The sequence below is a fragment of the Giraffa tippelskirchi genome, chromosome 2, assembly GCF_054371585.1.
Source record: "Giraffa tippelskirchi isolate mGirTip1 chromosome 2, T2T-mGirTip1v1.2.pri, whole genome shotgun sequence".
In the NCBI taxonomy this organism is placed as follows: Eukaryota; Metazoa; Chordata; class Mammalia; order Artiodactyla; family Giraffidae; genus Giraffa; species Giraffa tippelskirchi.
Genome location: NC_137276.1, coordinates 165054556 through 165107808, shown reverse-complemented (window position 1 = coordinate 165107808; position 53253 = coordinate 165054556). Strand labels below are relative to the sequence as shown.

Here is a 53253-nt window from a genome sequence, read left to right as displayed (position 1 = left end):
GTCCACTACCATCCCAAATGTTACCTGTCCCGGAGGCAGTAGCCCTGCGCCCTTGAAACTGGAAAACCCCTCTAGTGTCTGCAAACATATGCAAGATGTGAGCATAGGAAAGGATCAAGAGACCTGGCCCTGAACTCTATTGTGCAAGATCTTACATGGTGTTTCCCCTTCACTTCACTTAGGGCCCAAAACTTCTCTGTATGGCAAAAACTTGGTAATGGTCTATGTAGAGCTAGAATTGCACAGTTAATGTCTCAATACTTGGAGGACCTTTAAGTGACCTTAGCCAAACTGTGACCTCCTTAATGGTGCCTTTATTCAACTGATATTTATTGGGCGCCCTGAGGTGCTCGTGCATACTGCAATGGTTTACAAGTACTCATCTTTGTGTCCACACCCTAGCACAAGGTCAGCCATGTGAAAGAGATGTTCAGTGAATGTTGATTGTGAGATCAGAAAGGTAGCATGGGATGAAACACCTTCATTAAGATTTCTTCATAATAGTCTGAAGATTTATTTAGCGTCTCTCTGCAATGCTTAAACATAACCCCTGAGAGGAGAGGGAAAGGGAAATCATTAAAATATCTATATAACCATTTCTGGAGTTCTTCTTCCCTTGTCCACACCCACCTTCTCACCCCTTGCCAAATGAATCTTCATTTGAATAGTGCTTTTTGGCAAAACTCCAAACTCCTGCATTATGCACTTGTGATGGCACTGAATTAGATTAGTGTCTGCAAGGTTATAATGTTCCCCCAGGCATTAACCTTAGTAAATCGTGATGCCTTAGAAATAGCAGAAGCCCAGAGGTTCAGCTTAATTTAGACACAGGTAACTAAGAAAAAGCAAGGGTAAACCACAGCTCCACAATCAACTCTTCCTGTGCTTTCTTCATTAAAAAATATAAATTTTAATAAGATGACAGTGCATATTCTGAACGCTAATTGCAACAAAACATTAATACAAGCTATAGTAAGGGACAGTTGTCTGGAGGAGAGCCTTCTGGCAACTTCTAGGATCTGCAATGGCATCAAATTCAGATGTTAAAAAAAACACCTCTGGCAGCAAAGAGGCAGACTCTGAATATTAGGTAATAGGAAAACTAATAACTAAAAAGAATTGAAGGCCTGGAGATTACACCCAGTAGGCTAAGACTGATTGGCCTATCATCAGGAATATACCTAGTTCTCTTCTCAGGACCATAACTAAGAAATAATAGAGGAATAACTGTCTAACATGGGCAGAATAAAGAGCATAAAGAGGTAGTGACAGCAGAAGTGATGACAGGAAGCAAGTTTAAGCCTTTGGTGGGTTAAACTTCCGGTAATATTTCTCAGAGCCCGAGTTTGCCTTCATGCTGCTCTTGCTCACTTCCCCAGTACCAATCCTAGGCATTCAACTTACTTTCCTTTAAAAAAATATTTTTTTTAATAACTAAAGACTCACAAGAAATTGAAAAATAGTACAAGGAGTCCCATTTACCCTTCACTCATCTTCCCCCAATGGCAACAGAGTTTTAAAAATATATCAAAACCAGGAAATTGACAACGGTACATTATTTTTCAGTAGACTATAGAACTTACTTTTTACCATTTTTAAAAAACATTTGTGCGTGTGTATTGCACAATTTTGGGCTTCCCAGGTGGCACTCAGTTCACTTCAGTCACTCAGTCGTGTCTGACTCTTTGCGACCCCATGAATCCCAGCACACCAGGCCTCCCTGTCCATCACCAACTCCCGGAATCTACCCAAACTCATGTCCATCGAGTCAGTGATGCCCTCCAATCATCTCATCCTCTGTCGTCCCCTTCTCCTGCCCTCAATCTTTCCCAGCATCAGGGTCTTTTCCAATGAGTCAGCTCTTTGCATCAGGTGGCCAAAGTATTGGAATTTCAGCCTCGACAACAGTCCTTCCCATGAACACCCAGGATTGATCTCTTTTAGAATGGACTGGTTGGATCTCCTTGCAGTCCAAGGGACTCTCAAGAGTCTTCTCCAACACCACAGTTCAAAAGCATCAATTCTTCGGCACTCAGCTTTCTTCACAGTCCAACTCTCACATCCATACATGACTACTAGAAAAACCATAGCCTTGACTAGATGGACCTTTGTTGGCAAAGTAATGTCTCTGCTTTTTAATATGCTGCCTTGGTTGGTCATAACTTTCCTTCCAAGGAGTAAGCGTCTTTTAATTTCATGGCTGCAATCACCATCTGCAGTGATTTTGGAGCCCAAAAAAATAAAGTCAGCCACTGTTTCCACTGTTTCCCCATCTATTTGCCATGAAGTGATGGGACCGGATGCCATGATCTTAGTTTTCTGAATGTTGAGCTTTAAGCCAATTTTTCACTCTGCTCTTTCACTTTCATCAAGAGGCTCTTTAGTTCTTCTTCACTTGCTGCCATAAGGGTGGTGTTGTCTGCATAGCTGAGGTTATTGATATTTCTCCTGGCAATCTTGATTCCAGCTTGTGCTTCCTCCAGCCCAGCATTTCTCATGATGTACTCTGCATATAAGTTAAATATTCAGGGTGACAATATACAGCCTTGACATACTCATTTTCCTATTTGGAACCAGTCTGTTGTTCCATGTCCAGTTCTAACTGTTGCTTCCTGACCCACATACAGGTGTCTCAAGAGGCAAGTCAGGTGGTCTGGTATTCCCATCTCTTTCAGAATTTTCCACAGTTTATTGTGATCCACACAGTCAAAGGCTTTGGCATAGTCAATAAAGCAGAAATAGATGTCTTTCTGGAACTCTCTTGCTGTTTCGATGATCCAGTGAATGTTGGCAATTTGATCTCTGGTTCCCCTGCCTTTTCTAAAATCAGCTTGAACATCTGGAAGTTCACGGTTCAAGTATTGCTGAAGCCTGGCTTGGAGAATTGGTGGCACTAGTGGTAAAGAATCTGCCTGCCAATGCAGGAGACATAAGAGATGCAGGTTCAATCTCTGGGTCAGGAACATTCCCTGGAGTAGGAAATGGCAACCCATTCCAGTATTCTTGCCTGGAAAAAATTCCATGGGCAGAGGAGCCTAGCAGGCTACAGTCCGTGGGGTTGCAGAGAGTCAGACACAACTGAGCACTTGTCAGCAGCAACAGCATTAGTCCATGTGTCATTTGTGTACCCACTACAACCAGGATATGAAACCATTATCACAAAAAAACCCTCTCATGCTACATTTTTGTATTCACAAATTTACCTCCCCTTCTAACCCCCCTACACTATCCCTGTTTCCTAGTAACCACCAATCTGTTTTTTATCTCTGTAGTTTTGTCATTTCAATAATGTTATATAAACAGAATCATATAGCATGTAACCTTTTGATGTTTTTACCTAACATAATGCCCTTTTCCAGTAGTCATGTATGGATGTGAGAGTTGGACCATAAAGAAAGCTGAGCCCTGAAGAATTGAAGCTTTGAACTGTGGTGTTGGAGAAGAGTCGAGAGTCCCCTGGACTGCAAGGAGATCAAACCAGTCAATCCTGAGGAAAATCAATCCTGAATATTCCTTGGAAGGACTGATGCTGAAGCTGAAGCTCCAATACTTTGCTCACCTGATGCAAAGAGCCGACTCATAAGAACAGACCCGGATGCTGGGAAAGATTGAAGGAAGGAGAAGGGGATGACAGAGGATGAGATGGTTGGATGGCATCACTGACTCAATGGACATGAGTTTGAGTGAGCTCTGGGAGATGGTGAAGGAAAGGGAAGCTTGATGTGCTGCAGTCCATGGGGTTGCAAGGAGTCAAACACTGCTGAACAACTAAACAACAACAGTGCCCTTTCCATCCACGTTGTGACAAGTTTCAAACATTCATTTCTTGTGATTGTTAAGTGATATTCCATTGTATGGCTGTACCAAAATCTGTTCACCCATCCCCAGGTGAGGTACATTTGGGTTGTTTCCAACCTTTTTGCTATTATAAGTAAAACTGCTTTGAAAACCTGTGTACAAGTTTTTGTGTGAACTTAAATTTTCATTTCTCTAGGATAAATACCTAAGATTATGATTGATGGGTCATATGTTAAGTGCATACTTAATTCTTTTAAGAAAATGCCAAACTAGTTCCTAGAGTGGCTATTAACCTTTTACATTCCCACCAACAGTGTATGAGAGATCTAGTTTGTCCCCATCCTCATCAGTACTTGATATTATCACTCTTTTTCATTTTAACTGTTTTAATACATATGTAGTGTTATCTCACTGTAGTTCTTTCCCTTTTAAAAAGGGGCACTGTCTCCACAAAACTGGTTCCTGAATAGGATGTATGCTATCTCTCTCTTACTTTCTGTGGTGTATTTTTAAACAAGCTCACCAGCCCGTTTGTTGAAGGATACTCAAGTGTCCACCAACAGATGAACAGATAAAAGAATATGTGGTGTATACATACAGTAGAATCTTATACATCACTGCAGAGAAACACAACTCTAGTGGATAAGTTATAAAATTTCTTGAAATATTAAATACATATAGCTTATATCTTTTTTTCACACCCTTTTTGAAATGGCTCCAGGAAACATCTGTAAGCAGATGTAGAAATTTCTCTGGGGAAGTGATACATATAAGCTGCTCAGGATGCAGTTCACAGGTAGAAAACTTTAATGCCCAACAAGCTAAGCAGATAACATGAATAAGTGAGGCAGGCCAGATATAAAGATAACTTGACAGTAAAAGGGACAGTAAAGGGCCAGACAGATCAAGCCAGTCTAAAGGGCATAACCACTACTCATTTCCAGCTGATTATTTCCAAGTAGGAATGTAAAGATCAAGAAATCAAGAAAAATCAGGAATCTGAATTTTGGAATCCCTATTATTTTTCTGAATCTCTATTATTAATGTTGGCAAATAACATTTAAAATTCTTTAAAATAGGAAAGCATATGTGGGTCAGATTCAGCCTACAACCTTGTGGCTCTCTGGCTTCTTTAGAAGAGGAATGTACTTCCATCTCTTGCCCCCAAAGCCTTCGCCAGGTCTTCAGAACCTCCTGTATTGACCATCTTCCAAGCTTCCTGCACTTCTCAGGCTCAGGAGGATGTGGAAGTACTTCCTTCTCTACTCATGTGTTGTCTGCAGCATGAGCCATTTATAAAGGCTGCTCCTACCTTAAGCAGAAATTTAGCCTTTTTTTTTTTTATGCAAAATTCTAAATTCATAACCCTGTCAGAGATTGGTTTACAGGAGCCTGCTCCACTATATCTTGTCATGCCCACTCAATCCAGAAAAACATGGCTTTTCCTGTTTTCAAGGGCCATCTTTTCATGGGTCATGTCTCCCTCAGTTCCTGCTTCAGATTGGAAGGACACTTACTGATCATTGATATATTCTAAAACTAATGACCAAAATATGGAAACGACTCCAGTGTCCATCAACAGATGTACAGATAAAAGAATATGTGGTGCATACATACAATGGAATCTTATTCAGCTTTTAAAAGGAAGGAAATCCTGCCATTTGTAACAGCATGGATGAACCTGGAGAAAAGTGTGCCAAGTGAAATAAGCCCAACAGAGAAAGACAAACACTGCATGATTCCACTCGTATGAAGCACCCAAAATAGTCAAACTCACAGAAGCAGAGAATACAATAGTGGTTACTAAAGGCTGGGGACAAGCGGTGCAGGGGAAATGGAATATTATTATTCAATGGGTATAAAGTTTCAGTTATGCAAGATAAATAAGTTCTAGATATCTGCTATACAACATAGTGCCTATAGTTAACAATACAGTATTGTACACTTAAAAGTTGTTTTCCTTGGACTTCTCTGGTGGCCCAATGGTTAAGACTTCACCTTTCAATGCAGAGGGTATCTGTTCGATCTCTGGGCAGGGAGCTAACATCCCACATGTCTCCTGACCAAAAAGCCAAAATATGAAACAGAAGCAATATTGTAAAAAATTCTATACAGACTTTTTAAAAAATTGTCCCCATTAAAAATGACCTTTAAAAAAATTGCTTTCCTGACAAATCTCATGTGAAGTGTTCTCACCACCAAAGAGAGAGAGAGAGGGGCGGAGACAGAGAAACAGACACAGAAGGAAACTCTGGGAGGTTTTGGATATCTATGACCTTGACAGCAGTGATAGTATCACCAGGGTTTGCAGATGTCCAAATCATCAAATTGTACACATAAATATGTGTTGTTCTTGGTGAAAAGTGAAAGTGTTAGTCCCTCAGTCATGTCTGATTCTTTTTGACTCCATGGACTTATATAGCCCACGAGGCTCCTCTGTCCATGGAATTCTCCAGGAAAGAATACTGGAGGGGTAGCCATCCCCTTCTACAGAGGATCTTCCCAACCCAGGGATAAAACCCAGGTCTCCTACATTACAGGCGGATTCTTTACCGTCTGAGCCACCAGGGAAATAAAGCTATTTAATAAATAAAGCTAAAACTAATGAATGGCCTAGTCCTTCCTACTTATATTGAGTTTAGACAACACATTTTTCAGTTTAGGGAGGCAAGTAGCCCTCCACCTCTCGGTAGCCTCTGAGAGAGGTACTGGGTTGCACTAAAGTTCATTAGCTGTAAGATAACTATAGTTTGGAGAGATCCAGGGAAGACCTGCATGAACATCAAGAACACAGCAATGAATGAAAATAATGCCTTGGGCCAGGATGATATCCGTGGGAAAGAAAAAATTAAATAAAGCAAAATTATAAGGATAAAATATTATCAGGACCTAGAGATTAGCCTTGTGGTTAAACTAAATTCTTCTGGGTTTAAATCCTATCACTACCACTTGCTAGGTTTTCGACCTTAGCTACTTCTCTGTGTTGTCAACTACCCCATCTAGAAAATGAGACTAACAATAGTAACTTCCTCTTACAGTTGTTAAGAACATGAAATGTTAATACATGTAAAGTATTTAAAACAGTTTCTGGCACATAGTTAAATGTTCTATGTGTTGTAGATATTGTTGTTGTTATTATTACTATTAAAAAGGATTTAAAGATGGTGCTGAACCAAATTGCCTAAAAATAAAATTTGATAAGGGCAAAAAGTCAGTTCCTGGAAGTGGACTGAGGCAAGGGAAAAGATAAGAACTATTCAAGTACAAAAAAAGTGATTCAAATGGGAAAATATCTTAGAAAATGTTTAGCTTAGGGAATAAAGAGGGTATATGATAGATGGAGCCAGGAAAAATAAGCAATTAAGTTGCAGAAAAAAAAATACATAACATTATTCAAGGGCTTCTCTAATGGCTTAGACAGTGGTGGCTCAGTGATAAAGAATCCGCCTGCAATATGGGAGACCTAGGTTCGATCCCTGGATTGGGAAAATCCCCTGGAGGAGGGCATGGCAACCCACCCCAGTATTCTTGCCTGGAGAATCCCCATGGACAGAGGAGCCTGGTGGGCAACAGTCCATGGGGTCACAGAGTCAGACATGACTGAGCGACTAAGCACAACATTATTCAAAGAATTTATTTCTGAGCATAATCTTTGCCTGAATAAGTTTATTTATAAGGCTGATGAAATCGTAAAGATGCTTGCTGTTTTCTATTCGGCAAGTACAAGTGAATCAAGCTCCTACCTCTCCTTTCCCAAAGTTTAAGCAGAATGAAGACAAGTTAACTACTGTTATATGTACTAAAGCTGTGGGTTTCCATAAAATAGAAAGAATGGCAATTTGAATTTTTTATCATTCTAGAGCTTTCGAAGATTTCATATTTTAGCTTAGATAGTGTGATATAACCTGGAGATGATTTTTCTTATTTTTACTATCTTTTATAATTTAAATTTGAAAAGCACGTCAGAATTCCAGCCTTACCAGAGAATCTTAAACACACCCTGTTGCTAAACAATTGTTTTTTGGGGCTCCAAAATCACTGCAGATGGTGACTGCAGCCATGAAATTAAAAGATACTTGCTCCTTGGAAGGAAAGTTATGACCAACCTAGACAGCATATTAGAAAGCAGAGACATTACTTTACCAACAAAGGTCTGTCTAGTCAAAGCCATGGTTTTTCCAGTAGTCATGTATGGATGTGAGGAGAGTTCAACTATAAAGAAAGCTGAGCGCCAAAGAATTGATGCTTTTGAACTGTGGGTTGGAGAAGACTCTTGAGAGTCCCTTGGACAGCAAGGAGATCCAACCAGTCCATGCTAAGGGAGATCAGTCCTGAATATTCATTGGAAGGACTGATGCTGAAGCTGAAATTCTAATACTTCAGCCACCTGATGCGAAGAACTGACTAATTTAGAAAAGACCCTGATGCTGGAGAAGATTGAGGGCAGGAGGAGAAGGGGACGACAGAGGATGAGATGGTTGGATGGCATCACCGACTCAATGGACATGGGTTTGAGTAATCTCCAGGAGATGGTGACTGACAGGGAGGCCTGGCATGCTACAGTCCATGGGGTCGCAAAGAGTCAGACACGACTGAGCGACTGAACTGAACTGAAACAATTGTGAGGGCTTCCCTGATGACTCAGTGAGTAAAGAATCTGCCCGCAATGCAGGAGACACAGGTTCAGTCCCTGGGTCAGGAAGATTCCCTGAAGGTGGAAATAGCAACCCGCTCCAGTATTCTTGCCTGGAGAATCCTATGGACAGAGGAGCCTGGCAGGTTACAGTCTATGGGGTCTCAAAGAGTCAGACACAACTGAGCGACTAAGCTATTCACACAAACAATTGTGAAGATCAACACAATGAAGGATTCCTCCAAAATGACCATCTTCCTACCTGTTAGTATTCAGGATAAACATTTATGAAAAGCTCATATGCAAGATTCAGCAAAAGAGATAGAAGAGGTTCTGAATTGCACTGAAGTTCATCAGCTATAAGATAGCTATGGTTTGGAGGGATTCAAGGGGAGACACAGGTGAAAGGTGAAGATGCACAAGAATGGAGTGCTAGGGTTGAGGCTGTCACCACTAAAGTGATCACCCAGTTAGCCTCAGGCCCCACATCATGTGACTCTCCATGTGTGCTCCACTGAACCCTAACACAGAGAGACACGACATCCAAATAACTGAAATCTGTAGGTGGAGCCTCAAATCAACAAAGAACCATTAATATTGCGAGCATTTTATTTAAAAAGCCAGAGAAGTGTGCAATACTTTGGGAAAGTTCCCATCTTTTTTTTTTTTTTTTTAATGTTTTGGTGTTTACAAGAGTAAATATCAATGTTTGGAAACTCCGCTTATATCAAATATTGCATTCCCCAAGATGCCAGAGAGTAGAGATATTACAAAAGAGAAAAATAAAAGTCCTGGAGTACAATTTAGTTATTGTGAAACCTTTATTATATACTCTTTGGCACACATTGTTGGAAGAAACATTGGTACCATCAGTCTTAAAAAGTGCTGAGAAAGGGACTTTCATGACTTTGTATCCCCTGTGAAAAGGTCATATGGGGAACCCTGCTCAATGTTATGTGGCAGCCTGGAAGGGAGGGGAGTTTGAGGGAGAATGGATACATGTATATATATGGCTGAGTCCCTTTACTCTTCACCTGAAACTACCACAACATTGTTAATCAGCTATACCCCAATACAAAATAAAAAGTATTTTAAAACACTGCATAGGTTGTACTCTGGAATCTCAGAAAAGGAAAATACTGGCATCAAATTTTGGATATATAGTAATGAAAACCTACATGAAGTATGGATTCTAATATTAACTCAAAAGTTTAATATTGGGACTTCCCTGGTGATCCAGTTGCTAAGATTCTGCACTCCCATTGCAGAGAGCCTGGGTTCAATCCCTGGTCAGGAAACTAGATCCCAAACACTGCAACTAAAGATCCTGTGTGCCACAACTAAGACCCAGAGCAGCCAAATAAACAAATAAATAATTTTTTTTTAAAGTTTCCTATTTACTCTCTAGCTACTTTGCACTAAGAGAAAAGCACACTGTCTGTACTGCAGATTTCCTGACAGTCTGCCCTCTGTCACAGCAAGCCTATTTACTGAAGGACCAAAAGTCTCTCAGGCATGGATAGACATTCTGACCTCTTCCTGGGCAGACAGTAGAGAATGTTACATAGTGCCAAGCCATTTGAATCGGAGACCATCTCTCAAATAATTTTTTTTAATGTAATATCACTAGGGTGAGGAGCAACATTTACTTCTTTCAGTCGTTCAGCAATATTTTTTGAATGCCTAGCAGTATCAGGCGATGTGCTGAGTGTTACTGCTATTCATTTCCTTGAGAAATCCATACATTTGTCCTTTTATTCATCAACCAGATCATTCCTGAATATTTGGTACTATAGTAAATACTAGAAATACTATGGTAAGTAAAATATTCTTCCCTCAGCCCTTGAAAAGGAGTTTACAGTCTTCATTCAGCTGAAGTAAAACATATAAGGAAGCTACTTCACTAGAGGATGATACACTCTTGGACGCATAAGCCAGGCTCCTGGGGAGGACATGGCTCAACCCTAGGGCCGGGCAGCTCTCCCTTCCCATATATAAGACCAAAGCTGAGACCTGAAAGGTGGTGGGCTGGGGTTCTGATAGAGTCTTGGACAGAGGAAGGAGATGGCGAGTATAGAGTCCAAAAGCCAGAGAGAGCTCCGTGCACAGACAGAGCTCCGTGTATTCAGGGGAACTGCCAGTCATTCAGAATGAATGAATGCAGAAAGTGGTAAAAAAAAAAAAAAAAACAACTGAGAAACTGCAGCAGAAAGCACCAGCCAACTCCAGAGTGCTTCGTGGGCTAAGTTGTGGCATCTGACCTTTATCCTGAGAGCAGGTTTCCCAAAAGTGTGGCTGAGCGGTGAGCAAGATTTTAGATGGTGCGCAAACCAATGTGTATTTCTTTCTTTCTTGTTTTGGTAGCTAGTGGATCTTATATGCATTAGAAAATAAATGAAGCAAGTATCCAACATATTCTCTTACATTATTGCTCAAGATGAGACTGAGCAACAAAAGTGATTTAATTCACAGAAATTTTAAAACATATTATCACCGGTACATGAACAACCATAAAAGATGGACATTTGGGAAAAACTGCCTGAGACCCAGAGATTGCCTTTGAAAGATTTTATGCAGTAAAGTAACAGGACAAGACTTTTGAAGTCAGAAAGAACACTCTAGTTGTGGACAATGCATTAGGGAAGAGTTCATGAAACTTCTGATTAAATTCCATTAGAGGATTCTGAAATCAAATTTAAAGTTGTAACTGGCAGGGTTTTTTCAGTGAAATGTAATAGGAGAGAATAAATAACATCAGACAGCTTCACACTAACGATACTTTTAACTATATTATGTTCATGTGTGCATGTGTATGACTCTTCACTGGATTATACTGTAAGATGTTTTTCCTCCTGTGAGTCAAGTTCAAAGAAAGTTTAAAAGCCTCTGAAAATAGACCAGTTAAGAGGCTATTACAGTAGTCTGTTCATTCATTTGACTGGTATTTATTGAGCACATCCTATGTGAAAGGTGCTGTTATAGGCACTGAGAATATAGTTGGTGAACAAAACAGAAACTGGCTCTGATCTCACAAGATTTACACATCAGTGAGGAGAGGTGATACAATGACCACATAACCAAATAGATACATAAAACAGTTTGAGAGATGGCATGTTTTTAAAAGCTATAAATCTAAGGGAGAAATGTAAGCTCCACACAGGCTGTTTTTTCACTGCTGTGTCCCAAGCTCAGAGAATAAGGAATAGTCCCTGGAACATAATGCTTATCAAGAAGTATTAGTTGATTGATTGAATAAAGGAAGTTGTTGGTTTGACACAGGTAGCGACAACAGAAATTAAACAGATGGGTTCAACATATATTTAAGAGGTAAAAAGGACTTAGAAAAAATTGGGGGGGGGCACTGAGAGATAAAAAGAAGAGGAATGATTTCCCTACAACCTATTCTAAACATTCTAATCAGAGTGATTGTATGATTTCTCCACTCTAAACCCTCCTATGGTTCCCTATTATACTCAGAGTAAAACTCAAAATCCTTACAATGGCCAGTAAGGCTGCCCGTGATCTGGACTTAGGTACCTCCTTGACCTCATCTCTAATAATCTCCCCATGGTTCTCTCTGTTCAAGCCACACTGACCACATTGCTGTTCCTCAAATCCTCCAGTTAAGTTTCGGGTCAAGGCCTCTGAACCAGCAGCAGTCCCTCTTCCTGAAATGCTCTTCCCCCAAATATTTATTCATTTAGCACAGTTCTTGCTTCCTTCAACAATCTCTTCCTTCATGAGGTCTAATCTGACCATTCCATTTAATACTACAGTATACTCTCCATGATATTCATTTCTCTGCCTCCTCAATTTCTCCCTGATGGCATTTATTGTTTTATATAAATATATAAATGGGCTTCCGCTATGGCCCAGCAGGTAAAGAATCTGCCTGCAATGCAGGAGACTCAGGAGATGCAGGTTCAATCCCTGGGTGGAGAAGATTCCCTGGAGAAGGAAATGGCAACCCACTTCAATATTCTTGGCTGGAAAATCACATGGACAAAGGAGCCTGGCAGACTACAGTCCATGGGGTCACAAAGAGTTGGACCCACTGAGCACACATGTGTGTATAACAATTACACCAAAATGTATTGGCTTAAAATAAAGCACATTTATTATCTTACTCCTCCTGTGGGTCAGGAATCTGTGCACTGCTTAGCTGGGGCCTCTTGTTAGGTTATCTTACCAGGCTGCAGTCAAGTTATTAGCCAAGGCTGTGGTCTCTTTGGTAGGGTTGACTGAGAAGGAATCCTCTTCCAAACTGTTAGAAAACTGGCCAATTGTTGACAGGATTCCATTTCCTAAGATCTGTTAGGATGAGGGCCTTGGAGCCTTCTCATGTGGGTCTCGCCATAGGGCACCTCACAACTTGGGAGTTTGCGTCAACAGAACAAACATGCAAGAAGACTCTGAGGAAAAGTGCAAGCAACTCTCTCATAACTTAATCTCAGAAGTGCCATGGCATCGCATCTCACATTTGTCTTATTCTGTTCTTTAGAAGAAAGGTACCAACTCAGCCCACACATAAGGGGAGAGGATCATGAACAGGAGTGAATACCAGGAGGTGGAGATCACTGGGATCCATTTTTGAAACTGCCTCCTACAGAAGATGTGTCAGCAGTATTAAATGTTGTAGCATGATCAAGTGTCCAGGAGATTTGGCAATCTCCTGGGAAGCCATTTGTTATTTTAGAGAGAGCTGGCTTAGCAAAGGCCAGACTCTGATGGACTGAAGAGTAAGAATGGAAGTAGTTGAGACATCTATCCCAGACAGTTCTTTAAAGATGCATATGAAAAGATGCTCAACGTTGCTAATTATTAAGAGAAAAACAAATCAAAACTACAATGCCGTATCACCTCACACCGATCAGAATGGCCAACATCAAAAAATCTACAAACAAAAAATGCTGGAGAGGGCATGGAGAAAAGGGGACCCTCTTACACTGTTGGTGAGAATGTATGCTGTGCTGTGCTAAGTCGCTTTAGTCCTGTCCAACTCTTTGCAGTTCCATGGTTCACAGCCCTCCAGACTCCTCTGTCCATGGGATTCTCCAGGCAAGAATAATGGAGTATGTTGCCATGCCCTCCTCCAGGGGATCTTCCTGAACCAGGCATTGAACCCACATCTCCTGAGTCTCCTGCATTGCAGGCTATTTCTTTACCACTGAGACGCTGAGGAAGACCCATGGAGAACAGTATGCTGCTGCTGCTGCTAAGTCACTTCAGTCGTGTCCGACTCTGTGCGACCCCATAGACAGCCGCCCACCAGGCACCCCTGTCCCTGGGATTCTCCAGGCAAGAACACTGGAGTGGGTTGCCATTTCCTTCTCCAGTGCCTGAAAGTGAAAAGTGAAAGTGAAGTCGCTCAGTTGTGTCCGACTCTTAGTGACCCCATGGACCGCAACCTACCAGGCTCCTCCATCCATGGGATTTTCCAGGCAAGAGTACTGGAGTAGGTTGGGAGATAGAGATTGACATATATACACTACTATGTATAAAATAGGTAACTAACGAGAACCTACTGTATAACACAGGGAACTCTACTCAGTGCTCTGTGGTGACCTAAATGTGAAGGAAACCCAAAAAAGGGGGGATATATGTATACATATAGTTGATTCATTTTTCTGTACAGGAGAAGATAACACAACTTTGTAAAGCAACTATACACCAATAAAAATGTTTTTAAAAAAGATGCTTAGATCAGGTGGTAAAGAATCCACCTGCAATGCAGGAAACCCCAGTTCAATTCCTGGGCCAAGAAGATCCTCTGGAGAAGGGATAGGCTACCCACTCCAGTATTCTTGGGCTTCCCTGGTGGCTCAGCTGGTAAAGAATCTGCCTGCAATGCAGGAGACCTGGTTTCCATCCCTGGGTTGGGAAGATCTCTTGGAGAAGGGAACAGCTACCCACTCCAGTATTCGGGCCTGGAGAATTCCAAGGACTCGCAAAGTGTTGGAAACGACTGAGTGACTTTCACACAGATATGAAGGAAAGGATGGAGATAAGATGGCAGGAGGAAAGAATGGAGTCAAAGCCAGATGATAGGTTTTTTAAAAATTGGAAGAAATTTGAAAGTGTTGAAATGTTGTTTGGTAAGCATCAATAGAAAGGAAGAGATTGTGGTCAGAGAGAGAAAAAAATCACTCAGATTGTTTTATGAGGAATGGAGAAGATCAGTAGTGAGTCCAGGAGAAAGATGATGAGGGCCTTGATAACTGCCGTTATTAAGACCTTGTTTGTCCAGGCTTATTGAAAGTGCTTTACTCTATTATCTCATTTAATTCAACTCTCAAATCTAAGACTTTTATCACCATGCATATACCAGGAAACAGGCCTAGAAAAACTAAGTAACTTGCCCAAGGTCACACAGTAAATAAAAGGAGTAAAATTTGAAATCAGCCCATAGATCACTAGGGCTCAAATTGTAGTCCAGCAGCAGCAGCAGCACCAAGGAAGTCATTAGAAATGCAAATTGTCATGTCCCACTCCAGACGAAGTGAATCCGAAATTCTGGGGGCAGGGCCCAGTAATCTGTTTTAACATGCGAGGCCCTCCAAGTTACTGAAGTTAGAGAAGCTCTGCTCCAGACGATGCTGCCCTTCAAGGCCTAAACTGAGGCATGTGTGCCAAAGATGAGTGAAAAGTATAGATTTGAGAATTATTTAGAAAGTTAAGGGAGAGAAACTGGGTGAAGAAACCCAGGATGAGTTTCTAGCTTGAGTGACAGAGAAATCACCCAAAGAAGGAGGAAGTTTAGTAGAGAAAGGTAACAAACTTTGTTGCAGACAAGCCAATTCTGAAGTTCTAGTAGGCAAACAGGTAGACTGTTTAGTAGGCAAATGAATATACACATCAGATGGTAGAAGGGAAGATCGTGACATAAAAGCTGGTCCCTAACATTTGCAGAGCCTGGGGCAAGAGCACACATAACCTGAACCTTAATATTTGAATGTTTGAAAGTTATCAATCAGACTAAGTTATTTTTAAATAAAATACACTGTCTCCTTTTACTATGACACATATATCTTCATAATGACAACATTTTTTAAAATGTGTATAAAGAGATGGTTTTTTATATGCCTGAAAGTTGGCAAAATGGCAGATGCCTTGGGAGTTCTGTTGATGGGTCAGTGATTAGGATAAGTCATAAAGTATATATGTAATTCATAAATTATTATTCATTTCCTTTATGAAATTTATTTTCCATGCCTTCATTTCAGCAGAATTTTCAATGAAGTTGTTATAATGAAGATTTTCACATAATTTGTATGAAACTGACAATAATGATTCAAAGGGTTAAACAATAAATGTAACTATTGAAAGTACACAAAAATTTTTTAGTAAATTTTCACTAAAATGTTAATCAAAGAAATGTAAAAAATTTCAATTACCTTTCATGAATGTTTCTAAAATTTATTTTTCTTCTAAACTATTCAGAACTATTATAATTAAAAAGCAAAATACAAATTACAATGAATGAATATCAACAGTTTAAAGAGAAAGCATTTAAAGTTGAAAGTCTTAATTTTTTGACAATTTAAATCTTATTAAATATTTTTAGAAAGATAAAACTATTAGCAAATCTAGCAATTCATGTTTTCACTTTCTCTTGCCTCGTAACTAATCATCTCAAAACTTAGTACCTTAAAATCATGAGCTCTTATCTCTCACCATTCTGTGGACTGGTTGGCTGGTTCTTCTCCTAGTCTCTCCTGAGCTTTTCATGAATCTGTAGTTGTATGGAAGCTCAGCGGGAAATGGGTTGGGAAAATCCCCTGGAGAAAGGAATGGCTACCCACTCCAGTATTTGTTAGGGTCGCAAAGAATAGGACACAACTGAGCAACTAACACTCTCCTAAAACTAATTCTTCTCCAAACTCCTCTTCCATCCAGCCTGCTACATAACATTGAGCGGAGTTCCCTGAGCTATACAGTAGCTCCTTGTTGGGTATCCGTTTTAACCATAGCAGTACGTACATGTCCATCCCAAACTCCCTATCTATCCCTCCCGTCCCCCGGCCCTGTTCTTCCCCAGACTTCTGTCACTTTCTACTGGTCAAAACAAATCATAAGGTCATTCCAGATGGAAAGAAACAGACTCTGCTTCTTGATGGGAGAAATTTCATGAGTGGACAGGGATGGGAAGCATTATTAGCAGCTATCTATGCAATTTACCACAGTCCATCTGGTTGTCAATGTGAAGAACTGGTTATCTTCACAGCTGCACAGATCTACATATAGACCAACATATATACAAATTTACAATAAAAGGATATAGTACATAACAGGATATATAACTTAAAATAATAATTTTGTTTAATATTGCAAAATGGCCCTCCACCATTCTGTACAACAATAGAAGAATCAGAATTTAGAACATGAAAAGAAGCAAGAAAATGAAGGTTCATCATCCATTTTCTATGACTATTGCAAAACACTTTGTTATGCAAGAATCTGTTCTACTTCATGCAGTCTGAGAGAAAGGATTTGACCAGTTAATTGTCTAAATACTTACCCTGCTCAAATCCTCTTCAAACTCAGAAGCAGCATCCATCTCTATGTCAGCAGCAGGAATTTAGAGGCAGTTGCCTTTTGTTTTAGGGACATAGGGCGAAAGATGTGGAGAAGTGTTTCCTTAGGACCTGAACAGTATTAGTAGAGTGGATGTTTACAGACATGGGTCACACTGTACCTGTGCTGAATACTGATGCTGATACCTGAGTACTTGTGCTGATCCTGGATGACAAAGGTGCTCCAGTAGTCCTCCATTCATTTATACTGTGTATGTTTGCATATGAAGGAATCTCCAAAGTACACAAGTCAGGGAAGGACCTTCTTGTCTAATGGAAGTACTGAGTAAGTACCATTGGATAGGGATAACATGAGAGGAGAGGAGAGAAAATCCAGGGAGAGTGGGAAGACCAGCAAGGATGGGACTCTGGGGAATAAACACATTGTTTATGGTATGTGAAAGTCACTCAGTCGTGTCTGACTCTTTGCGACCCCAGTCCATGAAATTCTCCAGGTCAGAATACCGGAGTGGGTAGCTGTTTCCTTCTCCAAGGGATCTTCCCAACCCAGGGATCAAACCCAGGTCTCCCGCATTGCAGGTGGATTCTTTCTCAGCTGAGTCACAAGGGAAGCCTGTTTATGGTATGGATGGACTGAAATATCCACTGACAGGAGAAATGATTAAATCGATTATAATGCATTCATTCTAGGAAATCCTAAGGAACTCCTTTGTCTCATTCTGTCTTTGTCTCTATCTCTTTCCTACGTATATATGCATGAACTGATCTCTAAAATAAAGCACAGAATAAAACAGCCACCAAAATGTAGGACAATAGGTATAACATGATTTATATTACATTTATATCACACACACACACACATGATGCATAGAAAAAGGACTAGAAGCAAACATACCAAACTGCCTAATGTTTAGAGGTGCAAAGGGGGATTTTCACATTTTATTCAGTCACTTAGAATAACTTGTTGTCTCTGAAACATGAGTTTTCTGTTATGTAAAGTACAGATAATAATAGTAATCACTTCACAGAGTTCTTTTTTAAAAGTTGTGATACAATTCACCACAAGATTCACCCTTTTAAAGTGTACAACTTGGTATTTTTTAGTATATTCACAAAGGTGTATAACCATCACCACTATCTAATCCAGAACCCCAGAAGGAAGCCCCAAACCCCTAAGCAGTCACTCCCCAAGCTCTCTTGCTCCCAGTCTTTGGTGACCACTCATCTACACCCACTCCAGTGTTCTTGCCTGGAGAATCCCAGGGACGGGGGAGCCTGGTGGGCTGCCATCTATGGGGTTGCACAGAATCGGACACGACTGAAGCAACTTAGCAGCAGCAGCAGCAGCATCTACATTCCGCCTCTCTGTATTTGGCTATTCTAGGCATTTCATATAAGTGGAATCATATAGTATTTTCAAGGTTCATCCATGTAATAACATGTAACCTATTTGATTCCTTTTTATGGCTGGATAATATTCCACTGGGTGAGGGTATCACAATTTGTTTAGCTATTCATCAGTTGACAGACATTTGGGGTTTTTTTCCCATTTTTTAGCTATTATGAATACTGTTGCTATAAATATTCCTGTACAAGTTTTTGTTGTGGGCATAGATTTTATTTCTCTTGGGCACATATCTAGGAATGGAATTGCTGAGTCATACGGTAACTCTATGTTTAACTTTTTGAGAACTGCCAAACTCTTTTACAGCAGCTGCACTATTTTACATTCCCATCAACAATGTATGACTGTTCCAATTACTCTACATCCTTGCCAACACTTGGTGTTGTCTGTCTTTTTTCTCACAGTCATCTCATTGGGTGTGAAGTGGTATCTCATTGTGGTTTTGATTTGCATGTCCCTGATGGCTAATGATATTGAGCATCTTTTCACGTGTTTATTGGCCATTTGCATATCCTCTTTGGAGAAATGTGTATTTACTTTGCCCATTTTAGAATTATTTTATGTTTTTTATGAGTTTTTTAAAAAATATTTACTATTTATTTGGCTATGTTGGGTCTTACTTGTGGTACATGTGCTTCTCTCTGCAGTGTGCAGGCTGAGTTTTTTTGTTTCTTATTTTGTTTTTTGTTGGCTGCACTGGGTCTTCACTGCTGCCTGTGGGCTTTCTCTAGTTGCAGCGAGCAGGGGCTACTCTTCATTGCTGTGTGCAGGTTTATCATTGTGGTGGCTTCTCTTGTTGTGGAGCATGGGCTCTAGAGTGAACAGGTTTAGTTGCCCCTCAGCATGTGGGATCTTCCCAGACTAGGGATCGAACCCATGTCCCCTGCATTGGCAGGCAGGTTCTTAACCACTGGACCACCAGGAAAGTCCCAAAAGTTTTCAATTTTGATGAAGTTCAATTTGTTCTTTTTTATTGCACGTGCTTTGGGTGTCATATTTTTTAAAACATTACCTAATCCAAGGTCACAAGGATTTACAACTATGTTTTCTAATAGTTTTAGCTACAAAACTGTAAGTTTTAGCTCTTACATTTAGGTTGTTGATCCATTTTGAGTTCAGTTTTATATTTGGTGATAGATCACAGAGTTCTTACAATGATTCAATGAAATGAATATTGCATACTACAAAGCATGTAATAAGCTCTCCATGACTGGTAGCTAGTATTATTACTGTATTACTTGTTTAGCAAAACCATCAAATGCACAACAATCACCAAAAAAACTTTGCAGAGAAAGATCAACCTTATTACTTTGTTGTCACATCTATTTTTTGAGAAAAAACATAACCACCTAATACGGTTACCCCCTTGCTCATCATTTTTGGTAACTGCTAGTGTTACCAAAAAGATGAAGACTTGCCACGGGTAGAGATTTCAAAGCAGAAGCAGTTTCCAAGGACAGGCCCAGCAACACTCTAGATAATGAGGCACCTCTGGCCCAAGTGTAAAGCTCCCCACAGTGACTATAGGAGGAAAAACATGCATTTTGACAGTTATTTAGCATGAAACTTTATAGCTTCATCCTTGTCTTTCTATGTCCATGTGCATATATATTCTGCACCTGAGCCTTACGTAGAATTAACTTCTGAGGATTCACCCACTACGCAAATGCTCCAAGTAAGTTAGGGCTCCAGCTACCCAAATATGCTAGATATCTTTTCTGGGTCTTTAGTATTCACAATGACCCCATACTGGTCTTTCTTTGAGACAGTCTCCCTGAAATCTCAGTATTTTTAAGGGGAGGGGACTGCCCCCAGGGTACACTTGGCAATGTCTGGAGATATTTTCGGTTGTCACAACTGAGGGATGACTACTGGCCTCCAGCAGGTAGAGGCCAGGGACATCACTAAACATCCTACAATGCACAGGACAACCCCCCAAACAAAAACCTCTGTGTGTGTGCTCAGTCATGTCTGACTCTTTGCAACCCTATGGACTGCAGCCCACCAGGCTCTTCTGTCCACGGTACTCTCCAGACAAGAATACTGGAGTGGGTGGCCATGCCTTCCACCAGGGACTCTTCCTAACCCGGGGACTGAACTCGTGTCTCCTGCATTGGCAGGTGGGTTCTTTACCACTAGTGCCACCTGGGAAGCCCAAACAAAAACTTATGCAGTCTCAGCTGTCAATTATGCAGACTGAGAAACCCTGACTAGATATATGAGTCATGATTGACTACATTTTGAACTAGGGCCACAAGATGTGAAGGCTCTGGAATCAGACACAGCTGGATTCAAATCTCAGCTCTTTCACTTACCCCCCTTTGTGACCTTGAGCAAGTTTCTTAACCTCTCTGAGCCTCAGTTTCCTCAGCTAATAATCACTCTAATATACATATGTGTATATACATATATTAGACTCATCTAATATGTATTGTGTGACCTAGTGACTGGCACATATTAAATGTTCTAATATTAGCTCACACAAACATAGTTGATAATGATATCCTAATAAAAATACTACCTTAGAATTTTTTTAAAGTTTGGTGTATTACAATGATTTACATAGGGTAATATTATCTTTTTTAAGTATACAGTTGAATGGGTTTTGACAAATGAACACAATTGTGTAATCACTACTGCAGTAATGATATTGAACAGGTTCATTACCCCCAAAATTCCCTCATACCCCTTTGTATAAATTCCTCACCCCCCTGATCTACTTTCTGTCCCTATTGTTTTTTGCCTGTTTCAAAGCATCATATAAATTGAATCATAGAGCATGTAGCCTTTGAGTCTGGCTTCTTTTGCTTACATAGTGCTTTTGTGACTCATCTATGCTTTTGCACGCATCAGTAGCCTTGTTCGTTTATATTGCTGAGTAGTATTTCATTGTGTGGATGTGCCACAGTTTTGTTTATCCATTTACCAGCTGATGGACTTTTTTTTGTTTCCAGTTTCTTGGCTATTATGAATGTAGCCACTATAAACATCGGCATACAGGTCTTTCTGTGGATGTGTGTTTTTATTTCTCTTGAAACTAACAAGTTTAATCCCAGGAGTGAGACTTCTTGGTGTCATAGTAAATGTATGTTTAACTTTGTGAGAAACTGCCCAACTGTTTTCCAAAGGGACTGTACTATTTTGCATTGCTGATCTATAGCCTAGCTAGCACGTGATGCTGTTAGTTTTTGTTTTGCAATTCCATTTTAGTTATTCTAGAAAGTAGGTAGAAGTATCTTATTGTGTTAATTTGCATTTTCTCTAATAACTCGCAGTGTTGAGTGTCTTTGTTTTACTTTCATTTCTTAACATACAGACCATTTTGGATGCCTTAAACCTCACAGAAAACTATATTAAGTAGGTAGAAATAAACAACATGTTCATACTGATGAGAATTAAATGCATGCATTCTCTCCACCCCACCATCACCAAAGTGACTGCTTCCCCACTTCCCATAAGAAAAGAGACGTCTGGTTTTGTACATTCTAGCAAACCGGAGCTACAGCCAATCTGCGTCATCCTCACTGTGTAATTAGAGGCTGGAGGTGCCCACGTGTCTCATTTTTAGGATGCTGTGGGCTACATTTGGCCCAGATTAGGTTATACTTTAGGCATTTCACTGCATATCTCTTTTTCCCCCTCAGCGTTCTGTTTCTCAGAAGGCTCTCAAAAGAACAAACAGCTCTGGGTTGGAGTGAAGATTCTCCCTCTCTGAGGACAGTGGGGGTGATAGAGACCTCCCTCAGGCATACTCTCTAAAGCAGGAAAGGAAAGAAAAACAAGTCCCAGCAGCCCTGAGGGTGCAGTGTCTTAGACTCAAACCCAGCAAGAGCATGCTGCCTCATGTACTAAAATCCTCCATCCACAAGTTTATTTCACCAAGTTGACATTGTCCTGCCCTCTCTTCTTCTCACACAGAATCCATCACCCCCAACACTTTTCCTTGCTCTTCTAGTTACAGATGCCAGAAAAAATAGAAGATTCCCAGTTAAACTTGAATTTCATATAGTTCAGTTAAGTTCAGTCACTCAGTTGTGTCCGACTCTTTGTGACCCCATGAACTGCAGCACGCCAGGTCTCCCTGTCCATCACCAACTCCCGGAGTCCACCCAAACCCATGTCCATTGAGTCAGTGATGCCATCCAGCCATCTCAACCTCTGTCATCCCCTTCTCCTCCTGTCCTCAATCTTTCCCAGCATCAGGGTCTTTTCCAATGAGTCAGCTCTTGGCATGAGGTGGCCAAAGTATTGGAGTTTCAGCTTCAACATCAGTCCTTCCAATGAACATCCAGGACTGATCTCTTTTAGGATGGACTGGTTGGATCTCCTTGAGTCCAAGGGACTCTCAAGAGTCTTCTCCAACCCACAGTTCAAAAGCATCAATTCTTTGGTGCTCAGCTTTCTTTATAGTCCAACTCTCACATCCATACATGACCACTGGAAAAACCATAGCTTTGACTAGACGGACCTTTGTTGACAAAGTGATGTCTCTGCTTTTTAATATGCTGTCTGGGTTGATCATAACTTTCCTTCCAAAGAGTAAGTGTCGTTTAATTTCATGGCTGCAATCACCATCAGCAGCGATTTTGGAGCCCAGAAAAATAAAGTCAGCCACAGTTTCCACTGTTTCCCCATCTATTTGCCATGAAGTGATGGGACCGGATGCCATGATCTTAGTTTTCTGAACGTTGAGCTTTAAGCCAACTTTTTCACTCGCCTCTTTCACTTTCATCAAGAGGCTCTTTAGTTCTTCTTCACTTTCTGCCATAAGGGTGGTGTCATCTGCATATCTGAGGTTATTGATATTTCTCCCAGCAATCTTGATTCCAGCTTGTGCTTCTTCCAGCCCAGCGTTTCCCATGATGTACTCTGCATATAAGTTAAATAAGCAGGGTGACAATATACAGCCTTGACGTACTCCTGAATTTCAAACAACACACAAATTTTTAGTGGAAGTATATCCCATATAATATTTGGAGTCTTCTTGTAGTGCCAATGTTGGAGGGTCTAGCTATTTTTATTAAGGGAGTAATATCTTGACTTGGGGAGAGATATTACTTGGGGAGAGAACTAAGAACCTATTTGATTTTGTTTTAGCCCTATGCTTGTTCTTTGTCCACCCCCCCCAGCCCCGCCGCTGCTCCTGTACCTCCAAGAGGCAGGATATATAGACAACTACTTATTTCTCCACCGCAGCATCAGTTACGGGACTTCCGAAGCAAAAGGACCAGAGCTAGATGGCAATGACCATCAGTAGCAATTCCTGTTGTAAAAAAAAGCAAAGCTCCTTCTGGGCTGGCTCTGTGCATAGTCAGATGAAAAACTGACCACTCCGTTTGTTCAACACAGGATGGCTGGGGAAGGAAGTGAGCCAATCCTTATTAAAGGGTCACTTAAACTCATTTCTGGAATCAGCCTGATATAAATGCATTCATGTTAAACTTCTTGAGTCACTGCACTGCCAGCAAATCCACTAAGAGTCAGCCTCTCCTATAGAGAAGGGCACAAGCAATTTCAGACCCTTCAGCCTCTCATATAAGGTTAATGGGAAAATAAACGCAAACTATAAATAAAAGTAAATAGAACAAATGTTATTTTCAAAATAATAGAAAAAATTTATTGACTGCCTCCTTGTCCAAGTTCCCTATGTGCGTTTTGTGAATGGGCCCAATTTTACCTAACCTACTTGTGGGCTATGTGTTATGAATTACTGAATAATTAAATAATTTCCCCAATGCTAGTAGGAGTAGCTTGGATTTTTATTAGAATCAGTCTTATTCTAGAATTAGGTCTCCCTACTAATCCACACAAATCTGACACCATAATTACTCGGGAGAAGGAAAGAGAAACTTTTAGTGAAAATGCTTGGTAGTGTATGGAAATTCTCACAATGAATCGTCCCCACGATTACAAGGCCTATGATTCCAAGAGCCAAGCAGAACGCACGCAGGCAGTTTTGACAGTGATACGAAAGATGGGTTCCAGGTGCCATGGCCGTAGGTTATTTAAGAGGGAGCACTGGGGCTCTAGTGAAGCGGCAGTACTGGAGATTGGTGTTAAAAGTTATTGACACAAAGGCGAATAAAACTGTCTTGTAATTTCCCAGAGACCAGAGCAGACAGGAGATCAGAAATCGAGGCAAGTAGAGAAATCCAATCACATCTCTAGCTACCAAAGCACCATGAAGTGATTATGACTCTGACATAATATCTGGGCCAGCCACAGCTTGGTCAGGGGCTTGGACCTCTTTCCCCAGGTGTGATGCCAACAACAACAAGAGTTAACACTGTCATGGTACTGCCTCGGTGTCAGGCTCTGCTTCAGGTGCTGTACAACTTTCAACCCATTTCATCTTCACAAAAACCCTCTGAGATAACTACTCTTATTATCTCCCTTTCATCCTTGAGGAAACCATGGCAGAGGGAGGCTAAGTAACTCACCCAAGATCCCAAGTGGCAGATCTGGGATTCAAACAGAACAGTCTGGATCCAGAGTCTGTGCTCTTAACCATCATACCATGTGCTATGTGCTAAGCATCTGCACCTGTCAAAGAGGCAGACCTGAGGAAAGGATTGAAACTGATGGCTGGGATCAGCTTTCCAAAGGAGGGCACTGAATGTAGAGAAAAAAATCAGTGGAGAACGCCATGGTGAGAGGAGGGAAAGAGAAGGGAGGACCATGGAGGTAGAGAAACACCAGTCAGAGAGGTATAAAGGGAAGCAGGATTGTACAAAACCAGGGGAGTACAAGGAGAAGGAAGCTTCAGGAAGGAAGGTCGTTCACAGAACCCCAGTGCTGCAGAAAGATCAAGAAGAGTGGGGCCTGAGAAACAGACATTGAATTAGCACTTTGAAGCTTGTGTTCATGAAGACTGGGTTATCCCTGAAGGATACCAATTTGGATGCTGGACTCGGATGGTAAAGAGTCCACCTGTAATGCAGGAGACCCGGGTTCGATCCCTGGGTCTGGAAGATCCCCTGGAGAGGGGCATGGCAACCCACTCTAGTACTCTTGCCTAGAGAATCCCATGGACAGAGGAGCCTGGTAGGCTACAGTCCATGGGGTCGCATGGAGTCTGACATGACTCAGCAGCCTACAAAGGCCTACAACAAAGGCCAAAAATGCCAGTGTGAAGCGTATTTCCCCTCATATGACAGTCCAGCATAAGCAGTTCTGGGCTAATCTCACCTTGGTGCACTGCCATCTTGAGCATGAGGTTTCTATCTTAAAATGACTGTTCCTGTAATCTCTCCACTGTCTAGGCAGCATGAAGGCTAAAAACTTCATGGAAAATGCACCCCTTCCTTTCAAGGGGATGGTCTGGAAGCTATGAACCTGGCAACACCAAGCTGCAAGGGAACCTGGAAAATGCAGTCTTTCGCTGGGCAGTTGTACTCAGATAAAAGTGATGAGTTCTATTTCTAAAGGTAGAAAAAAAGATGACAGAATCAGGACATGACTCTCTATCATAGAGGTCACTGGCCATCTTGGCAGTTAGCTTCATCTAGTGGGCTGTAGGGAGCTCTCAGGGAGAGGGTGGGTCTTTCCTAGAGAGGAAAGACCATGTAAGGTTACTGGTCACTGGAAATAGAGAAAATGATAGAGGCAGAGGAGTAGCAGAATAGAAAGATGGTCTGTGCAAAAGGGAGAGAATCAGGAATGTTTATGGAAAGTAGAAAAAAATCAAGAGGGAAGAGAGAGATCAGATGCTGCGAGGTCTGCCTTGGACACTTCTTTCTTTGAAACAAGAGGATAGGAGAAGACAGTGAGTAAAGATGTACATTTATTTCTTTTTATTTGGCTTCACTGGGACTTAGTTGCAGCACGAGGGATCTTTTTTTTTTGGTTGCAGCATGTGGGATCTAGTTCTCTCACCATGGATCGCACTTGGGCCCCCTGCATTGGGAGTGCAGAGTCTTAGCCACTGGACCACCAGGGAAGTGTACATTTCACTGTGGAGATTAGGGAAGCTGAGCAAGCATGGGTTCATGTGGCTCCAGCCCCAACCACATAGGTGAGATCAGTCACCTCCATAACAGTATGTTTCCAAATATGAAGGCTACCAGGAGCTTACAAAACGTAAGGGTGATGCTCCCTGTGCCTGACTAGTGTCCTGTCACCTGCATCTCAGGAGGACACTTGTGACTATGCACTGTCTCTCTCCTACAGAGTTAGAACCCTACAGAGAGCCGCTTCTCACCCATAGAGCCCCTGTGGACACAGAGATGACCCCCAATAAATATCTGTTAAATCAGTGAATAAATGAATAAGTGAATGAACAAACACAATTCACGACTGAGTAATTGCACATGTTCAGAATATTTAAATTCCTCTTCAAGCAGCATAATTCCTTATGGGCTGACATTCATCTCAACAGATTTCATTTCCAAACCTGCTTCCTTCTTCTCTAAAACATGAGAATGATACATTCCTTGGAATATCTGAGATGTGAATTTTACTATGCAATATCTCTCTAATAGCAGAGAGAAATGTCTCCGTTTATTAGTGGCTCTAATAGTGACTAATATCTCTCTAGGTCTTTTGTTTGCATTGTTAGAGAAGCTTGTGAGGATCCATTCAGGCTAAATGTTGACTTCTTTCAGTTTAAAGAAACAGCACCCAAAATAGGCTGCTTTTGCCCTAAAAGGAAAATATCCTTTCATGGAAGTTTTTGCATGTACTTGTTTCCAACTGCCACAATGTCATATCATTTCAGATGTCAGCCAAGCCATGTCAGAACCCAAAGAGTTCAGATATTTCAGACAAGGAAAATGCCCCTCCCCTCTGTTCCCCACCTTCAGTTCTTACAGTTAATTGTTCATCAGTTCAACTCTGTTATTTCAGGAGGTTACTTACAGGAAGATGGTGAAATTAGCAGGAGAAAATCATATCAAAAGTGGCCTCATCAGCCATTAACTACCCAAAAAATCAGAAAGTCTTTCATTATGTAGTTATTATATGTGATGACACGTTTAGGACTAAACAAAATGACAAAGAGTTAGTGGCGCCTGGGCTGGTGTCAACATAGCTTCAGTTACCTGCTCCTGTAGGATGGTCCCAATCATATGACCACTTGAGACTTTGGCCCTACCCTGGGTTTTTTTCTGAATTAAACGCACTCTGTTGGTGAGTCACAGAACACGTTCTCTGTAAAGGGAGACTCTCCAGGTTCAACTATTACAACTGCAGAAACTATAAGCAAGCATAATGATTACATCACTTCTATTACAGTTCCTCTTTCTGGCTCTGACAGGAGGAAACATTGTGCTTGCTCACCTCCAGACTGCCACTCTCCAAACAGCCTTCACCTTCTGAAGGACAAAGCTGCCTCTGGTCTTCTACCCTTGGAAATCACCCTGAGCTTGTCTCTCTCCAAGACAAGACACTCTTTAAAGCATTCTTTAAAGCCCAGACTCTCTGGCACAAGACAGAAACAGGTGTGCAAGGAACCTGAAATAACTGTCCTCTTCCTTCTCCAAGAAAAGTGACTTTTGGTGAATATATTTGGGGCGCCACCTCTGCCTCCTCCATGCTCTCCTGAAACACTGAGTTTCCACTGTTCTTGGTAGGGGATAGGGCACTAACACCAGTCCCATTCTTTGGTCTCAATCCCTCCCTGCTTCCAGATTGTTCCATTAGCTTTAGGGCACCACCCAGTCTTCTCAATAACTTTTGTTTGACATCACAGCCTCTGACTTCTCAGCCCACATGCCAGAGGTCGACAAGGTCCTTCCCGCCCAGAGCACAGGGAGCACTTTCCTACCTTGCTTTTCCTTCTTTTCCATCTGTGGGTCTCCCTCTTTTCCATATGCAAAGACAATACAAAGAGCAGACCACACATTTTCAAGATGTTTACTAAAGAAAATTAAAGGAGTGATCTAAAATTACAGAGTAGCATTTGTGTGCAATCCTTGGTTACAAATTGGTGCTAAATCCTGTCCATCCTTCTCTGATCACACAGTTAATGGTCACCCAAGATCTGTGCCTCTCCCAGGTCTATCTGGGACTATACCAGAGTCCCCATGCTGACCCAGTCTGGGCCTGGCCTCCTCCTGTAATTACAGAGGCACTAGCTCGTGGTGGTCTTGTGTCTGAATCTTGTCCTAGCACTTGATGCACCTGCTATTTCATACCCTGTGTTTAGTCCTGGTTGTCATCGTTTGAAAAGCATATTGACAAACTTGAGAGAACCACCAAGTAGTGAGGAATTTGGAAGACATCTTATACCCAGGATGGTCAGAGAAACTGAGGGTGTGGGCTAGAGAAGGAGGACTTGGGGAGTGGATACGGCCATCATAGAGACTGTTGAGATACATCTGCTGCTTTCAGGCCAACCCATAGATAATGCCTTTCTTACACTAACCCAGATATATCAAAGTGGTGCAGAGTGTTCTAGAAAATGGTATTTCTGTCTCTAACTTGTTCTAGCAGTGACGTTCCTTCCAGCAGAGATGGTCCAGAGATTTGTGTGCCGGGTAAGGGCTGGCCTTCCAAATCCATAATTGTCTATTTCTATGGAGAACACCAAGGGAGGGTCCAGAGGTTTTTGGTGACTAGGATCCTGTTAAACCTTGTGGCCTGCTTGGCACTAGACATCAGTCAGCTTTCACCTATTATTATTAGCCTTTGAAATTCTGACACGCTCTCCAGGAATTTAAAATATTCCCTTCTGCAGGACGGCACAGCTTGCCAGCTTTAAAATTCAAACTTCAAAGCTGCTTTGGAAATAAAAAATTGCTTTTACAATTTTAAACGTTTCTAGCCACAAGAAAGATGACTTGAACTCTTGGAAATTGGCTTTTGAAATGTACATCTATTGACCAGTTTAGTGGTGAGCTTGGAAGGCCCTCTGCCAGCGGCCTGTTTAACTTACCTTCGCCCTCTAGCAGGTTACCCCGCATCTGGTTCAGAGCAGGCTACAGCAGTGGCTCCCAACTGGGCTGGGATTGGGTCAGGCATCGGTCATTTATTTAATTCTCTGGGCCAATGTGCAGCCAGAGGTGAGAAGCTCTGTTGTTGAAGGTTTGAGAATTGCCATTTTAAACCATGTTCCTCTCAGACATCATTTCAGAACAAGCCAGTTTGCTTACGTTCTATCATATCACAAAACACCATTCTGCAATCAGTGGATGAGTTGTTTTTATCTGTTGTCCTGATTCTCAGAGGACCTTTTGCCTCAGGTCTGCTGACCCAGCTCTGATGGTGGAGTGAGAGTGGGGTGTAGGTTGAGAAGTGTTTTACATCTTTGATGACAAAATTAGGGTGGTTGTCAAGCTACACTCACCCCTAGGTGTTTTGAGGGTTTCTCTTGGGTGCCCCTTGCCAACACACAGCCTCCCCAGGCCTGGACAAAAACCTCTTCCTTTGGAGCTTCCACAGTCTCAGACAAGACTGCGTTCCTTTAAGAAGGCTTTTGACATGCTGATTCACAGCTGTTTGTAGTCAAGAATAGCTGCCCACTGGGGAAATCACATCTGTGCTGACTATTGGAATAAAACTGCCCACAGAAGTTGATGAGCCAGCAGACTCATTCTTCTGGATGGTGCTAGGTCCCTGCCATCCCCACACAAAAGTAAACTCCATGAAGGCACAGATCTCATGGGACTTCCACAGCCTGGTGACCTCAAAGCCTAGAACAACATCCGACAGGAAGGGGGTGCTCAAGAAATGTATTCAACAGATGTATAAATGAATGAATGAATCTAATGCTAATCGGGGCCCAGAGAGAACTCCAGAGACCATCGATACTACTTAAAAATAAATAAGTAAAATATTTATTTACAGATTTTGGTTTTCCCAGAGCTTCAGATACTAGCAGAGGAAAACTTTCTGGACAACAACTTTACATGTTAACCTAGGGCATTGTGCTGTGCTCAGTCACTCAGCTGTGTCTGACTCTTTGCGACCACATGGACTGTAGCCTGCCAGGCTCCTCTGTCCACGGGATTCTCCAGGCAAGAATACTGAAGTGAGTTGTCATGCCCTCCTCCGGGGGATCTGTAGGAACAAAAATGGCTTATCCTACATGAAGTCTTAGATCCACTGCTAACTGACCAGCCCAAATGCTCTCATTGCCAAGAATTCCCTGAGCATCAGGAAGCATCCCTCCACAGAGTTGCCTCCCCCAACTCAGGGGTTCCCCGATACTAACTGTACCAACCCACCCCACCTCCAGGCAGGGCCCCTCACAAATCCATTCTCATGTCTCAGGTCTCCAGCCTGACACCTGACACCCTTGCATAATTTCAGTTTTACCAACCTGGGTGATGCATTACCAAGCCCTTTTCCTCCTTCTCAGAAGCAGCTTAGAAAATCTTCTTTAATTTGTGTGTGTGTGTGTGTGTGTGTGCCTTAAGAAATTAGAACTAGGCTTGTCCAGCCCTGCCAGTGTTAGCAATCATCTGCTGGAGAAGCATACAAATTTGAGTAAAAAAAGCCATGCAGCTGTGTTCTCCCAATCCCTAGGGCCCTAGAACACACCCCATAGAGAGTAGAAATCCTTTCTTGGAATATGGAATATGGAATGTGGGGTTGAATGAAAAGATTCTGACCTAACCACCTTTCTCCTGGGCTCGCACATCTTTCTCCTAGAAGAAGCTGGTATATAGGAAAGTGTTCACATCCATTGCTTTTCAGTTTCCCTGTCAGCTTGGCTGCTGACTGCATGACTTGGCAGAGCGGAACAGCTCTCCCTGAGTCTCTGACTGGTACAATAAGGAATTTTAACTTTGAGGCCCAGTCAGCTCTCTGATGAAAAGGATTCTCTATGTCTTAGTATAAGCATTGCCTGTATCAAAATGTGCACATGGAAAAATCAAGTGCTTGCACCCAATAGTTGATGTGTTGAATCCCTTGTATTTATCACATTCTCTGCCTGAGATTCAAAGTGAGGGATTAAATGCTGGGAGCTAGCATTATTTAGTGGCTCTAGAAAAGTCCCCTCTATGATGCATCATTTAGACTGGGAAGATGGTTTCCTGTGGACTGCACCTCTAGGGATGTGCATCTTAAAAATCAAGAGGGAAATAGTCAAGCAGTTTGATCTGTAACAATAACTTGTGGTTGTTAACTACAGGTTAATGCTTTAAGAAGAGCAGCATTACAATTTCTAATCAAGGGGCCATTGTTACTGATAATAATTAATCCTCTCTCTGCTTATCCCTCTCCTTGAACTATGCATCCTAGACAGGGTGGAAAGTGATCTCTTGTTTAGGAAACTTCATTCTTGTCCATGTTATCACAACCACAGGGAGATTCACATAAATGAAGTGGAGGTATTAGGACTGAGAGCAAGGTTGAGATACAGACATTACATTTAAAGTAGCACCTAGTTAGCAGCCTCTGGAGAGAGCTTTCCCCGCCCCCAAAATACATGCAGACACAGAAAAAGATTAAAACTCTAAGTCATCCAGGGATTAAAAAAAAAAAACCACTCATCTGACACACGCTGAATAGTCACTGCTTTCAAGGAATTTCTGGTCCAGTCACTAAACCAAGCTCTTAGTTAACTAATTTGCTGTGTAGCAAATTACCACAAAACTTAAGGGCTTAAAACATTTATTTTCTCACAGTTCCTGGGGGTCAGAGTCTAAGCATGGCTTAGCTGGTCCCTAACTCTGGGTTCTCTCTAGGCTCAACAAGGAAGGATTCACTTCCTCCCTCACTCACGGGGCTGTCAATGGGATTCAGCTCCTCATGGCTGTCAGTCTGAGGATTCCTTGGCTTCTTGAGCCATGGGCTTCTCCACAGAGCGTATCACAGCACTGCAGCATTTGAAGAGCTTCAACAACAAAACAGAATGGAGTAAACCTGGAGACAAGCAGGAACAGTTCCAAATTCCCTGCCTTGTTCCCCACTCACAGCTGATTTGAGGAGCATCTTAAATGTTTTCACGTCCACCCATCTGTGACTAGACGCCTTCGCATTCCTTCCTTCACTGATTCATCCACTCAACTATTAATATTTGGGGGTTCTCTCTACGTGCCAAGAATGATTTGAGGTAGCGGGAATATAGCAGTGAACAAAGCAGATTTCCAGTTCTTAGGGATTTTACAGTCCAGTAGAGAAGACAAATAATAAATAAATAAATAATGCAATGCTCACTTCAGCCTCACATACTAAAATTGGAATGATTATAGAGAAGATTAGCATGGTTCCTGCACAAGGATGACACACAAATTCATGAAGTGGTCCATATTTTTGTCCATCAACAGAGGAATGGATAAAGAAGATATGGTATATATATGTGTGTGTGTGTGTATATATATATATATATATACACACACATATATATATACAATGGAATATTACTTACAGTAATATAGATGGATCTAGAGACTGTCATACTGAGTGAAGTAATTCAGGCACAGAAAGACAAATATCATATGATATCACTTATATGTGGAATCTTAAAAAAGGGTACAAATGAACTTATCTATAAAACAAAACTAGAGGTACAGACATAGCAAACAAACATATGGTTACTAGGGGGTAGGAGTGTGAGAGGGCTAAACTGGGAGATTGGGATTGACATATAAACACTACTACAAATAAAATAAATAACTAATGAGGACCTACTGTACACCACAGGGAACTCTACTTGATACTCTGTAATGATCTATATGGGAAAAGAATCTAAAAAAGACTGGATATATGTATATGTATAACTGATTCACTTTGCTAACACAATGTAAATCAACTATACTCCAATAAAAATTTTAAAATAAAAGAAATGCTTCAAAATTATTTATTCATATTTTATTTCCAATTTTAAATAAGGTTATTACTATTTTACTATTGGCAAATATTTTTTAAAATATCAACTCTCTGTTGTTATATTTAAAGCAAAACTTTACAAGTTTGATTTTGTCCTTTTATTGTGTTTATTACTTTAGATTAATATTTTAGGTTTTATGTATTCAAATTTACCTGTCTATATTTCAGTTTTATGTCTGAGAATATTTTTCCTATTTTTAATTAGAAAAAAAAGAACTGTATAGTTTATCAGAAGACAAGTGCTATAGAGCAGGAAAAAAAGAGTCTTTCAGTCATGTCTGACTCTTTGTGACCCCATGGACTAGTCCATCAGGCTCCTCTTGTCCATGGAATTCTCCAGGCAAGAATACTGGAGTGGGTAGCCACTCCCTTCTCCAGGGATCTTCCCAACTCAAGGATCAAACTCGGGTTTCCTGCATTACAGGTGGATTCTTTACCATCTAAGCCACCAGGAAGTGCTGAGGTGTGTGTAAGTCTGTACGATGGGAGGTTATAATATGACATTTGAGCAGAGAAGTAATAGAAGGTAGAAGTCTTGGGGTGGCAGTGTACTTGATGTGTTTGAAGAACAGCAGTAAAGTCGATGGGACTGAAGCAAAGTCAGTGAGGCAGAGAATAGTACGACAGGCGGTCAGAGGGATGGTTGACTCACGGAACATAGTAAAGCTCATTTCATAATCACTTGAAGGGTTCTGTAGGTCATTGTAAGACTTCGATTTTTACTGTGAGGTGGAACATGGTTGGCAGATTTGGACAAGAGGAGTAACATGATCAGATGTAAGACAACGTGGTTGCTAGGTTTAAAAAGAAATGGTCTGTGGGGCAAGGCTGGAAGCCAGGACACCAGTTACAAAACAATAGAAATAATACAGGCAAAAATGGTAAGAAGTAACTGGATTCAGGATTTATTTTAAAGGTAGAGTAAATAGGATTTAATGAAAGAATGACTATGGGAGCAAAAAAAGAGTCATTAAGGACACTTACAGAGTTTTTGACCTGAGCAACTGGTGCCATTAAGAAGAAAGAGGAACGCTGGTGGAGGAATAAGATGAGGAAGGTTCAGAAATCAAGAACTGTGACAGAACCAAAACAAATCATCCTAACATTTATACAGACCCTGAACAGCCAAAGCAAGCTTCAGAAAAAAGAACAAAGCTAGAGGTATCATGGTCCCTAACTTCAGATTATACCACAAAGCTACAGTAATCAGACAATATATACCAGCACAAAAACAGACACATAGATATCAATGGAACAGATTAGAGAGCCCAGAAATAAACCCACAGACCAGTGGTCAATCAACCTACAGCAAAGGAGGCAAGAATACATAATGGAGAAAAGACAAGTCTCTTCAAAAAGTGGTGCTGGGAAAACCAAACAACTGTATGTAGAAGATGACATTATAGTGTTTTCTCACACCATATACAAAAATAAACTCAAAATGAATTAAAGACCAGAAACCATTAAACTTTTGGAAGAAAACAGGCAGAACACTCTTTGACATAAATTGTAACAGTCTTGTTTTGGATCTGTCTCCTAAGGCAGAGGAAACAAAAGCAAAAATAAACAAATAAAATTTAGTTCAATTTAAAAGCTTTTGCATACCAAAGGAAACCACTGACAAAATGAAAAGACAACTTGCCGAATGGGAGAACATATCTGCAAATGATATGACTAATAAGGGGTTAGTATCTAAAATATATAAACAATTCATGTAACTCAATATCAAAAACCAAACAACTGGATTAAAAAATGGGCAGGACTTCCCTGGTGGTCCAGCGGCTAAGACACTGCTCTCCCAATGAAGAGATCCCAGGTTCAATCCCTGGTCACGGAACTAGATTCCACATGCTGCAACTAAGACCCAGTGTGGTCAAATAAATAAAGAAATCTTTTTTTCAATGGGCAGAAGATCTAAATAGACATTTTTCCAAAGGTGACATAGATGGCCAACAGGAACATGAAAAGATGCTCAACATTGCTAATCATCAGAGAAATGTACATCAAAACCGTAATGAGATATCACCTCACTCTGGTCAGAATGACTATCATCAAAAACACCACAAATAATGGTAATTGGTGCTGTAATCACCATCATCATTATGTTGTACACCTGAAATCAACATAATACTGTAAATCAACTACACTTCAAAAAAGACCATAATAAAATAAAAATAAATTATAAAAATAATTCTGTTTTGAATCTGTTGAGATACCTATTAGATGCCCAGATGGGCAAATCAAGTAAACAGTTCAATACATGAGTCTGGAGTTCAAGGATTGATTCTGGGCTAGAGATGGAAACATGGGAGTTATCATTTTATAGACACTAATTAAATCCCTGAGTCAATGAATTCACTAGGAAGTTAGGGCAGATAGAAAAGAAAGATTCCAGAACTGAACTCTGGGACACTCACGGAGAAGAGGATGACAGGAAAAGTGCAAGTGGCTAGTAAGGCAAGGGAGAATCAGGAAAAAGTGGTATTCAGGAAAACGAAGGAAGTATTCCAAATTATTGAGTCTTCCTTTAGTGTTTCTCAGTGTTGTTTTTTTTTCAAATGCTCATGTTCATAAGAATCGCTCTACAAAGTATCCAGAGGAGGCCTTAATTACTTATTTTGTGTGAAATTTAAAAGATTTTCAGGTTAGTTCTGACTTGGGTTGATTTTAGCCATAGGTACTGATGCAAGAATGTAATTGTGACGGAATGGGATCTACTGTAGTTTCGAGACAGCTGGAAGGATCCTAACATGCTATAAGGATAGAGGCAGTGTTTACTGGGTGATTAAGTGAATTGTTTTGATAGTTGCAATTTTAAAAACTTTCATTATAGAGAATATCACATGTGCAAAATTAGCAGAATAGTCTAATGTTATAATAGCCTCCGGAGAAGGCAATGGCACCCCACTCCAGTACTCTTGCCTGGAAAATCCCATGGACGGAGGAGCCTGGCAGGCTTCAGTCCATGGGGTCGCTAAGAGTCGGACATGACTGGGTGACTTCACTTTCACTTTTCACTTTCGTGCATTGGAAAAGGAAATGGCAACCCACTCCAGTATTCTTGCCTGGAGAATCCCAGGGACTGCGGAGCTTGGTGGGCTGCCGTCTATGGGGTCGCACAGAGTCGGACACGACTGAAGCGACTTAGCAGCAGCAGCAGCAGCATAATAGCCTCTGTGTTCCCATCACACAGTTCAACAATTATCAACTCATGGCCAAACTTTTTTCTTTTCTATTTCATTCACTATCTCCATATATTTTGAAACAGACTCCAAACACCATATCATTTCATCTGCAAAAATAGAGACTTTTTCACATTAATAAAATATCATTATCAACCCCCAAAAGTTAATGTAATTTCTTAACATTATAAAGAAATCCAGTCAGTGCTCAATTTTTCAATTGTTTCATAAAGATTATGATTAAAAAAATAATTTTTGGCCACATAGTATGTGGCATCTTAGTTCTCTGACCAGGGATTGAACCTGCATCCCATGCACTGGAAGCACAGAGTCTTAACCACTGGACCACCAGGGAAGTCTTGATTTAATAGTGTATCTAACTAGATGCTTCCCAGGTGGCTCAGTTGGTAAAGAATCTGTCTGCAGTGCAGGAGACCTGGGTTTGATCCCTGTGGTAACCTTGTTTAAATGAGGTCTATACATTGAAAATGGTGATAATACCATCTTTTAAGTCTCTATATATTTCCCCTTTACCATTTCTCATATGTGTGTGTGTGTGTATCTTTTTTTTTTTTCTTTTTCCAGGCAAATTGTTTGTGGAAGGGAACAGGCAGTTTCCCACCATCTGGATTTTGATGATTGCATCCTCATGTTGGTGGTGCTGAAATGCTTAGCATGCTCCTCTATCCCCTGAATTTCCTATAAAAGGAAGTTGAATCTGGAGGCTTAATCAGGTTTGTTAGATTTTTTTGGCAAGACTACCTTATAGGTGCTGCTGCTTTCTTCCCCCAGGAGTCCCTTACTGTCTGGTTGCATCTCTTCTTTGTGATGTTGATGGCTGTTGATGGTCAAAGCCTAGGCCCATTATTACATTGGAGGTTGCAAAATGGTTCTAACTCTATCCATCCTTCTTCATTTACTAACTGTAATATTTCTATAAAGAGAAACTTCCCACAATCTGTATTTGGCTTCTACATGACACAGTCCAAAAAAGGAAAGGCACCATAACTGCTTAATTTATCTTATTTATTAATTTTAAAAACAAGGAGTTGGTCTCTAGCATCTTCCCACAGAGACCAACTAGGGCTTTGTCAGGAAAGGGTTTATTGTGAATGCATGGATTTAATTATTTCAGTGTTTCAATCCATTGCAGTTATCCTCACTTATGCTCAAATTATCCACCACTAGCCAATGGAAACCCCTTCAGATTAGTTCCTGAATCCTTCTGATGTATAATCCTCACTATCTGGTGTGACAAGATGTTTACACTTTTCATGTATATTTCCCATCCGGACCTGGAATCAGCCATGTTCCCTAGAAGCCTTGTTTCCTTTTAGTGGAAAAGGAATTGAAGTTGTTACATACCATATAGGGTCACAGAATCAAAGAGCCAGGAGGTAGGTGTTGAAGGAGATGTCACTTTAGTGAGCAAAGCTGTCTAGAGTCCCCTAGGACTCAGAATTTGACTGGGAACCATTCACACCAACCTCCTCTCAAGCTGTTGATCTAAGAAAAGGATGCTATTATCTCCCAAGCAGAAAGTGTTGGGCCAAGCTGATGGCATTGTTTCATTCAATCCAAGAAAGTAAAAGAAGAAAAAAATGGAACCCATGAAAAAATTCTACTAAATAAGAGAAGGACAAACCTCTTGATCCCTGAACAACAAGAGGAAGGGACAAATCCCTGAAAATGTAGACTGCTACAGAATACAGAAAGAAAATGTCGAGAAATTACTGGGCACCCTCAGAAAGATGGAAGAAGAGATGTCTTTCATAAAACATGAGCAGATAGTCATAGGATGAAAACAAGCTAAGAAGAAAAAGAATGAAATAAAATAGAAAGGTAGATGCATGAGATAAAGAATGCTAAGGGAAAATCATAAACACAAGGGCAAGAATAAGATCAGACTAGACATCTACACATATAATACTATTGTTTGCACTTAAAAATATATGAGAAACATCTTTCCATATGTCATTTTAATTTTTTTTAACCATAATGTTCCTAGTAACTTGACTGGGAAATTTAAAATATGAAGAATCATACTTCATTGAACTAATCCTCTCATGTTAGAAAATTAGGTGTTTTCCAAGTTTTTCTGCCACTCTGAGCAATCTTAAGATATACATATTCTCGTATATCTGTCCATGTAGTCAGTAACTATTTATTGAGCATCTAATGATTATTACTGGGCACATTCTGGGGTGCACGGTGGTGAAAGAGATGGACACAGTTCCCATCTTCATGGACCTTGCAGCTCAACGGGGAAACTGACAATTAAGAAATTGCAACACTTTTGTGGTAAATGGTAGAGAAATTGTATGGTGATAATGAAGCACATGGCCAGGAAGCCTAACCTACTTTAGAGTTTCCTGAGAAAGTGACATTTAATCTGAGACCTGAAGAATGAGAGAAGGTAAGCTAAGAAAAGAATTGCAAATAATATTTTTGGGAGAAAGAACAGCGGGTGTAAAGGCCTGAATATAAGAAGAACAAGACACATTCAAGACAAAAGAATTTCAGTGGCAGGTCACCAAGGGCCTTGTCACTGAAGGATGTTAAGCATGGGTGTTCCATGGTCAAATATTTTGCTCTAGAGGAAGCACCCTGGAGCACAATGGACATTGGTTTGAAGCGTAGCTTGATTCAAGGTAGGGAAGTCATTCAGGAAGCTCTTCAATAACCCAGGCAAGAAAGGGTAGTGAGCCAGAAGAGGGTGCTGACCCTGAGGACTCAGAGAAGCAAATGGATCTGGAAAATATTTAGGAGAGACTGTTTCATTTGAATCAGGGATGGTAAGGAAGAGGGGAGTCAAAGTTGGACCCTAGGTTTCTGACTAGCAACCAGGGGTTGCCATTTACTAGTATCAGGAGAAAGAAATGAGAACAATTATGAATTCAGTTGGATAAAGTTGAATTTGAGGTTCCTCCAAAATTCCCAGATGGAAATAGCCAATATGCAATTAGATATACAGATTTACAGCTCAGAATTGCTCCTGAGACCTGGACTGGAATTCTAGATTTGGGATCCATCAGCATATGGGTTATAATCAGAGCTTTGGGAGTGGTGGAGATCTTACAGAAAGAATATGTGGAGGGAGAAAGAAAAGCACCTAGGGCACCCCCTGAGGAACGGCGCCGACACTGAAGAGGTGGGCCAAAGACACTTAGAAGGAAAAGCCAACAAGACAGGAAGAAAGCTGGGAGGAAATGCAGCCTTCTAGAAGCTGAGGAAAGAGCTTGTATAGAGGGGAAGGGCATGGCTTGCAACATCAAATATTTCCAAGAAGTTAAGAAAGGCAAGGGCTGAAGAGACTCCGTTGGATTTAGTGACCACCTACAAGACAAGAGCAGTGACAGAGGAGTTGGGCATGGTGGCCAGATTTCACAGTAAAGAGTTAGCTTAAGTTGAGGGAACAATCTCTTATTTGACTCCTGACCCAATTTTGAGAACCACTTTCTTTTACTCTAGCAAGTTTAACTCATCTACAATTATTTTCATAATAGCTTCATTTGGGTTTGCTTCATTCAGTTTTTTAAATGCTTTCTAGTTTTTATGTATCCTTGCTCTTTCTTTTCTATTTTACCTTTTGCTGAGTAGACCACTGCAAAATCACGGCAAATGGTGACTATAGCCATGAAATTAAAAGACGCTTGCTCCTTGGAAGAAAAGTTATGACCAACCTAGACAGCATATTGAAAACCAGGGACATTACTTTGCCAACAAATGTCCATCTAGTCAAAGCTATGGTTTTTCCAGTAGTCACGTATGGATGTGACAGCTGGACTATAACGAAAGCTGAGCACTGAAGAATTGATGCTTTTGAACTGTGGTGTTGGAGAAGACTCTTGAGAGTCCCTTGGACAGCAAGGAGATCCAACCAGTCCATCCTAAAGGAAATCAGTCCTGAATATTCATTGGAAGCACTGATGCTGAAGCTGAAACTCCAATACTTTGGCCACTTGATGCAAAGAACTGACTCATTGGAAAATACCTTGATGTTGGGAAAGATTGAAGGCAGGAGAAGAAGGGGACGACAGAGGATGAGATGGCTAAATGGCATCACCAACTCAATGGACATGAGTTTGAGTAAGCTCCAGGGGTTGGTGATAGACTGAAGCGACTTAGCAGCAACAGCAGCAGCAGGGAAACCTGGCATACTGCAGTCCATGGGGTTGCAAAGAGTCAGACACGTCTGAGCTACTGAACTGAACTGAACTGAGTAGATCACTGTGTTTACCATTATTTCCTAAAGTGAACTAGAGGGTGAATAGCCTGCTTTTAATTCTACTCAGTAGTGAAGCCAGAATTTGAACCCTGTAGTCCACAGGCATGATGCTGTACAGCCTTGTGTGTGAACTCAAGTATCCTATACCCATAGAAAATTAAGTTGCCCTTGAAAATAGTTGGGCTTCCCTTGTGGCTCACCTGGTAAAGAATTTGCCTGCAGTGAAGGAGACCTGGGTTCGATTCCTGGGTTGGGAAGATCCCCTGGAGAAGGGAAAGGCTACCCACTCCAGTATTCTGGCCTGAAGAATTCCATGGATTATACAATCCATGGGGTCACAAAAAGTCATACATGACTGAGCGCCTTTCACTGATAATAGTTATGTCACTAGGGCAATAACTTCACCTATAGAAATATACTTTAGAGAACTAACCAGAGAATTATGCACATAGTTATTCATTGTAGTATTATTTGTAACAATATGAATTTATATAGGTTTTTCTGTTTTAAAACAAAATTCATCAGTTGTTCCTCTCTAATGCTTGACTTACCTTTTTGTCTGTGTTTATAATTTTTGGCCTTGCAGATGAATTTTGGTGTTCATTGATCACATTCATTTAAATGCTGATTGAAAAAAATATTTACATTAAAATCTGTGCCCTGCTTCCTTCCTAAGCTGGCTGACTGTTTGCAACACAGAACAAGACTTAACATATAAGGATGAAAGAGCTCAGAGTCCATCTGAAGGAGGGAGAGGAGGCAGGCATTTTCTGGCATCAGAGCAGAAAGTATTACAAGACCTGAGCAATTTGGTTCTAAGCTGTCTGGCAACGAAGCAGAAAGAAACACAGTAAGTTACATAATTTTCATTGTCCTTTAAGACAAAGAGTTCATATTAATTCTTTTGTGGTGGCAGCTCTTTTTGAGATCTAAAATCAAGCAGAAATTTATGTGAATCTTCATGTAACAGGTATTAAGGGACACCAAAGACTGGAACAGAGTTCCCCAAACCCTTGGAATTTTGAGCTGTAAGAGTCACGAGAGCATCTTTTGTTGTAATACTTGGTTTTTCGTCCTCAGCTTCTGAAATTGCTTCGGAGCCGTAATGGTGAAGTGGGTATCTTGTTATGTGTAAGTCCCTTTCAACCACAACTGATTTTATGTTAATGAGGCAACCTTTGGAAAGCACCTAAAGATGGGGGGCCGGCTACTGGAGGAGCCAGTCTTGTGGTTAAAGGGTTGAAAGTTTCAGTCCTACTCCCTGATGGCTAGAGACTGAGTTCAATCACCAACGACCCATGATTTAATCAATCCTTCTTGTGTAACGAAACCTCCATAAAAACCCAGAAGAACAGGGTTCAGAGAGCTTTGGAGTTGGTGAACACATGAAGATGGGCGGAGATGGAGAATCTCTGGTCCCTTTCCTATGGTCCCTTACTTACCCTGTGTATCTCTTCCATCTGGTTGTTCCTGAGTTATATCCTTTCATAATAAACTGGTAATGTAGTAAGTAAAATGTTTCCCTGAGTTCTATGAGCCCCTTTAGCAAATTGATTGAACCCAAGTAGGGGTCATGAGAACCTCCAATCTATATGCAGGAGGTCAGAAGTACAGATACAAACTAGATTTGTGACTGGAATGTTGGAGGGTGGGGTGTGCCTCCTGTGGGACTGAGCCCTTAACCTGTAGAAGCTGGCAGCTGGCACTATCTCCAGGTAGACAGTGTCAGAATCCAGTTGAATCGCAGGACACCCAACTGGTGCAGAATTGCTTGTTGGTGTGGGGAATACACCCTCATGCTCACCCCTGCCACAAGTTGGGACTGGTGCTTGAATCCCTTACTATCTTCAAACAGTTTATAAAGATACCCTGTTAAACTCATTGGCCTGGATGGCTCTCCAAGAATTTGCCATAAAATCACATACCAAGGTACTTCCCCGGGGCTCCAAGGGCTTCTCTGGTGGCTCAGACAGTAAAGAATCTGCCTGTAATGAGGGAAACCTGGGTTCAATCACTGGATTGGGAAGATCCCCTGGAGGAGAGCATGGCTACCCACTCTAGTATTCTTGCCTGGAGAACCCCCATGGACGGTGGAGCCTGGAGGGCTACAGTCCATGGGGTCGCAAAAGAGTAGGACACAAGTGAGCAACTAAGCACATAGCACATTCCTGGGGCTCTAGTGGTTAAGACTTTACATTCTAACACTTGGCGGTGTGGATTTGATCCCTGGTCAGAGAGCTAAGATCCCACATGCCTTGTGGCCAAAAAAACAAAACATAAAACAGAAGCAATATTGTAACAAATTCAATAAAGCCTTTAAAAATGGTTCACATTAAAAAAAATTTTTAATTCATTATAAAAATAAAAGCACACAGCAAGATATCCTCTCCCAACCTGGGGAAGTTATTTATGTAAACAGACAAGAGAGGGGTCCGGGTATTTTATTTTCTGGTCCCCGTTGAGTCTTCCTCTCATCTGGGGAGTTCTAACACCAGCAAGGCGCTTTCAGATCCCATGCTTTTTCAGTTTTGCCACGAAAGCACCCTCACGTGAATACGAGCTGGAGGTGGGTGAGAAGATGTTGTAGCCCAAAAAGGCCAGCTGTAAGCTAAAATGTGTTTGAAGATTTGCAATTTATATTTAAAGTCCATGTGAATTACAGTCTGTTTCATAATGTGTTATAGATAAAAATGTGTTCCCCCCTTAAAACTTCTAACAGAATTGGTGCTCCAGGAAGATGAGCTGTTTTTATCCCATCTGAGCAACCCTGGGCCAGCTGACTTGGACCTCCCTATGCCCACAGACACACTTTTACTTTAATTTGATGTTGGGTCAGTGCTTCCCTGGTGGCTCAGATGGTAAAGCGTCTGCCTGCAACGTGGGAGACCTAGGTTCAATCCCTGGATTGGGAAGATCTCCTGGAGTAGGAAATGGCACCCCACTCCAGTACTCTTGCCTGGAAAATCCCATGGATGGAGGAGCCTGATAGGCTATATTCCATGGGGTCACAAAGAGTCGGACATGACTGAGTGATTTCTCTTTCTTTCTCTTGCTTTCAGTGCTTTCAGAGTCTAGTTTAGTGAACTGTTCTTTCTAATATTAAATGTTTTAGAACAGAACATTGTGTATTCTTCTAAAATATAGAAAAGAGGGTCTATATAAGCTCTGGTTGACAGGTATTTTTAAGTTGACATTAAGTGGTGAACACAGATAAGTTGGACTTGCTGTTTAGCCACTGTTTTACACAGATACAAACATTAAGAATGACCACATTAGGCAAGAGCCAATACTTAACTTCTTAAGCAAGATCTTTTAATCTCTAGCATTCATGACCATGACCTACCTGAAATCCTAGGGAGAAGATGCCTGGGTGGCGGACACTGGGTGGGCTGACATCACTAGAATAACGAGGCTCTAAAGAGAGGTTTGAAACTGCCAACCTGGCACACGCTCTCTGTGAAAGCAAGTACACGCTAAGAACTTTGCACGTTGAGTCAATTATCCTATAAGCTCTTTCCTACTCAGTTGGCCCTTTCTCTGCCTAGGACTCCTGGATCTTGAAAGCCTAGGGGTAGGTAAAGCAGCTCTGGGGAAGGGGTGTTGTATAGATCCTCCAGCTGGACTTAGGACTGGGCTGGACCATCATTTGTGAGTATGGAAGGATGGAAGGCCCAAGATTATTTGGGAAAAGATGTACTCTTCTGAAATCAGAGCCCAAAATTTCCATGAGCAAGCCTCATAGAGTGCAGGTCAGGGGTTGGCCAGCAGGCATGTGGAAAGCCCCATCAAACAAGGAAGAAAGACTTCCTTGTGGAAAAGGATTGAAAGCAGATGTTGGCCACCTCTTCCATAGAAGAACTTCAGGATAGCCTCAGAAGTACAGCTATCTTAAGAAAAACACTCACTGAACTATCAAAATGGGTAAGCTATAAATTGTATCCCTAAATATCTAACAGATAGAACTCTTTGGTACCATTTTTAAAGACTCACTGAGGGACTTCCCTGGTGGTCCAGTGACTAAGACTTCATGCTCCCAATGCAAAGGGCCCAGGTTCGATCTCTGGTTGGGGAACTAGATCCCACAGGCTGCAACTAAAGAGCCTGCATGCCACAACTAAGACCCGGAACAGCCAATAAATATTACTAAAATAAATAGTCATTTAAATACTGGCAAAACCAATATTTGAAACCATATGTGTTGGCCAGGGGGAAGACCCAGGAGGAGATAAGATCAGGTGTTCATTCCTCCAAAGCCCTCCTTGCAGGGCTGTGAGTTGGGAGTGGTGGCATTTCTGTACTGAAAGCTATAGCCCTGCTGGGGCCCTCCTCCAGCTACAACTCTCACCAAATTCTAGCAACTGCTCCCTCCTCTACCCCTTGAGGTTTGAGGGTAGTAATGCTGCCCTGGGAAGTCTCACCATCCTTCCCCAGTTTCTGCTAAGGCTGTCCACGCCTTTGTGGATTAACACCTTGTTAAACTCTCAATTCCCCTTTTGCCTGTGTCATCTTTCCCCTGCTGGACCCTGACTCACACATGGTCCTCACTCCAGGGCCAGCCTGATGAAGCTGCCACCATCTAGAGCTTGTCTGGAAAAAGAATATAGTGGCATGTACATTGTTCTTAAGGTTTCTTCTTCCTAAAAATGACACGTGACACTTCTGTCCATTCTTTATAAGCCAAAGCAAATCACAGGTGTATTAGTTATCAATTGCTGTATAACAAATAACCCCAAAACTTGGTAGCTGAAAATAATGAACATTTATGATCTCACATAGCTTCTGAGGGTCAGGAATCTATGACAAGATTAGCTGGGTGGCTCTGGCCCCAGGCCTCTCACAAAGCTGCAGGCATTTGGAGGCTTGACAGGGGCTGGAGAGCCTGTTTGCAAGGCAGCTCACTAACACGTCTGGCAGCTTAGGACTGGTTGTTGGCAGGAGGCCTCAGATCCTCACCACATGAAACTTTAAAGTACTCCTTGAGTGTTCTCATGACATGGCAGCTGGCTTCCCCCGGAATGAGCATGTCAACAGAGAGTCCAAGAAGAAGCCACGAAACCTTTTAGGACTTTGTCTGAAAGTCAGAATATTCTGTTTATTCTAAATGAGTCATTAACTCCAGCCCATACATTATGGGCAAAGCTAAGTTCCACCTCCTGAAGGGAGCAGTATCAAAGAACACTTAGTTATTTTAAAACCACCTCACAAGCCTACACCTAACTTCAAAGCAAAAGATGTAACTGGGAGATGAAATGTAAACATCTGGTGAATAGCACTAATGACTGGGAGAATCCTAGATTTTACTGGCCACTTAAAAGTTCAACAAGGTTTGGACCCGAGCTTTACTTCTGTGTTTATGAGTCTTTGCTATATGAATCTTGGGGCTATGGTGTTGAAATATTACTTGAACCTGATCTAGGAATTCCTTTGGATGAGGAGAGGGCAGACCAGCATCCAGACTTCCTTGAAATAATGTCATTCCCAGGGCTAATCCCCTCTGGGAGGAAGGGGCTCTTCACTTAAAATGAGGCCCTAGGCAGACAGGAGTGAGGAATCCACTTCTTTCCACCATCCTCACTGTTTCCACAGCACAGCTGGGAGTGACTCAGCCAGGTCTGAACCCATGCTTTAGGAAGACTGGCAGTTCCCTCTTCCTCCCTGTTGGTCCCCAGCATCCATGCTGTGAGGAAGCCCAGGCAGTCACATGGAGAACCAAGCCTCTTGGCCAATGACCCCAGCTGACCTCCCCACTGTCAGCCAGCACCAACTTGCCAACCAGGTGACCAAGCCATGTGGAACATGGACAGATGTCCCCACTGAGCCCAGTCCCAATTGTAAAGATGTGAACAAATCGGTGATTACTGTTTTAAGGCACTAGTTTTGGGGGTGGTTTGTTTTATAGCAATCAGTAACTGACATGCTTCTAAGTTCTCCAAGTAGCCCCATGGAAGCCTCTACCACTAGGTTGGACGTGAAATAGATAATAGGATGGGCACTCAGCCTGGCAATAGATCTCTCCAAGATTTGTGATCTCTCACAAGTCACCCTCTCCCCACACTCTAACCTGAATAGAGTTCATATCCCTAACCTGAGTTACTTTCATATCCCTAATCTGCTTGAGTCCAAGAGTTGTGGAATCAGCTCTTTGAAATTTCCTTCACAAATTCAAAGTGCATGGGAATCCTGTCTGATGCTCACACAAGCATCTAGTATTGTTCATAGTAATTCTTCAGTTAAAGCTGAGGCCCAAAGAGCCTCACTTTCAGGTTCTGTGGCACTGGGTCCAGAACTGGCTGGGGCAGATACTGACTGGGAGTCTTCAAGCAGATAGATGGGACAGTAGTTAAAAATTTTTTTTTTCTTTTATCTAGGAAATGCTGGCAGAGTCCTATCTGAAGGTCCAAACAAGTTAAAAGCTATGCTGTAGTTGAAGAGGGAGGGGGACATCCAAGCTGGTCCAGAGGATGCCCTTCTTGCTCCTACAGTGCCCTGTAAAGCAACATCAATGGCTTGGGGTGTGCAGAGCACAATTTGAACACCACTTGTGTAAGGTAACCAGCTTGGGCTTCAGAGCAGGTGAACATCTCTGTACCTCTGTATCTTTATCTGTGCAAGGTGGACAATAACGATGCCTGCCTCACCGTTTTTAGAAGAATTTGATGAGACCAAGAGGGCAAGCACATCTGCTCTTAGTTGGTAATCCAAGAGGTCTGAGCCTCTCTCATTTCATTCTGACTCAAGTCTTAACATAACATGGACATTCCTCCCTGGGCTTGGTGGAGAGCCCACCACAGTACCCCTGCAGGCCTCTGCAGATTGTCACCGTGTGGGATGACCAAAGCCCCTCTTCTGGAGGTTGGCCAGACTTCTGGTAAGGGAAGGGTTAACCATGGTGCCCCTCCCAGTCCAGGCTAGAGAAAGGCTGAGTCGACTGGGAAGATCACAGAGGATGCACTGAGGCCTTTTCAGTGCCCCACAGGGGGACCCAGGAAATGCTCCCTCACAATCGTTGGTACTCACCACATGCTAGACAGATGCTAAGTGCTTTTTCTGCACTAGTTCATTTAATCCCCACAACGACCCCATGGAGCAGATACTGCCACTCTGTTTAGAAAACCGAGGATCACAGATAATAAGCCAGTAATCCCCAAACTTGGCTGACCATCAGAATAACTGGGGAGCTCTTAAAATGCACATTCGTAGGTCCACCTCAGAGCAACAAAACCAGAACTCAGTTCTTTAGGATCCAAGGTTACTTACCCATCCAGTGGGAAGACAGGTCTGGGAATGGGGTGAGGCAATGGAAGCAGCTGGAGCGAGGGTACACACAGAGAGCCAGCCTTTGTACAGTCTACATGTAGGTGCCCCAGCTCACTCTAGTCCCACCCATTGTGAAGCCAGAATTGGAACGCAGGCCACTCTCAGCCACGAAGCTTACCATCCCAGGATCCCCTAGGGAGGAACTTCTTAAACTTGAAGGTGCGTTAGAGCCACTAGAAGAGTGCTGTCCCCACCACCTGCGCAGCCTGTGATTCAGTAGGCCTGGAGTGAGGCTGATCATCTGGATTTCTAAGTTCCCACGTGATGCTGATGCTGCTGGCCCAGGCTCCACACTCGGGAGATCCACCATCTGAAGGTGGAAGGAGAAGCCAGCACCTAGAGCAACGGCTTCCTCCTCTAAGCGTCTGGGATGAAGGGCTCCCAGGTGCCTAGATGCTCCATCCTGCAGCTGCAAGTTAGATGAATTCCCTCATCTCTCCTGCAGGCATCCCAAGCTGCTCCTGGTCTCAATAAGGAAAAGTGTCTCGAATAAGAGACACAGATGCATGGAACAATTTTATGGACTCTGAGGGAGAAGGTGAGGGTGGGACGTTCTGGGAGAATGGCATTGAGACATGTGTATTGTCATATGTGAAACAGAGCACCATTCCATGTTCGATGCATGTGACAAGGGCTCAGGGCCGGGGCAATGGGATGATCCAGAAGGATGGGATGGGGAGGGAGGTGGGTGGGGGGTCGGGGAAGGGGAACACATGTAAACCCATGGCTGATTCATGTCAATGTATGGCAAAAACTATTACAATAATGTAAAGTAATTAGCCCCCAACTAAAATAAATAAATTTATAAAAAAAAATAAAATAAAATAAAAAAAAAAAAAAAAAGGAAAAGTGTCTCGAGCACAGAGAGGTCAGGGCCAACAGGCTCTCCGGTCTCTGACTACTCCGTGTTGACCCCATCCATTTGCGTGGCAGCTTCTGGGATGGTAGTGGTATACCCACATGTGCTTCTGTGCTTTCTGCAGTCCCGCATTTACGCAGCTGACCAAGAAAAAGAAGAGCCTGACTTAAAGTTCTTAGGCTCTCACACCTCCCTCACTGAATAATTGTCCTGAGAGCAGTTGCAGACATTAGCACTAACTAGTTAATTTAACTTTATGTGTACCTTGTTAGGGCCCCAAATTCAATCTACAAATTAATGGCAGCTCACATGCAAATGAGTGGGATTCACAGTCCCTAGACTTCATGGTTTTGGTTTTTAAAACAGCCCTATAGCCCATAAGCCAGCACTGGGTATTTCCTTCTAATTCTCAAAAAACTATTTGATTCATTAAGCACCTAATTGCACAGCTCTTAAAGGAAGTTTCTATCAAATATGCAAAACAACATTTAGCGGGCCTGGGCCCCCTCATCACTTCTACCCCCATGAACTGCAAAGTCAACATCTGCCTGTCTTAACTGACCCGTTCCTGACCCCTGGCCACTCCCACTTTCTCCACTCTAACTCAGGCCCCTTATGCTGCGGGGAAAGAGCTCTGTGTTGTGTGTCAGGATCTGCGAGCTCTGCCCACTGACCAGCTGTGTGTATTGGGTGGTCACCTTGCCTCTCAGGCTGCAGTTTTCTCACCCAGATACAGGAGCCAACAGGATGGTAGCTTCTCCTGAAGGAAATGGGAGGTGCTGCTGGGAAGAGGAGTCTAGGGTTGCTGTGAACTTGGAGCTGGGAGAGGAAGGACTTCCTCTGGGGTTTTTGGAACTCAGAGTTTTGGGGAGGATGGGAAGCAGCTCTGGGGACGATAGTGAGTTGATGCTGGCTGCAGGGGTGAAGGGGGATTAACAGCATCCTTGGCTGCCATTTTACTTTTGCTGGCAGCTGCAACGAGGGACAGCCTCCAGCTTCCAGGGGACACAAAGAGCCCTTGAAGGATCCAGAGCCTTGGAGAAAACTAGCCCCGGCCGACCAGCATCTGTGTGGAGAAGGTCAAAGAGGTGTGTGTGTGCTCAGTTGTGTCTGACTCTCTGTGACCACACAGACTGTAGCTTGCCAGGCTCCTCTGTCCATGAGATTTTTCCTGGCAAGAATACTGAGTGGGTTGCCATTTTCTTCTCCAGGGGATCTACCTGACCCAGGGATCGAACTGATGTCTCCTGCACTGCAGGCAGATTCTTCACTGCTGAGCCACCTGGGAAGCCCAAAGTTCAAAGAGCTTTATTTCGAAAACATCATTGCCATGGGAGCCCAGGCCAGCCCCAGCTGACCACAACCTGCAGAGACAACCCTGAGAAACAGCTGTGGCCTAGGTGGCAGGCCGCATGGTGAATGGTCCTTCTGGCCTCTTGTATCTTCTCAGACATGAAATGACCAAGACTGAGAACCACTCAGGGTTTCTAGATTCATTACTGACAGGACACATTTTTTTAAAGTTCTATGGAAGTATAGCTGACAAATAACAGGAGATATTTTTAACAAGTTGTATGTTGGGAGCTTGGAATTGCTTATTTGAACCTTAAAAAATAGTTTCTTATTTTCATCCAAGTTGGTGAAGCAAGATGTCTGGTTATTTGAGAGAACTATCCTGCCTTAGTCCTTTCGGACTGCCCTGACATCACATCACATATGGTGAGGCTGATAAGCACCAGAAATTCCTCACAGTTCTGGAGGTTAGAAGTCCAAGGTCGAGCGTCGGCTGAATCAGGTTGTGGTGAGAGCCCTCTTCTGGGTGCCAACTTCTCTCTGGACCCTCATATGGCAGAAGGGACGAGAGAGCTCCGTGAGGTCTCTCTTATAAGTGCACTAATTCCGTTCCTGGGGGGGTCCACCCTCTGAACCACACACCTCCTAACACCTTCAGGCTGGGCATAAGGATTTCAACATATCAATCTGGGAGGAAATGAGCACTCAGACCACAGTGTAGCCTGATCTCTCCAGGCACATCAGCAATATTGTTCCATGATCCCATGAGCTACCTCCATCCTTTACTTAACAATAGCCAGCATTCCCAAGCACTTAGCCCAGTGTGCCAGGTGCTATGCTAGGCACTTTAGATGCATTATTGTACCTAACACAACATTTCTGCACAGTAGATGCTACGCTTATGCCCACTTTGCACTGAGGAAACCAAGTCGCAAAAACTCTAGGGACGTACCCTAAAATCACCGACTTTGTAAAGGGTGGAGCTTAGAGTGCCACCCCTGGCTGCTTCTCCAGCACCAGCCCCACCTTGAGGTCCCTAACAGTCAGGAACTTGTCTGCCTGCAAGAGACCCTCCCCCAAGCATGAGGACTGGGCACTGGGAGCTGTCAGATTTCAGCAAGGGACACCGCTGGGAGAGGCTTGGAGTTCAACCCTGGACCATTTAGGCAGAACCCACATGTGGTAAAATGTTAAAAAAAAATCCTTTTGCTGTTCTATTTCTGTTGAAGGATAGACGCAGTTAGACAATACAAACGTGTGCTTGTACAGAGGGTGTGAAAGAGATGTTGCTGGGCAGGGGGGAAGCAGCAAGCAAAGCCCTCGTGCTTGTTCAGGAACTCTAAAAACAAAGAATAAAACCTTTTTTTTTTTTAAAGGAGGCAGAAAAATCTCAAACTGTGAGTGGGAGATTGAAGAAATGAGAGGGGTTTGTGGGCTCCTAGATCAGAAAGAGACACATTCTTTCTTTGGATAGGTTGAAGGACGGGTGGGTTGGGCCGTGAGTGGAAGATTCTTTCCAAAATAGGACTACCCCAGTCCCCAAGGGTTTCCACAGGCCACCAAGTTCCCCTCTCTAAAACCCCTGCTCCAGGCTCTGACAGGCTCTCCCAGCTGAGGATATGGCCCCACAGCCTTGATTTCTGACTTCTGCCAGGGGTGGAAAGGCAGGGGCAGGCGCAGCAAAGGGTGGGTGGAAAGTCAGGAAGGATCATCCAAGTGCAGGTGAGTTCAAAGCAGAGATTCCCCCTGAGGAATCACACTGATGAAATCTAGGCTAGAGAGGGCCACGTTCAAAGGTCTGTTTACTTTATTATCTTTTTACCCTGAGGAATGTGCCTGCTGGGTTAATGTTTATTTTATTGAATAATCTAGTTTTAGGCATGTCAATGAGTCAATGCTGCTTTATAGGAAGAAAAGGCAGGTTTGTGGCTATTTCTGATCTCCAGCAAGAGGCCTTCCCAGGCCCATTAGCACTCCTGCCACCTGGTGGTGGCTTCCTGTAGAGCAGGGCTGGAATCGTGGCTCCGCTCACTCGGAGCAGGGTGACTAGTTAAGAGTCTCCCTCTCTGAATTTCATTTTCTATCTCTTAAAGTGGCTTTTGAGGGATTTTGTGATGATTCCATGAGTTCACATATATATATAATGCCTGGTGCATAGTATACGTGTAATAAACTATTAATTAGTCTTAAGAATTCGATATCCCTGTGGGGTCCTCTTCTCATTACCATCTTGACCCAAGTGAAGTTACAGAAGGTATGGCCCCACATCGGTGACTGAATCAGAGGCTGAGGCATCGGCAGGCTGGGCCAAAACTAACAGGCGAAATGTAACAGGAATAAAGCTCTCAATTACATTTATTGTCCACCAAGTGCATAAATGTGGGGGATGCCTGGTTGACAAAAAAAGACCAAGCCAAAAACACTGAGAGATTTTAAGAGCACACAGCTCAACCAGAGCCAACTGGGTGACTCCACACTCAAAATTCTAATTTGATCAATAGCCATGAAGGAGCAACAGATATGACAGGCCTTTAAAATGTTCATACGCCCTGACCTCATAATTCCACTACTAGGACTCTGTGCAGAAGAAATAAGAAGAGAGATGCTGCTGCTGCTAAGTCGCTTCAGTCGTGTCTGACTCTGTGTGACCCCATAGACGGCAGCCCACCAGGCTCCCCTGTCCCTGGGATTCTCCAGGCAAGAACACTGGAGTGGGTTACTTGTATACAAAAATTCCATTCCAGTGAGATTTATAAAAGTGAAAAATTAGATACAATTGATGTTCAGTAATAGAGGACTAGTTAATTAAATCATGGTTTATCCATACGTAGTCCTTAAAAATTAAAGGGAAAAATCTCATTATGTAAGTTGAAGTGGAGGGAGGACCATGGTATAAATAGAAATGGAGGCATAATATACTGATAACAAGTTTCAATAAAGATAAAAATTAAAGCCCTTCAATGTACCTAATGAGAGCATCAAACTGTATATGGCATCAACCGACAAAACCATGAGGAGAAATTGACAAGTTCGGCATTGAAGTCGGAGATTTTAATACACCTCTTTCAGTACATGATCAAGCAAACAAAAAAAATCTGTAAGGATAAAGGGTTGAACTTCACAATGTAGAAATTTCATAAAAACACTGCCGAGTACACTGCTCCCTGTAGCTGAAGCAAACATGTCCCTTTCAAATGCAGACTTGACCCCCACTCCCTAACCCTCCCTG

General features: G+C 42.1%; 1 non-coding gene across 1 annotated transcript; it reads left to right on the top strand.

The window, feature by feature from the left end:
- The first annotated feature begins 32464 nt into the window (after window positions 1-32464).
- On the top strand, window positions 32465-32571 carry LOC145539990 (U6 spliceosomal RNA). The gene has a single exon (XR_014078127.1). It is a non-coding gene; the product is annotated as a U6 spliceosomal RNA (small nuclear RNA).
- Window positions 32572-53253: the final 20682 nt, after the last annotated feature.